Here is a 72,089-nt window from a genome sequence, read left to right as displayed (position 1 = left end):
TGAGGACACCCTCTAGAAATTTGACATAGAATCTGGTTACGCTTGGTTCTGACTGTAACGAGTCGGTTTGTAAAGTAGCTCTTGACAAGAAGATATAACTGTTGAGGGCATTCTGCAGAACGCAGACGTTCGAGGGTGCTATTCCACCAAAGGGAATCAAAGGCACCCCGAAGCCTATGAATATATAGCCAATGTGTATTTGAATGGAGAGTTTTCAACATGGCAAATAAAATCTATAAGAGTGTCCTCACAAGATCAGCCTCTAGAAAAATCATACTGGTTAGACTCAAGAAAATCTTTTTCAAGGAAAAGAGAGTTCAATTTTAGGGCAACTAGGCGTTCCAACAATTTCCCAAAATTGGCCAACAGTGCAATTGGCCGATAAGATCTACGATTGTTGGGCTTTTTAATCAATCTCAGAAGAGCAGTTTTCCAGAGCTCCGAAAAGTGTCCTTCCTCCAAGCATTTGTTAAATAACTGTAATAGAATTTTAGGTTTAAGTTTTGCAGTTTTTCACAATAAATATATTCTCCAGACATTTTCTTATATTGATCTGTTTTATAACTGTCTCTAACTCTGCATCAGTAAATGGTTCAGAGTAAGAATTTGTTATGTACAAGGGGTTTGCAGAGCGAATATCTCTATGAATTTCAATATCACAACCCGAGTCATCAATCGGAAACAAGTTGTCAAGTATAACACTTACAGACTCAGACCGGTTTTTCGTCTCGACACCATTATGTACAATAGTTCCAATGACTAGTTTAAGTTTTAAAACTAAAGAAATTTAAAACTCATAATTTTGTATAATAGCCCCCATGGGTTAGCGTTCCCAGAGTTTTGAACAAAATCGTACCAAGTTTCCTTTTTTTCTAGCAGTAATTGCCCTAACATATTTCTTCTTAAGATTAATATACCGACTATGGAGTACCTCAACATCTTCAGGAGACAAATGTCTATGACTCTGGTAAGTCCTACGTGCCTGGTGAACTTGTATCCTAAGGACAGACAAGTCGGAAGACCACCAAGGGCAAGTTTTCACATTAAGACACTTCTTCCTAGCCGATTTATACGACGCTGTTATCATGGTTTTCGGAACATAAGATGCAGCATCAGACATGGTATCAAGACAAGGAGAAGCAGAAGCAGGAAAGTCAGTCTCTGTGGAGAATTTAAAGATATCCCAGTCAATATTATTTAATGAGAATCGTGCGAATTCGGGTACTGTAATTCATAAGACAGTGAAGGAACAGAACGAGGAGCTGACACAGTAAAAGCGATAGCTCGGTGATCACTGCGCGTCCAAGACGGTTGAAGGGTCTATTCAAATATATCAAGTTTGCAATGAGAGTTCGAAAACGTAATATCGATATTCGACTCTCCGTTTGAGCTTTAGAAAGTGGTGAATTGCTGACGGATGTTATAAATCCTCATATTGTTGTTAATAATAAACTCCTGCATCATTTCACCCCGAGGGTCTGTTTGAGAACTATACCAGAATTCCGATTTTGCATTTATGTCGGCAGAAATTAAAATATTACTGGGACCGAGAAGATTAATGACAGCCTCAAGATAATTCAGTGGATCGTTCAGGTCACCAGACGGTGGGCAGTATAGAGAGATAATGTATAAACTGCAGGTGGAGGTTGTGATGCGAGTGCAGATCGAAAACTGATTACACAATCCATTAATTACAGTCACATCCAAATTCTCATTCATGACTAAAATACAAGTTTTAGGGTCTTGCTGTTCAGGCTGGATGACACGAGTAGACAGAGGAAATCGAAGAACTTTTGTGCGATTACCCATATGTCCCTATGGACATATAGTAATCGCACAAAACATATGGCTCCTGGATTGTAACCATATCCACATGGTTTTGTTCGATAGCAATTCTAATTTCGTGTGCAACAACTCTGGAACGCTGCCCGTTAATTTGCATTATCTTTATCTCACGTGATTTTTCTCTGCACGTTGGAGACAGAAGCACTATTCAAATTACGGCGGTCACTGTTATGAGACCAGGCATCAAGTTATTCATCGGCAATCCTCAAACTTGCAGTTTCTAGGGCCTTTTGTAAACAGGACAGTTTTTGTCCTTAACAGAATGGTGATAATCTCGTTTCCCTCTTTTGCAATTGATACACAGAGGATCCTCAGTTTTGTTCGGGCACTCATTGAACACATGTCCACAGGAGGGAGACTCGTGCGTACAGAACTGTGGTTTGTCCGAACCCCAAGCACAGAAAACATTTTGTTACCACTGTGTATGGCCTAAACATATGGGAACTCCAGCCTAGATATATTGGCGCCTTTGTAGCCAGGTGGGAAGGAGCAGCAGTGTGTAACACACGCTTCTTGATTAAACCGGGGTTCGAGCCCGTCACCACCAAATACGGAGGATGCGGAAAGGTCAGGGAATGACCACCGCATATTCTAGGAGCAATATGGCCTTAGTTGCTAATGCTCCTAAAAACCAAATAACAAACAAACAAAAACAACATATATTCTTTCCAGGGTACTGATACACTTGTATATCCTAGGAGTAAAGCTGACTACCCAGTTTACAGAAGAGCCAGCTTTGGCCTTACTTGAGAATCGCAAAAATGTTTCGTTTTTGATCTCGTCCAGGGTGAGACCAGAATTACTCAAGTTTTTAACATGTAAATTCTCCAGAATTTCGTCCTTAGTTAACTATGTTAAGTATGTCAAAAATTAAGACTGAGGGATTTCCCTTTCGTGGAACTCCAGAACTAATACCCTTAGACGAAAATGACTCCGACGAGGAAAGACACTCCAAATTGGACTTTGTTGCTTCTTCTAAAAGAACGCCCTTATTGCATATGAGACGTCAAGATTTGGTCTTGACGTTTTTTAAGTCCCTTTGAAGAGTTTTGGTAACAACAGTTTTGACATCACAATTAGACTTGCAAGTACATGTACTTCTTCCGTAGTCTTGTTCATGACTAGAGTGATTCTGAACCAATTTGAAGTTATTAAATGACACTTTAGAAAAGGTATCAAAACCCTTTCTAATAATTTAGCTCGGGTATTTATCTCAGTTTACCGCCTTCAATTTTTCATTTTCAATAAGAAGAGTTGTGGCAACTGATTCTAAATTAAGCCACTTGTCCATGAGAGCATATTTCTATTGCTTAGTGACTTTATTACCCTCATATGAGAGGAAACTAGATAGATCCTTTCGCATCTTGGCTATTTTTTCATACATGACAATAACATTTTGGCTATCATCAATTGTTTCGATATTCTTGTCCGAAGAAGAGAAGCAGCACTAACGTAACCAGTAGGGGCATTAGTTTCCAATTTTTCACTCGGTGTCTGCATGGGTAAAAGAGTAAAGTGTATTTAGTGTCTAACGGCACCAGGGGTTTCCCCCATCTCCGCGTTGCATTCATTGTGGGTGTACCAGTTCACTGAGAAGGCCAGAGATTTAAAAGTGTATGGATATTGTACATGTTTAGTGTTGTGTTCTGTTGTTCATCTGGCCGTTTAGCCGCTAGACCCCTGCTGGCACCCAACGTTGCCCACACTTGGCCCCGTGGAGGCAGACCAGGTACACCAGTATTTTTAGATAAGTACTCTGGCAGGTCCTGCCACCTAATTACCTGAGATTTCAGTGGCGAGGACCCATATATATATATATATATATAAATAAAGGGGGGGGGATAAACGCTTGAATCTAATTAGGACGAAAAAGGTTGCAAGTGTGTCGAGTTTGGCATTTAAATTTTTTACGTTGTGTGGGGAATTTGCTTTTCGCTGGCGATATAGGTAGAGTAGGGGGAAAAAGACGGAAATATGGGGTCAATAGGGAAGGCGACACCAGGTATATCAGTGGGACATGCCCTTCCCCCACCAGAGGGAAAAGAGGGGGGTGGGGAGGAGGAAGAAAGACCTTCCTCTCACCCCACCAGGGATGGGGAGGGAAAGTGGGCTGGGCAAGGGAGCCTCGCCCAGTTCGCCCATAGCGGCAATTTGCAGTGCCCTCCAGCAAGTGCAGTCTGATGATGATGACTCGTTGGTGGGGCTTGGTCCTTTTTTAGGTGTGTCTGCATGGGTAGTGGGCGCCACGAAGGCGTCCATCGGCACATTGCAGCAGGCACAGGCAGTGCCGGATTTACATACAAACTATAGCTTAGAGCCTCTCATTACAAGGGGCTTCGCTCCATCTTAAAAAATCCTTTTTTAATATTGTTGCAGGTGAATTGTAGGAGTGAAGAGCCTTATACAGTGGCGGATAAAAAACTGCACCTTAAAAAAAGTAACATTTGTAGTGAAACGTATAAGATATTGTTTGATTAGTCATTTTGTTTGTCACAAATGCATCAGACAGTGATTGCAAGGATTGCATCAGCCGTTTTTATAAATACGGCGTTGAAAGAGTATACACGCTCATTAGTATCCTGTTTTGTGGAGGTGTAAGTGTGGCTCCATATGTTCAGTTGACACCAATAAAAAAAAAGTGTAGCTGTTGCTCTGTCCCAGGAAGGCTTACTACGCGTGCTATCGCTGATAAACTAGGCTACCACCATTCAATAGTATGCCAGGTGCTGAAATTAAACCGGTGATGTGAAGAGAAGACCTGGATCAGGCCGTAAGTGAGTGACTACGCCCACCCAAGATCGATATTTGAAACGGCTATGCCTTCGTAATCGCCATGCCAGTGCTCCTGATCTAAAACTGGACTTTGAGCTGGCCTCTGGTGTTGAAACAAGTGCACGAACTATCCAAAGACTGCTTTCTGATTTTTGTCTGCAGCCTTTTAGCTCAAGTAGAAGCCTTTGTTGATCCAACAAATGAGGAAGAAGCGATTTGCATGGGCTAAAAATATTTCATGGACAAAAGAGCAATGGGACACCGTCATCTTTTCTGACGAATCGAAATTCAACCTGCATGGCTCAGATGGGAAGCGATATGTCAGAATCAGAGGTATACCATCCTGACTGCATAACACCGACTGTAAAGTTCCACCCCGATCAGATGGTCTGGGGATGCATAACAAGCAAAGGGTTGGGGCGAATTAAGTTTATTAACGAACGGTGAATGCAGAAACCTACACTGCTATCTTGGAGGAGTGCCTGAAACCCGTTACTAGGGGTCACTACACAGATGTCCAAAACTGCATTTTTCAAAAGGACTCAGCACTGTGCCACACAGCAAAATTGGTAAGTTTTATGCTACTGTATTTAGATTTAATGATGAGTTTGTCTTCTTGTCTCAAAAGCTTAAAACGTACACCAATGTTTTCCCTCGTTTTTCTCCCTTAAAGTGCAGTCATATACCTTAAGAAATGCTGGCATTACAGTGTTGGACTGGCCCGGTAACAGTCACATTTGAACCCTATTGAAAATTACTTAATGTCGTCTAAAATTGCTCAGAACCCAACAAGTAAGATTCAGCTGCAGGAGAGCATTGTAAGGGTGTGGTACCACGAAATTGGGCAACCGTATATCCAAAAGTTGATAAACTCTATGCCAGATTGTTGCAAGGCTAATTGCGGCTCGAGGAGGAACAACAAAATATTGAGGACTTTGCTTATTTACAGTACATAATACTATTACGTTAACTTATCATTTCAGTTTGTACACGTAAATGCAATAAAATGTACGTTTGGTTGTCATGATTGCCGAGTGGTCAAAGCACGAGTGCGGTAGCACACGCTCTTTGAGTGGACCGGTGTTCGAGCCCGTGACTGCTGAATACGATTAACAATTTGTATTGATTGATTTATTATAAACTCTACTGACCTGGTGGTCCTGCCGGCGTATAAACAAGAACATTTGCATGATTTCTCATATTTCCATTAATTATGAATTTTACCCTTTGGGAAGATATTAATGGCAATTAGGTATATCAGGTGGAGTTTTTTTTTTATTGGATTTCATTCATATATATATATATATATATATATAATGCCATCTAACAAATGGATTTCGAACATTTCTGCAGCGCAGAACACATTATTTGCAAAATTCACAAGTGATGCAGTTTTTTTGTCCTCCACTGGAGCTTGGTGTCACAACAAGTTTTATTCCGGCCCTGGGTGCAGGTAGTTACCGACTTTACGAGTTAATTCGTCCCAAGTGCACGCTATTAAAGCGAAAGCTCGTAAGCAGGAATTTATTTCCCATAGACGTAATGATAAAAAGAGATTACGATCTCAAGAATGAAATTTGACCATAGTAGTGTTAAATAAATAGAGGGCGCCTCCGTAGCCAGGTGGCAGGAGCAGTAGTGCGTAGCACACGCTTCTCGATTAGACCGGGGTTCGAGCCCGTGATCACCAAATACGGAGGATGCAGAAGGTCAGGGAATGACCACCGCATATCCCCAGCCCGGATAAAGGGTGAGGGTTGGCGTCAGGAAGGGCATCCGACCGTAAAAATTTTACGCCAAAACAGTAAAAACGCTGACCTCATATATATATATATATATATATATATAATGGGAAAAAGGCTAGGACAAAAAAAAAAAAAAGTGTTAAACCAACAAAACAAATTTATGCTTAAACGAATGATTTGTTTATGAAAAGAAATGAAAACAGCCTTTAAAAATAAAGAAATTATTTATGTCATATGAATGTTAATGAATGTTTATTCTTCATCATCATCATCGACTAAATGCACACTCATTGGTGGCCCGGCGCTACTTGTTGGTTCGTTGGAGTCGTTGTCTTCAGAAATGCTTCAAGGGTCTTTTTCTTTTCAAAACGGTCTATTTTCTTTATAAATTTCACGATAGGATCACGTAACATCAGCGTGGAACTGCGTTTTGTTATGAGTTCAAACAGACAAACCGCTTTCGTCTGCCTGAACATATAAAACGTACGCACAGTAGTACTGTATTGTATAGCCAGGGCTGTGCCTACCCATTTTAGTACCTGAGGCAAGAATGAAAAATTGCGTCTTACTGTTAATAATGGCAACGTTGGAAATTATTTAATCTTTCTTTTGGCGCTCCTTTCAGATTTTCACCTGAGGCAAGAGCCTCGACACTGTTCTGTGTACAGCTAAGTGCGTTGTTTAAAATACCGTATTTATGAATGTTTAGCATTTATTATTGCAGTTAAGGTTTATATTTTCGAATTTGTTGATACTTGGGGGGGGGAACTCTTAAAACGGGAACACGCCTGTATTTGGATTCATCCAACCAGCACACTCGTTTTTAAACCTCCAGTGTCCAACCAGCGTGTTGTTAACACCACAGCATTCGCAGTCAATGATCAGCAGTGAGGAGAGGGCGTCTGCTCTGGTAACCCATACGTCTGAGTGTGCGGCGCGTCGTCATTTGGGATATTGTTGTTTTCCCCATATTATATTGCCACGAACCTTGCGTAATCCTTTACAATTCTGTCGGAGGTATGATATGGATTTCTGATATGGATACGCCCGACGCAAGAGCTCTCATAGTCATGCCCGTTAGAAACTCATTACTGCTACTTTATCCCTTTGACTTAGGATGACTTGATGCAAATTACCACTGTTCTAGCGTAGGAAGCTGTATATATTTTATATATACAACTTAATAAGAAAATTTAAGTGAAATTTTAACTCTAGGAGGGTCTGTATTTTGATAATACATTCTGTATATTTGGATACCGAGATTTTACCACCACAGAACAGATCTCCCAATAAAGTGAGCCATTTAAGAGGACATTTTTCAAAAACACTTAATAGCATAACTGCTATTTAGTATTATTTTTGTGTAACTCGTCCATAACATAACTTTTTTTAATCTCACAAAAAGAAATTAACAAAGAACTGTACTTACAAGAACCTTGTTTTGATGGAATTATCTTTGCTGGAAGACATACAGTAATAGTTAAATATTCTTGTGCTGAATGTATATAAACACATGCTTCCATACGTTGAAAGAAAACTCTATAAGTAAATCGGACGTAGTCTTATTCCTCTGCTTAAATATCGATGTTCTAGTCAACTTGCATTTCAAGTTTGTGCTTTCTTTGCAACATTCCTTTGAATCAAGTTTAAAAATCCTTGGAAGTAACAATGGGTTTCTCGCAGTCACAAATGCAGTACCAGTTATAAATGAAACCAGGAAATTATTAAGCAGGAAACATCCGCACGCCTGCATACAAAATTCCCGTTGACTATATAAAGATACTTGTAGATTGTTTGTTTATACAGCTACAATATTCCCCAGAGTACGTTGTTCTTTCTGTTCCATCCAGGAAGTTCGTGTGGCTGGGTAGGAACAACGATAACTTACTGTTTTGCAGAATGTTGAACTTGCTACTATTAACCGGCTTCCTTTTGCCACCGATTCCGTAAACTTCACTTCCACGTTTCTTCTCTTCATTTCCACTTAGTGTATGAGTGTACAGTACATGAAATTAGAGGGACAAAAAAAGAAAAAACACACATCTCATATACTCTTATTATTATTATTATTTATCCCTGGTGGGGGGTTGATTCTCATCCCATGACGGCTACTGGTAGCAAGTGCACAGGATGTTTGTATATCCAGCTATTATTACTATTGGTGGAGGAACTCTGACTGTCCTACAGGTGCTCAGGATTGCGAATTTCCGGGGTTCCTAGGTGTTCTTTGGAAGGCTTATTGCTGCTAGGCTCTTGTGTAAGGTATTATTATAGTAACAATCCACTTATTTCTTATTTCATGAGCCATCCCTGGACAGTCGTAAGCTGCGGGGGTTTATATTTTCATTCAAAGGTTTAAATCAGGGACATGTATCCTTGGTTACATGGAGCACCATGTACGTTTAACTTGTAAGGTATTTACATATTCAATTTTGGGTAATATGTTGCATTTTATTTGCAGTTGTAACTACCGTACATATTTAATTCCTGGCCGCGATTATTTGGGCTGTGATGGGTAATATCGATATACAATCATTATGTAAAGATAGCAACAAAAGGATTTAATTACAATGATAATATTAAGAACGTTGTATATTTGTTTTTGCGTTTTGTTTCATTCTCATGCATTCTTGAAGTTATAGTAGTAAGCTCGTGTATACATGTTTCCATTCCAGGTTTCTGTACTCTGCTGTCAGAATTTAACCAGATCAATTGCCAGGTTATCTATCATGTTTTCAGAAAACATGCGTCTCAAGCAGTGCCGGTTTAAGGTACGGGCTAGCAGGGCCCTTGCCCTGGACGCAAAGTACAATGAGGGGAAAAAAAAAAAAAATATATATATATATATACAGTATATCCTTAGTAAAGGGCGCCAAAAAATCTTTGTCCCCGGGGTGCGGAATCTTGGTCCAGCGCTGGTCTCAGGCCTTGGTTGTTGAAATTGAATCGGAGTGGAAGTCTAGAGTCGATTTGGCTTCTTCCTGCAAATTTGGGAATTTTAAACAAGACTGAAATTAAGAACAGTCAAAAGTAGATTACTTGCAACAATCTGTTTCCATGTGATGACTTCAAGTTTGATGTACAGTTGGCTTCTAGAAATAGTGTAATGGTTGCCAGTTGAGCCATTTCAGGAGCTAGTATTCTGCACCCCCAGAACTTGTTGAAATCTGTTGTAGCAGTAGAGAATCGTATGGTTACTGCAGTATAAAACACAGCTACGACGCTTAATACGTTCTACTTCAATATTTGTAGAAGAATAAGAGAAATTTACCTCATTATCATACGTAGAACACTTCCGTATGACACTCTCCAGAAATTAAAACGAATATAAAATGAACGCAAAATGATTACAGTAAATAAAATCAATTACAATTTAAAAAAAAAAAAAAATTACGTAAATTTTGAAATACGACTTTTGTTCCTGAAGCTGATGGGGCTTTTCGACCATATGTCTTGATCATAGGAATAGAAATAACGTGGAGTATGTGTTAGTCGGAATCTTAAATAGAGTTTGTCTAAGCACGTGCGTGTAATCCAGACCATGAATCGGAGATTAGATATGGACGGCGAACGCTAACAGAAGTGTAATATAATTTAATTTCGATGGTTTCTGCAATTAATAGTCTAGGATAATTACATTGGACACCAAGTATTTTGACCTGGTTAAATAAAAACCGTTTTCGTTAACGGAATGAAAGGCGAATTCTGACGCTGCTCAACGAGAAGCAAGGACTGAGGATGCGTGCTGCTTTACTCTCAAATCCAGAGTGCATTGAGTCGAGCTTTGGTAAGACGATTTGCAATCACTGCAAGAAATGTTACATACAGGTCATTTATGTTGCAAAAGAGGAAAGGACTGAGTGATTGTTTAGTATAGCATGTAATTTCCAGATTGGTCTGGCCACAAGTTTAAATTCAATATCTTTAAAGAATCTATTAAGCTGTTTGTGCCACTGTTCAGCGTATTATTTTTGATGTTACTGTTGTTGATTGGTTGGTGTAGTTTTTTGTATCCTATCCTTAGCTTGTACCCTAATTTGGTTTATTGTAGCAAGGGGGTAATCCCTGTTTAAGAATCTGCTGGTTAATATCTGTATTTCCAGAGGTGTATTGCTAAAAAAAAAAAAAATAGTACCGGAACGCTCGTTCTCCAGAAGACTATGATAACGTCACATCAACTGTACAGTAACCGAATCAGACTTCAGACTCACGGTTCATAGAACAACCAGTTCTAGTGTTAAGCTAATGGCGAATCAAAATGCAGCGTTCGCACGCATTCACAGTATATCTCATTCGTTGGATCTCTTTATCTAACACATTGTACTTCAGTAAGAAACGTTCAAGTTACATTGCAAAATTTATATTTTTGTTTTTAAATAAATTTGTAAAGAAATCTATTAATTTTAAAGATTACTATTAATATATATTTTTAGTAGCAATGGGTAAAATAGATTAGGCCTGACGTAGCCGAGTGGTCAGGAGCGAGGTGCGTAGCATGCGTTCCTTGAGTGGACCGGGGTTCAAGCCCGTGACTACTAAATACGATAAATATTTGTATTGACGATTTATTGTAAACTCTACTGACTGGGTTGTCGTGCCGGAGTATAAACAGAATTATTATTATTATTAATTATTATATTTCTCCCTCCTCCTTGATTATGCCATTGTTTCATAATGGCACTTTTTTCTAAATGTCATAATAGAAAATTATTAAATTTATACACCTAATGGTGTATAAATTTAATGATTTTCTGTTGTGATAAATAGAAAAAAGTACCGGAATGTCGTTCCAGCCCGAATACACGTGTTAAAATCTATCATAATACACACCACTGTGTATTATGATAGATTTTAAATTGGACTTTATTCGCGTCTCAAGTAAGCGTGAAATTTAGAAAATTTAATGACTTTGTTTCATTATTTTTCCCTTTCCAATGTAAAATTGAGTCTAGGATGAATATTATTAAACTAATGTAAAATATCTTGAATAGTGCGACAATCAGTAATAACATGAACGTCGTCTAAATACCTCCCATAGTATGTGGTACAGGGTAGACACGGCGCCAAATGTGTACGCTCAATAATTGAGAGGTAAACCTCCAATATTAAGCCGCTTAGGCTCAATCCCATTGGCAAACCAAAAATTTGTTTGTATAGTATACCTTGTCTCGAAAAGTGATATGGTTGACTTTAACTAAGAGTTTCATTAAATGAAAATTCTTTAATAGAAAGCTTCGTATAATTAATCGGTATAGAGTTATTGGTTATACTCCAGATTATGGGTACACTTCCGTACTTCGGCGAGGAAGAAGGCAGTCCTGGCCGGGGCCAACGCCCGGTTTTTTGCTTGGAATCCCCCGAAGTCGCATAAAAACAACTCTTTTTCACTAAACAAAAATGACTGCTTGAATACAAAGAAAACTCACCTCAATCACAGAACTCGACCAGACAATCACTCCGTGATTCGTTCACGCCAGCGACGCAGTGACAAAGTGTACCCATAAATTGGAGTATAACCGAACTATTAATATTTAAATAATATTTAACATATTACAAAGAATTTCTAATGTGTATTCGTACATAACGAGGGTAACATTCAATGAGAATAAATTATTATCGCCGAGTCTACAGTCCTTAAGGTTATTAAATAATATATCGTATTTTTTTTTATCCCAAATTGTATTGCCTGTCTAAATGCAATACATGTACTACATAAATGTTGTGGCTGAGGATGAAAATGCAGAGTTCCTCTAAGAAACGATGGGGAGAATAGGAAATCCGGTTTTATGCAGTTTACCTGACCGAAAAGTGCTGCGATGTTGTATGTTCTGGCCTTCAATTCCTTTAACTGAGGCATAGTAATGTAGTCATTTTTCGATACTTGGTTAACGTTTTATTGTACTGAGTGACCAAATTGGTAAATAGTGCCTGCTACTTCAAGATAACTGGAGGTATCTGATATAACTGAATCGAACTTATTAATATAATCAGTTTTATCAAGTATTACAACCGTATCTCCTTTATGTGCTCTCTTAATAAAAATGTGTTTATTTTCCGGAAGGTCACGTAGAGCTAGTGACCAGATCCTTAACATTCCAGCGCGGGACATTGATTTTACAACCCCCCCCCCTAAAATAATATACACATTAAAAAAAATTATTTATAAAAAAATATTCACATACAAAATATAAATTAAATGCATATACCTCTTTGAACTAAACTTATAAAATAAAATATCACACTTTAAAAAAAAATTATATATATTATATAGATATTTCTGAAATAATAATAAAAAATACATCTGTTAACAATAAAAACACTACAAATTAAATCTCTCTATACATTAGTTTTCTTCCTAGTCATGTTTATTTTTATTATTAGCCATATGGTGCAAGGAAGCCTGAGGCTTATGCTGCACCAGCCAAAAAAAATTTCTGAGTTACCCTGTGTGAGAGAGAGAAGTAGAAGGAAATCACCAAGAAAGAGAAGAATGATGATATCCAGCTGAGGACCCTGGGTGTGCCAAGCCCATACTCCCCAGATGTGAGCCCCTGGGGTAAATATTCCAGCCATTGGGAGAAGAGGGCGGGTAATTACGTCACTTATTCTAGCCATGATTGCCCCAATAACGTTCACCAACCTCGTGCGCACGTGGTTCACTGATGTTGAAATGTGATGCACGAAAGCGAGCTTATGTAGTATCAGCCAAAAAAAAAAAAAAAAAAAAATTCCCACATCCATTCCCTCTAAAAGTTTGTCCAGTTCCTCTTTGAATTTATTTAAACTATCAACTTCCACAATGACAGATCGAAGTTTCTTCCAGCAATTAATCACCCGCTGGCTAAAGACAAATTTCCACACATCTATTCTAGAGCTGTCTTTACTCAATTTATGGCCCCTCAAGTTCGTAATCTGAGCAAGCAGAAGAATCCTATCAGAATTCAGCGTGCTCAACCCATTTAAAGTCTGTACACCTCAACCAGATCACCTCACCGGTGCCTAGTCTCAGCGGCTTCAATTTGTAGAACTTAATCCTTTCTTGGTATGAGAACCCTTTTGTTTCCCTTCTCTGTACACGCTCAAACAACTCTACATCCTTCCGTGGACTGACCATTGCCTTATACAAGGGGATAATCACCTCCTTTTCTCTACTAGCAAAATTCCTGTATATTATTGACAATACACCATGACCTGCTCTGGCAGCCTGTTTGCATCGTTCTGAAAACTTCATATCTGACTGAACAATTACTCCCATATTTTTTTTCCTACCACCCTAAGTGTAGTACCACACAGTTGGTACGTTTCTCTGGGGTTACTTGTACCCATATGCAGTACTTTGCATTTGTCAACGTTAAACTGCAGTTGCCACTTCTCAACCCATCTGCCCAAGTTTTCTAGATCCTGTTGCAGCAACACACTACCATAACTGTCATTAACAACCCTGCCAACCTTTGTATCATCTGCAAACTTCGCCATTAAGCCTGATATACCTTCATCAATATCATTGATAAATACACAAAACAACAGGGGGCCAACCCTGGGGGACTCCACTAATAACATTAGTCCACACAGAGCAGCGTCCATTGATTACCGCACTGTCTTCTCCCACTGAACCAACCTTTTATCCATTGTAGCAACTTACCATTAGTACCATACTGCTGCAATATTTACAGTAGTTTTCCATGCGCAACAGTGTCAAAAACTTTCCTGAAATCCAAGTATATGATATCAGAATTGTTTTTTGCATCCAGTTCCTTTGTAACCGCATCATATTATCCGATCAAACCCATGCTGTGTCTGAATTATTACTGCAGTCTTGGCGCCTCCGTAGCCAGGTGGGAAGGAGCAGCAGTGCATAGCACACGCTTCTTGATTAGACCGGGGTTCGAGCCCGTCGCCACCAAATATGAAGGATGCGGAAAGGTCAGGGAATGACCACCGCATATCCCGGAGCAATATGGCCTTAGTTGCTAATGCTCCTAAAAACCAAACAACAACAACAACTGCAGTCTTGTCTAGATGATCTTTCAATGCATCTTTAATCAGTGACTCCATTATTTTCCCCGCAACAGAAGTTAAACTGACTGGTAGATCCGCCTTTATGAATTGGGGATACATTTGCACATCTCCAGTCCGAAGGACTTCCTCTGAGTCCAAGGATGCTCTCATAATTATGGCTAAGGGTTTGCTTACTTCCTTTGCCGCCTCCTTTAATATAACTGGATAGTTCCCATCCATCCCAGGTGCCTTTCTTATGTTTAACTTCAACAATGTCTCCTCCACTTTGCTCTCAGTTATTACAAAATCATTAAGCACCCTGTTACAGTTTGATAAACTTATGGCATTTTCCTCCCTCGTGTAGGAATGTAGATGTAAAATACTCATTCAGATTATCAGCTATATGTGCAGGATCATCAACAGTCGAACCATCTATATCAAGTGGACCAATCTGATTCATCCCGTTCCTTCTAAAGTTTATATAAGTAAAGAAGTCCTTGCTATTTTTCTTAGCATCCTTTGCCTTTTTCTTCTCTGCCACGAGTCTCATTAGTTCATCTGACATTCATGTAGGCCTAAACCCTGAACATATTTCTTAATCGGTATGAAAAGCCTAGTAGCCTCCACGGTTAGTTCCTTAAATTCTTCCCACTTAGAATTTGCTGTTGGTGACTTCATCAGTTGGTCCCACTGTACAGAATTTAAGAACTGTCTGAGACCACTGTAGACACCTTTACGGAAGCAACCCCCCCCTTTACCCCTGATGGTAATTATCTTTAAGTAAATCCCACATCAGTAGTTACACTGTGATTACTGCTATCTAGTGGTTATTTTATCTGCAAATTCTTTATACACGAATAATCACTGCTGATAACCAGATCAAGAGTATTACCCTCTCTGGTTGATTCTGGAACGTGCTGCTGCAGGGAACAATCCAATAAAACCACAAAAGTCCTGCTAGTGTGCGAGTGACGAATCACAAGTTCCAGTCAATATCTGGAAAGTTAATATTCCCCATATAACACAATCTGATTTACTGCGGATTCTATTTCTCTGTACAATTGTTCGTTGTACTCATTATGCCTATAGCACACTCATACTCTCATTTTTGCTTTCGTAGTGTAATACATGACCACGCCCGGCATCATTTGATGTACCATTATAATATTAGCTGATGAAGGGACCGATATTATTTGTAAATAGTTTAGTATTTTAGTCCTGCTCTTTCGGATGCAGCAATATTGCTCGTGCCTTACATAGTCATTTCCTGATTAGATATCGATCAGTGCGTTTCGACGGATGTCTAGAATCCTTGACGTTTGATTTGCTGATATGTACTAACATAGTAATTAATGCAATGTTGCGACTTAGATTGGCAATCACCGATTCTAAGAGAAAACAACGCCATCATCTCTCTTCACGGAAATACATAGAGAAACGTCTTTCAGCATGTTTCTCTATATATTTCCATTCTATATTACATGCATTACGAACTAATCATAAATTAAGTTCAATAACGACGGAGCAAGTGGAAAAGGCGCCTCCGTAGCCAAGTGGGAAGGAGCAGCAGTGCGTAGCACAAGCTTCTTGATTAGACCGGGGTGCGAGCCCGTCACCACCAAATACGGAGGATGCGGAAAGGTCAGGGAATGACCACCGCATATCCCCGGAGCAATATGGCCTTAGTTGCTAATGCTCCTAAAAACCAAATAACAACAACAGCAAGTGGAAAATCAACGCTACAGGAAGTGGATAGCTAATGTGGACGAAAAACAGGCCGCAACTCAAACAACCATTAAACGGTTCAGATGTAACGTAAGATCACAAGATTCTGATAACGAAGAAACCACTCAGAAGAGCTGCACAGTCGTGTTGTCGGGGTGGGAAGGTATGTTTGCCGACGGCAGAGACATATTCAGAGGCTTTGTTTGATAACACGGAAAAAGGGAGACATTCCGAGAAAACTACATTTACTCCTTCACGTCTTTTAATGCCGAAAACGCGGACTTTCAATGTAGCGGCGACCCTTATAGAATGCGAATACGAGGAGGTGCCATGGTGAAAGGAACAATGAGTTTAATGTCAGAGACATTCCACAATTCGGCCAAATCTACATTTATGATGACGGAGAAGCGTTAATGGAACGAGCTAAAAAGGACTGATGTAGACTAATTTTTTGTTCGAGTCTACATCAGCGGGAGTTGGTGAGCGAAGCAAGCAGGGAGTAGAACTCCCTAGTAATATAATTAAATATTTTTCCGCAGAGGGAATTTTTCTTAATAATTCTTCATTATTTGCTATTTCTTTGTAAAATTCTTTACAAGAATTAGTAAAATTGCACTTAACTTGTACTGCTATCAGCGTTTCTATGATCAGTTTATTTATGTTTTTTTTATATGTCCACAACTTTTTTACTACCGAAAAAAACTCTTTCCGTTGTACCATTGGTTCCCGGCAAACGTAATGCAAATGATTTGCATTATGTTTACCGGGAACCATTAAGTTAAGAGATTATTTCAATATTTTGCATAGAATGCTTCCAGTCGATGCTCTTCAAATATAAACGAATAAAATAAAATAAACGGATAAAAAGTTATTAAAATTAATGAATTCGAACTCAGAAACATGACCGATCCGACGCACAACGGAATCGAAGCCCTAACCCGACCCCGAAACATCAAACCAAATCGAGAAAAACCATGAGTGCGAAAAGACATTCTGCCAGAACAATTAAATAGTTAAGTCGGAAAACCGTATACGAAAACAAATAATTAAAATCACGATTATAAAATTTGGATAAACACACTGACATACAAATAAACCAAATCCACTGTATTTTTTCCCTTAAGCAGGCAACGCTTTTCGACTATTCGTCTTGATCACAGGTCGGAAATAACGCCGTCTACATAAAATACACATAATATTCAATATGAGAGATTTTTTGTACAATATGGTGCAAAATTACATTAAAGTGACATTGTTATTCCGCACAAAAATATCATATTTCTTTTTTGAAATATTGCCTCCTTGAAAATATCACTCCAACATTCGCTAAGGTTAATTTTGATCGTAGGATCCCAGGTTTAAACAACTTGCTTTTGCCACGTCGCGCCGTATTTTTAAACTCCCTTTAAATTCTCGTTTCGTGATGAAGGGAAGTTATTATTCCCAGGTTACCATACTTCGCGACAAAATAAAAAAATATTTACATTCAAACGATTGGTCAAAAAAGGCGTTATTTCCAACCAGTGATAAAGACGAATAGTCGAAAAGCGTTGTCTGCTTAAAGAGGAAAATATTGTACAGTGATTTTCGTTTAATTTGTGTGTCAATGTGTTTATTCAAATGTTATAATCGTGATTTTAATCATTTATTCTCGTATACATACGGTTTTCCGACTTTAACTATTTTAATTATTCTGACAGAATGTCTTCTCGCACTCATGGTTTTTCCTGAATTGGTTTGATGTGTTTCGGGGTCGGGTTGGGGCTTTCGATTGCGTTGTGCGTCGGTCGGTCATTAATATATTTTTATCCGTTTATTTTATTTTTTTTTTTTATTCGTTTACATTTGGAGAGCATCGACTGGAAGCATTCTACACAAAAGATTGAGGTAATCTCTTACTCTACTTACAACGTAGAAGCTATTGAGCCTAGTAGCTTTTTTTTTTTTTTTAACAAATGCCTATTCAACTTAGCAAGTCACGTGCCATTTATTATTCACCACATGGTTAACTTGTTGAATAAGTAAATCTTTTTGTGGAACATTACGAAGTGCAAATTCAATATCTATTACGAACTGTATTTTAGGTAGTTTTCGAGGTTGTAAATTATAATTCAATCCTTTGGATAAAAGTGAAATCTGGTCCTACGATAGCGTGTACGGGGAAAGATTTGCAACCTGTTAATATTCGATACTGAAATACATATACAGGGTGTCTCAAAAATATTGGTACAAACGTTTAGGGGAAGTAGGTAACATCTAAAGGAATGTGAATCGCATGGGAAACGTCACGGGGCAGTAGTAGCAGAGGCACAAGAAGCAAAAATGACACAAGACAGTAATTGGCAAACATTTATTTAACATAATATTAAAAATGGAGTACGAGATGGATGCATTTCATGATGTTACAACAGATGCTCGATGATTCCGCCATGAGACGCGATGCATGCGTGACACCGAAGCAGCATGGATTGGCGGACACGGTCGAACACACCTGGAGTTTCTTTGACAGTGGCAGTAGTGCAGACAAGTCTTGCCACGAGATCCATTTCCGTCTCCACAGGCGATTCATACACGATAGATTTGAGGGCCCCCCACAGAAATAAATCAAGGCTCAATAAATCAGGTGGGCGTGGGGCCAGGCAACGGGTCCACCACGGCCAATCCATCGACGCCCAAAACGCCTGTTCAAATGGTCACGAACACACCTTCCATAATGGGCAGGCGGCACGTCATGTTGAAACCAAATGGTGCGCTCACATTTGCTGGAACATCGTCAAGTAACCCTGGTAGAACTTGTTCAAGAAAGATCCGATATTTAGCGGAGTTCATGCGGGATGGTAACAGGTATGGGCCAACTAAGCAGTCACCGACTATACCTGCCCACACATTTATTGCGAAGCGATGTTGTGCCACATGGGTGCGCACACCGTGTGGATTGTTGTGAGCCCACACATGAGCATTGTGCTGATTGAATAAGCCTCATCCGTGAACAAAATATAGGCTGGAAAATTCACTGGAAAATTCAAGCCTTAAACACTTTCTTGGAGAAACTACTGCACAAAAGCCACACGTGCAGGGTGATCTTGAGGGAGCAGTAACTGAACCCTTTGGAGATGAAAGGGGTGTAAGGAATCGTTGTGCCACATGCTGTACACTGCAACGAGACACTACTAATGCAGAGGCAATGGCACGTCTGCTGCTAGTATGATTATTCTGAACGGCATTCAACACGCTTTCTTCCATGGTGGGGATTTGCGTTGAACGTGCTCAGTCCGCACTACTCCTGTTACCTCTAAATGACCCATAATCGCACAAATTTTGATGCAAACGCACAAACAAACGGTGGTTCTGTACATGTCTCTCTGGGAAGCGTTCTCCATAAATTCGTTGAGCGGCTCGTCCATTGTCCTCTGCTAATCCATACACTAGGTGCATGTCTGCTAGCTCACAGTTCGTATATCGATGCATGCTCTTCGTGCGGCAACTTTTTTGAATGAGTAAACCAGAAATTTTCCCTCTCGCGAACTGATGAACAGTGCAGGGTACCGACTTACGGTGACGTTTCCGGTTATGGGTTCCTATGCGATTCACATTCCTTTAGGTGTTACCTACCTCCCCTAAACGTTTGTACCAATATTTTTGAGACACCTGTATATAGTGTTATAACTGCATTGGGATATAGGTTTAGTGTTATATTTTGTATTGGAATTTAATTGAACTTGAATAGAAAGCATGACCCAGAGCAGCAAAGCAAAAGGCTCAAACTAGTGGAAGTGCTGTGGCTCAGGGGAGAACCGAGGGGGGCGGCGGTTATCCTCTGAATCACAGTCTGTTGAAATGCACTGCTTGTTTGATGTTTGTGGATCAATCAGGAATGGGACATGATATTGCCAATGGGGATTGTCTGTGTGTGGGCACTGTAAAGAGTGCGAGGAAATCAGGCGTCAAGTCGGCATGGTTATGGGCTTATATGAGAGCTTGAAGGACAGGGTGCATGCCCTCGAAGGATTTAAATTGAGGGCCCATCAAGCTCTCAGCTGCCCACATCAATGCCAGAGCTTGCACTTGAACATCGCGCAACACAGCGGCAACCCCAAAGGCAGAATGCACTTGTGCCAAAGTAACTATTTGTAGGTGACTCTATTGTCGGGGAAACGGGAAACATATTTTGCAAAAAGGATAGATGGAACAGGGTATGTCTTCCAGGGGCAAAGGTTGATGACGTCGTAGGATAGATATCATCCTTTAAGGGCACAAAGGGTGATACTGTTGTACACATTGGCACTAATAATATTAAGAGTAGGAGACCGGCAGAATTACTTGACAAGTACAATACAATGCTGAAAAAAAGCCATGACTTAGGGTTGAATTTGAAAGTGTCTACAATTCTGCCCAGACACGATAGGAGGGAGTATATGATGAGAGCCTTGTCGATCAATTCAGCCCTGGAAAGATTGTGCAAGGCTCAAGGGGTAGAATTTTTCACAGCCTGGTCTGTGCTTGTTAACAGGAGAGCCTGCTTCTACAGGGATGGGATACACTTAAATAGAAAGGGTGCAAGAATATTTGCTGATGCTATCGAGGGAGAGTTAGGTGGGTCGGAAAACTGCTAGCTTGGGGGAGGGGATACATGGACTAATAGATTAACAGTAGCCGCTGGTAGAGGTAAAAGTGATTCTTGCACTACTGCTCTTGAAATGCAATTGAGTAGCAGCCTGGAAAGCAAGGCAATGGGAATTTCCAGGATTGCAGGGAGTCATAGTGGAACAAGTAAATACATGGGCTGTGTTAGGGTAACTAAGAGTAGAAACAAGTGCATATATACTTGCATGTACACTAATTCTAGGAGTATAGTTAATAAATTCGATTAGCTTGAAGTGCTAATCAAGACATCAAAGGCAGATTGTCGGGATATCAGAGACATGGTGTCACACAGATATAAGCAATGCAGAACTGGAATTTGGGGGGTACAATGTGTACAGAAAGGATAGACATGACAGGAAGGGAGGAGAGGTTATGCTGTTAGTTAAGAATCACAAAATCTAAGGAAGTTCATCCGATTGATGTCGGTGAACAATGCAATGTGGAGTCTGTTTGGTGTGACATAAGCACTGGGAAAGGAAAAATGAGAGTAGGTGTGTGTTATAGCCCTAATGAATCTGATGAGTATAATGAGCAATTTTGAAGAGAAATAGTGGGCCAGTAAATTAGTGTCCTATAATGGGGGATTTTAATTTCCCGGATATTGACTGGAATTTGTGGGTTGGTCACACACACTAGGAAGGCTTTTGTTGATTTATTGGATGATTGTTTTCTACAGCAACATGTTCGAGAGGCAACTAGAGGGAGTAATACTCTTGATCTGATTATCAGTAGTGATTCTTCATGCATCGAGAATCTGCAGATATTCTCGGTGCACACTGTGATTCTCGGTCACAACCACTAGGTGGCAGTAATCACAGTGTGCTGAAGTGGGATTTACTCAAAGAGGTAACTACCATCAAGGGTAAAGAGAAAGGTTTTTGCTTTCGTAAAGGTGACTACGGTGGTCTGAGACAGTATTTAAATTCTATACAGTGGGACCAACTGATGATGTTACCAACAGCAAATTCAAAATGGGAAGCATTCAAAGAATTTATCTTGGAAGCTACTAGGCTTTTCATACCAACAAAGAAATATTGTTCAAGATTTAGGTCTAAATGGATGTCAGATGAACTAATTAGACATGTGCCAGAGAAGAAAAGTGCATGGGATACATATAAATTAACATGTGACACAGTAGCCTATGATAGATATAAGCTGGTCTGTAAACAAGTTACAAATGAGGTTAGGCAGGCGAAGGCAGATTACGAGAAATCTTTGGCAAAGGATGCAAAGAAAAACAACAAAGAGTTCTTTACTTATGTAAACCCTAGAAGGAAGGAGATGAATCAGATTGGTCCACTTGATATCGATGGTTTAACTGTTGATGATCCTTCTCAGGTAGCTAACAAACTAAATGAATATTTTGCATCTACATTCACACCTGAGTAACCCTGAGTTTGTTATTCAGGGAGGGGGATGCCAGAGGTGTATTCAACTCTGGCAGTAAGCTAGACAATCTTGTAATAACAGAGTAAAGTGGAGGAGAAAGTGTTGAAGATAAACACAAGAGAGGCACATGGGGTGGATGGAATCTATACAGTTATATTAAAAGAATTACACTCTTTTAATATACTGTTGCACATGGAAGAAATTGGAGTAGTGTGGCATTGGAGGCAAATTGCTGCTATGGATAAAGGGATGGTTGAGTGGGAGAAGACAGAGTGGTAATCAATGGACACTGCTCTTCGTGGACTAATGTTATTAGTGGAGTCCCTTAGGGGTGAGTGTTGGGTCCATTGTTGTTTTCTGTATTTATAAATGATATTGATGATATTTTATTACATTAAGCCTGATATTGATGTATATCAGGCTTAATGTCCAAGTTTGCAGACGATACTGTTAATGACAGTACACTGCTGCAACAGGACCTAGAAAAGTTGGGCTGAGAGGTGGCAAATGAAGTTTAACATTGGCAAATGTAAAGTACTACGTAATCCCAGAGTAACGTATCAACTCTGTGGTACCACAATGACAGTAGTAGAGAATGAAAAGGAACTGGGGGTCCTTTTCATTCTCTACCACTGTCATTGTTTACGTAAACGAACTCCTATGCATTTGGCCAGATGCTGGCGAGAATGTTTGAATTGTGTGTAGGCACATTGCACATATATAAAGGGGTTACAGAAGCACTCATATGTATCTGGATTTATATCCGTGATAATGTTTTCAGTTTGTTAATGTCTTCTTTTATTATTTATGTGGCCTGCACGCTGTGCCGGCAGATATGATGTTTTCTGAGCACTGCAGACGGCTGCAAGAGTAGCTGATGACCTTGTCAATGATATACAGGAATTTTTCTAGCAGGGATAAGGTGATTATCGCCTTGTATAAGGCAATGGTCAGGCCACACCTTGAGTACTGTATATAGGTCTGGAGGCTTTATTTTAAGAAAGATGTATAGCTGAAGGATGGGATTCTTCCTCTTGCTCAGAATAATCGCCTGAGAGGGCATAAATTCAAATTGAGGAAAGACGGTTGTAGGATGGATACATGTGCGGAAGTTTGCCTTTAGCCAGCAGGTGGTTGATTGGTGGAACAAACTTCCATCTGTTGTAGAAGTTGATAGCTTAAATAAATTCAAGGCAGAACTTGACAAACATTTGGAGTGAGTGGATTGGTGAAATAAGAGTTTTTTTTTTTTTTTTGATTGATGCTATATAAGTTTGGTTTCTTGCATCATGTGGCTTTGCTAATGGTAATGTAGGCACGTTGCACATTCAGGAAGGGGGTGTTCGAGACCTAGCTGAAGCATTCTGATTGTAATCGCATTGTACACATGTTGGGGAGAGGGGTTGTAAACGAACTCCTATGCATTTGGCCAGAAGCTGGCGAGAATGTTTGATTTGTGTGTAGGCACATTGCACATATGTAAATGGGTTACAGAAGCACTCATATGTATCTGATTTATATCCGTGATAATGTATTCAGTTTGTTAATGTCTTCTTTTATTATTCATGTGGCCTGCACGCTGCAAATCTTTGGAGGTCTTCAATACAGACCAATTGTTTGGATGTAAATAATTTAATTTGTCGCGAACTAGCGTCACAATTGGCCTTCGCTGGCTGTTCGAAATGTCACATGGTGTTAATATTTGATTAGTCAATTATTAATTTTTTGGATGCATAATTAAAAACAAAAAAAGAAAAGTTGTTTGGTTTGGAAGAGGCTGAATAATACGTATATCACTGGTGTGGGAAAGGAGCCCTGACAGAAGCGGGGGTCTGGGGGAAGAGCCCCTAAAAAAAATTCCCCCATTTGCATATTCGATTTGGTTTCCCTTGGTTGAGTGCGGGTGTCTGTTGTATTAGGTGATTTTTTTTTTCCTGCGAAACGTGGGGTCGTTTAGAAAATATAATTCGGTTGATGAGGTGATCGGCAATTTTCAGTGTGAAATAGTCTAGTTATCAGTGATTATTCGGTTGCTTATTATTTTTTTTTTTTTTTTTTTTGTCAACCCAAAGGTTGAACCCACAACCTTTGGGTTGCCAAACAGGCACTTTACCCACCTGGCTAGCCCGGTCGGCTGGTTGCTTGTAATTTACTTTTTGTTGCCTTGGTTAAAGTGCGGGTGTCTCTTTTACTGGGTGATTTAATCGTGCAAAAATGTTGGATCGTTTAGAAAACAATTCGATTGAGGTGAGTGGTTTCTCGCCTTTTAGCATTTCTGTTGACGGGCATCGACAATTTTTAGTGTTAATGCCCGTTAAATCGTCTGGTAATCAGTCGTTGCACATGGTGTTATTTTTTGTTACAAATCATGTGGTAATTACTTTTTAATGTTCGGGCAGAAAAGCAGGGGATAGGGATCGCCAGCTCCTATTCCCCGTCTAATAATGTACGGACGAGAAGAATCAGTGGTTGCACGTGGTGTGAATTTAATTTTTTTTCACTTATTTTTTAAAAAAATTGCCGTATCGCCTTTTCTTTTCCTTCATTTCAGCTTCAATTTTGTAGGGGGTAAGGGGGCGGAAGCCCCCCCCCAAAAAAAAAAGAAAAGAAAAGGCATTTGTGTTCATTGGCATCAGCAATTCTCGTTGTTAATGCTAGCGAAATAGTCGGGCGAGAAGGATCAGTAGTTGCATGTCGTGTGAATTTTTGTTACTTGTTTCTTAAAAAAATGCCGTTTTTATATACATATCTTTATTGCAATCAGCGAAAATAAGTAAATTTACATAGATGCCTGATGCAATGGTCATAATAGCAAAAATGCTAGGGGTTTAACATAGAAACGAAGTAAAACTCTAAAAACAAAAAAAAATAAGTTGTAAACGCATGAAAAGTTTTTTTTTTTTTTTTTCTTTTTCACAATATCAGCAAACCGATCAAGGAAAAACAGTGACAAGTCACTCGGTTGAAGACGACAGCTGCTCCGATGATGCGTCTTCTGTAGGCTTTGTAGTCAGCATCCATATCTTAGACGTTTAGAAGTATCTCCATTGGCAGGAATCTGTCTCCCTTCCTGAGCCTCCACACCATGGACTATAAAGAAGGGCCCTTAAGGATTTCAGGGGGATTCTCCAATTACAAATCTGCCAAAAACTTGGCGTATTGATTTCACCCATTATCATTTTAATGGTGATAGGTAAGCGGGGGAGGGGGGTGAAGATCCGTTCTGAGACTTTACTGTAGTTTAGGAGTTTTGTCATTTCTGAAGTATGTGTGAGGGGTGGAAGCTTGTGCTTGAAGAGCCCCACCAAAGAAGCCAGAACTCATCAGATGAGATGGATTTTAGTGTTTTTTTTCTGCCGACACCCAAATTTCAGATCCCTAGGTAATGACTAGCTGAAGAAACCGGTAAATATATTGAAGGGTAAACTGAGACTCTGTGACATGAAAGTTTTTTTTTTTTTTTGTGAACCCCAAACACGAGCGGTATTAGAACCTATAGTACTTAGTACCGTGCTTGGGTTGGAGGTTGAGAAGACGAAAGAAGATATTTGTTGACATTGGACTTGAACTTCTGTAGATTGTAATTTTCAGGAAATACGTATGAAGGAAGGTTTTTCCTCAAAACGGCAGTTGAATGAATAAATGAGGAAGATGAAAAGTTGGTTCTGTAGGTTTGAAGTTGGACAGTAAATGGATGTTGGCTGGTGGCGGCACGTGTTCGGACTGTTTTGAAAGAGAGAGCGGGAATTATAGAAGCCAATTCAGAAGAACAGTGCCCATGGAAGTATCTGTAGAAGAGGCATGCAGCAGAAACAGTACGTCTATGAGAAAGCGAGTGGAGAGACTGTTAGAGATGAATCATTAATTAACCTAACTGCCTCCTTCTTCTGAATGGAATCAAGAAGCCTGAGAGAGGTTTTGGGGGCACCACCCCAGTTGTGGGAACAATATTCCATGCCAGGGAGGATTTGCGATTTATAGAGAGTGAGCAGCTGTTTGAAAGAAAAGTAATTGTGCCTAGAAATCGGAGTGTCACTAAAGATAAGCATAGGAGCAGAAGAATCCTTTTTGCAAGATATAAGACAAGACTGAGTTTTAGAAGGGTTGAAATCAACTAAGTTGTCTTTGCCCCACTGGAGAATTACCTGAAGATCGGCATTTAAGGAATTGGTAGCAAATTTTCGAGAAGTTGAAGCTGATTGAGCAGGACAAGGTTTCTGAAAATGGAAAGTGGAATGCAATGTGCTATCATCGGCAAAACTATGGATAGGATTTCCAGTTAATGGAAGAAAGTCATTAATATACAAGAAGAAAAGAGTGGGGGAAAGAACTGAACCTTGGGGGACACCGGCATTATTGGAGAAGTTAGAAGACAGAGAGCCATCTACCATCACCCTCAGTGAGCGATCAGAGAGAAAACTGGATAACCAATTACTAAAAACAGTTGGAAAACCATAAGATGGAAGCTTGTTTAGAAGACCTGTATGCCAAACACGATCGAAAGCCTTTGGGATGTCAAGAGCAACTACTTGTTTCACCGAACCTTTCCACTGAATTAGTCCATAAGTGGGTAACATAAGCCAGAATATCACAAGTGGATCGACACTGACGGAATCCATACTGGCGATCGTTGATCAGACGGAAGGTTTCTAGGTATTTTAAGAGTAGGCGGTTAATTGATTTCTCCATTACTTTAGAAAGAGTAGAAGTAATTGGATGGAAGGGATTTGTCACCCTTTCTAGGAACTGGCTGGATATGAGCAAATTTCCAAGCAGAAGGAAAAACACCTTTGGAATAAGAAAGTGAAAAAAGGCGGCAAAGAATAGGAGTAAGTTCAGGAGCACAGGTTTTGAGAACAAGTGGGGAAATACCACCAGGACCTGGAGCTTTTTTAGCATCAAGATTCATCAAAATCCTTCTGATATCCTTTTGACGGAAGACCACGGGAGGCATTGAATGGAGCGTGATGGGAATAGTGGGAGGGGTTTTACCAAGATCATTAATACTTGAGCTGGAAGAAAAATGGGATGCTAGCAGGTCAGCTTTATCCTTGGCTGAAGTGACAACAGAACCATCTGGTTTGGACAGAGGTGGGAGCAGAGATGGGCAAAAGTTGCGGCCAATAGCTTTGGCAAGAGACCAGAATGCTCGGCTACCATTAGGACAAGAAGCAAGTTTTCTACTCTTAGCCTGTTCAAACTCTAGTTTGGACTGATTAATAACTGCTTTACAATTTTTGCAAGCTTTGGTGTAGGCAGAAAATGAAACTGAAGAATTAGAAACAAGCCAATTACGATATGCAACATTCTTCTCTTGAACAGCCTTAGCACATTTATTGGAAAACATAATTTGACATCAGAAGTTTTGAAACAGTAATCCGACCAAGGAAAAGAAGAAAAGAAATCTCGCAGGTCATCCCATTTTGCATTCTTGTAATGCCAAACAACACGAGGTTGCGAATAGCCATGAGATAAAGGTTCCATTGGAGAAGAGACAATGACCAAGTTGTGATCTGAAGTGCCTAAAGGACCTCTCACATCGACCGTGTACTTAGAAGGGTTGTTTGTGAGAAAAAGATCGAGCGTATTGGCTGTATGATTAGGATTGTCTGGTATTCTTGTAGGTAAATGAACACTCTGTGCAAGGTCATTAGTAATTGCAAAAGCCTCAGCATCTCAACCTGTTGGGTTGGTGTGACTAGAAAATGGAAGCCAGCTGCAGTTGTGAACATTAAAATCACCAAGGAAAATTACCTCACTGTTAGGAAAGTTGGACTGGAGAAAGTCAAGTTGCAAAGAGAAGAAGTCAAAGAGCTCCAAGTGATTAGTGGAGTTGGGAGAACAGTAGAGACAACAGATGAATTTGACACAATGAGGTAGAGAGATTTTAAGCCAGAGAAGATCAAAGAGAGGAGATTCCAAATTGCCAACTCTCTGACAGGGAATATCAGAACGGACATATGCCCAAGTACCACCTTTGAGGCGAAAGGAATCATACAGCGAATAATTTGGGCATCTGATATGAGCAGTAGTTGAATCAACCGATAACTGAGATTCTGTCAGAAAAAGTACATGGGGTTTGGCAGACTGAAAGTGGAAATGGACATCGTTGAGATTAGAATTCAGACCACGTATATTTGTGAAATGAATTAGGAAGTGCTTGGGAGGTTTAGATCTTTTCGCAGATAAGCTTGCTCTATTAGTTTGACAATTCATGGTGTATTCAATGGTAAGAAAGAGTGGGTGGGACATACTGTATGAAGAAATGAAATATTTGGATATGGCTTACACGTGGCAAGAATATACCCAGATCCTTGACAAACGTGGCCTCCACAATGCTGCCCGCATTCACACTACTCGGACTCCCTCCAGTCATTATCTGGCAGAGTAGAGGTAGCAAAATTATACACTAGCTGATCCGGAAGCCTCCTAGAGAGTCACCAATAGGTTCTGTCAGTGTACTAACTAGCGGCCGGCCTGCGAATACTGTTTTAGAGCTGTACCCTTGAAATGTAAGGAATATTGGATATCGCCACAATGTTCATCATAACCTCAAGTCATCATACTGCATGATGGAAGAGATAGGGAAGTGTTGACCGGAACTTAGCTCTAGAGACTAAACATGGGTTCCACCACTTCAAGCCGCCAATAAGCAAAGTGGTGGTATTTCACCGGTTGATGAGAGTCATCTACCACCTAGTACTGCCTGGTAACGTAGAGGGGCAGCATTCCTCCATGTGGTGTGGGCATCACACCTCGACCCCTGCTTATGTTGGTTCGCACCTGGGTGGTGACCCACCCTGTACTTGTGCATGGAGGTTATACCCTGGATTACTAACAGTCCCACCATCATGAAGGTGCAAGCAGATTTGGCTGTCACAGACCGTCCGGACTTCGCTGAAATTGGGTCCACTTGACTTGAGTGTCACCTGAATATCAGTTCCATCAGCATTTTAGACTCCCATGTAGCAAGTACAGCTTGTCTGGCATATCTGAGAGAATGTCTGACAACCTGAAGGACCTAAGGTATTGATTGGTAAGCCATGTGGATTGGCAGACCTTGTTATGGATATCTGCGACATGGTGTTTAAATTTGAGCTTAGGGTCAAAGATGACCCTGAGATCTGTGTGCTTGGTTACTAGAGGGATGCAGGTTCCATGGATTTTCAAGTTTAGTTGAGTTGGGTGTGATTTGAGTGACAACACTGTTTGTGCAGATTTATTTGGGTTAATCTGGAGAGAAAACTGTGCTAAATATGTAACAAGAGTTTTTAGGCTGTTGATGGTGTTGGAAGCAGTCTCAGGTTGGTCGGTCCCATGGATAGAGGAGTTTCAAATCATCTGCGTAGCTGAGAAAATTTGTTTCCTGGCACAGGAATGGGTGGATAGTAGCAGTAAAGAGGAGTCCAGAAAGAACTCTGTCCTGGAGAATGCCTACACTGACTTCCCTAGTGAAGGATTTTTTATTCACCGTCAGATGAAGAACCCTGGTTGTGAGAAGCGACTTTAAGAATTCAAGGATATTTCCTTTAATCTGGTATCCCTCCTCACATAGCCGAAGAAGGGGCTCGATGACAATGCAGTCTAAGGCAGAATGGATATCTAGATACACAATTGCCATCTCCTCCGTCTTGTAGAGCCTCTAGAATGGTGTTAGTGGTTGCCAGCAGGTTGGTGATGGATCTGTGTTTCAGTGCATAATGGATAAATTGTGAATTACATGGGAGAACAAGGTTTGTTAAGATGGGAAGAAGGCACTTCTCTATAATTTTGAGGTTGCATGACGCTTTCATAATTGGCCTGAACTGTGATAGCTCTATGTGTTTTTGAAATTGCCCGAACTATATATTGGGTACAGACTTTTGGGAAACCGAGTTGGGAGAATTCCATTTAGGATTCCTAGAAGTGCATCTATGATGAAACCACTTATGCTCTTAAGGATAAATTGTGGGATCCCATCATATCCAGCACATGACGTTGGTGGGATACTGTTGATGGCCTGGATGAGCTCTCCTTTTGTAATGATGATGGATGCGAGGATATCTCGCTGACAACTGTTGTGAAGGTTCTTACGGTCTAACGCAGACTGGGCTTAAAATCTTATAATGTAATCAAGCCATTCAATAAGATTAATTTGTTGAGGGAAATAATCATGTCCTGCCTTAAACGGTGTCTTCCCTACCTTGAGTGTTTTATCAATGTAGGCTCTCGTGGCTTTTTCAATTCAGGTCCGCTTTTGTGATGTCTCGTGACATATTGCGATCCTCGAATAACGTGCATTTTTGTTACTTTCTTTTTAAAAAAAATTGCCATTTCCCGTTTGTTCTATTTTTCTTTTTGATTTGTTGTTGATTTGCCACATCGTTGCTGATCAACAATAAAAATTGATTTGCCGTTCCATTTCTATCGTGAAGGTTCCTTAAAACTTACCGTTTTGCCTTTTTTAAATTCTTTTCAGCCAATTTGTTAATGCTAGTAAAATATAGCATAAAAAATTTCCTTTTTCCTTCTCAACAGTATTGACACTGGAAGAATAAACATATTTACATATCGACACTGGAAAAGAACATAACTGAGAAAATTAAATTTTGCGAGGTTACAAATGTCAATGAAGCATTGCTTCACTACACAAAGAAGTGCCGGGTTTTCAATAGATGGTCCGATCTTGAAAGCTCAAGTGGAAAAATTTGCTAAACAATTTGGACATGACGAGTTTGTAACAATGGTTGACTGGATCAATTTAAAAATCGAATACAAGCATATTAATAAAAATATGTAGGCAGATTTAACTCCTCACTGATAGTGAGTAATGGTTATAACGAGGAAATTTTGTCTGTCCCTTGATGCTCGTTATAACCAAGTTCAACTGCATACAATTGAAGAAAGGTTCAACTTCATAAACACAACAGAAAAAACAGGAGGGAATTGTGGTGTCAGAAATTAAGGAAAAACTAATTCAAGATGGTTGGTGTGTTAAATGAAAATACATTTGGTCAAGCGATAATGGCGCCAATGTGTCAGGAAAGTACAAAGGTGTCCAAGCATATATTTCAGAAGGAAAATTCCCTTGCTTGGTATATTGCATGTTGTGCACATAATATTAATTTGATAGGTGTACATGTAGCCAGCATTAATGCAAGTGTTGTGACATTTTTTGGAATTATACAGTCATATAATTTCTTTTCTTAGTCCACCGGCAGATGAGGAAACTATCATTGATCATAATATCAGCCTGAAGAAATATACTAATACAAGATGGTGTTCAAAAGTAAATGCCATTAAGTGCTGTATATGGCCAACTTGAACAAATTATTTAATATTAGATGAAATGAAAGATGATTATTTACTTGGTGGCACGTTATCTCTTGCTAAATCATTGCACTCTCAAATGAGTAGTTATAAATTTATTGCATGTGGAATTTGATAAATTCCACATGCAATAAATTGGATAAATTGTCAACATTCCATGCAAAAAAAACAGGATATTTATTGAACATCCATATTAATTAAAGGACTCTTAGATTATTTTAAAAGATCTAAGGAATAAAATTTGTTTTTACCACAATTGAGGAAACTTGCAAAAAATTAAAATAGTACCAGTTGAAATGAGAAAGGTAAAAAAAAAATGCTGGGTGTGCATGCTGAAGATGAATAATCAACTTCAATGGAATAAAAATTTGTTTTTTGATTATTAATTTTTATTAAGGCATTTAAATGTCTGAAAAAGATAGCAGAAGACTAATTTTTTGACTGGTGAAGCATCTATTCAATGACAAGTGAAGAGTTAAGCTAAAGCTATTTTATTGTCAGAAAAATACCCTGAAATTAATCAAAGCTAATTTAAAATTGAAATCAAATGCTTTTAAACACCAAATAATTGAAATATTAGAAAACAAAAAAATCTCCATACAATATATCACTTAGATATTTGAAATCTATTTATTGTTCCTTGCAGCATTTCTTTATTATTTTGTTATTAAATAAGTTTATTTGTTTTACTTTATACAGCAGACTCTCAATTTACCAGGACACTTCAAGACTCCAAATTTAAAAAAAAAACAAAAAAAAACAATCATAAATCATTAAAGTAATAACTAGAATAGGTATAAACAGATGTTTTGCAAGTTGTAAATAAGCAACAAGAAGTGGCGTTATAAGTCATCATTGGGAAATTAATGTACCTATTATCTTGCAACCCCCCCCCCCCGTCAAAAAAAAAAAAAAAAAAAAGGAACGAATGTTTAGTGTGTTGCGCTGATGACTAATTTGTTCCGTTGCACCAGAAAAACAAATTGTTTCATTATTTGTCAGGGATGTCAATTTTATTTATAGTAAATATTTTTTTTTGCTTAGAAATTGCAAAAATGATGGATAGATGCAAGGGTTGTGCTTTCAGTTAAACAAAAACTTGAAATTATTCAAAAGTGTGAAAATGGCACATCCATTAAATCTTTAATGAACCATTATGTTGTTACCCAAACCGTATGCGACATCGTAAAAAATAAAGGGACAAATCATGTTGTACACGTGAGTAGTGCATGGAAAGTTTTTTTTTTTTTTTTTCGTTTTTTATCTATCGCTATATTTTTTTACATAGGTTGCTGAACATTTTTTGATACAGCAAATCCACCTACTTACATTACTTCAGACTTATGTAAGTTTTTTTTCCACTTTTTTTAAGGATTGAAAATTTAAAACAGTAAAAGAAAAAAAAAAAGAAGCAAATAACAATGATTACAGCACACAATTTGCCCAAGTGAGATATGGAGTAACAAGCTTAAAATATAGGACTGAAGAAGATCCTGAAAATTTGTTTTTTTTTTTTTGTAACTGAAGGTTTCAGTGAATGGGACACGTTTCACCATAATAATGCAAAAATCCACAGAATTCCAGCTATCGGTATTATCGCAAATGCAATAAGATCGAGTTCACTACTCTTTTATAATGAATTGCAGTAAAAGAAAAGCCCAATAACCTGGAAAGTGCAAATTGTTTTTATTTTATGGTAGTGACCTCTCTCCAGAAATGTGCTTTAGTAAAATCTGAGCTCGCGTGGGGTGATAGTGAGTTTTAGGCCTTAACTATGAAGTTCTTTTCAGAAAATTAATTTTGACCATTATCAGTGCCGACTAAGAGAATAAGTGACAGCAGTATTAGCAAATCTGCCAAGAAAAGTAAAGTGATATAGAGTTGGATCAGAAAATTAAAATAAGGATGTATGAAAATGGTCAAACATTGACAAGTATCGCACAGAATTCAGATTTGTCAGTGTCAACAATAATGAAGAAGACAGAATACGAGAAGCAGTGAAGGGATCGGCACCAATGAAGCCAACTATAATAATAACCAAATCAATGAAATACATATCAGTTTTTATAGTACAAAAACTTGCATTTTTTTCTTTTCTTATGTGCCACTCTGGCTACTTCACTGCTTTTCCCAGATATAAATTTTTAATTAGTTCAATTAAAAACTAACTATTTTTCTATATGTATAACTAATATATATATAAAAAAAAATTTTTTTTCCTTCATTCTTCTGAGGATATTATGTGATTTTTGAAATTTTGGCATATCGTGGATATAGTAACAATATTTTATTAGTCATTCCCGAGTTACGTATGTCGGGGACTTACTGTATTTTTGGATTAACCGGGTTTTTTTTTTTTTTTTTTTTTTTACCATCTATCCCAGAAAATAGTCTACTGTATATGTATACACATATAACCAATATTATTTATCTTCTTTATTTGCTATAAAGAAGTTTGTTAAACAGAAGTCCGACTGTACTTATTATTTAAGATTTTACCAATATCGAAAACAGGTGCGTAGCAACGAATTTGCCAAGGGCACCAAAAAAACCTAGCTATGACTCTGCCTGCATACAAACAATTATTTCCAAAATTCTTTGAAGTCCTGAAATAAATTTATGGTTCGGTGAATACAAGACAATCTGCAAACATAATGCGACTAAAAATTACAAGCGGAACTCCAATGCACTACAAAGGATCAGGTCATAAACTAAGTCGCCCCTTTCATTTTTTGCCTACTCCAAGAATTGGGTTTTTTCTGACTTCCGAGCAATTAAGAATGTTTACATAGTTACCAAAATTTGTATGGTATATCTGCGTAATATGCTCATTATATCAGTGAGCAATTGTATGGGAATTTGCCTAAATTAAAAAAAATCGTTATGGCTTTTTTGCTCATTACAGCAGTGATCTCGTTATAACGAAGTTTGACTGTAATAGTAGAATATATAGCCGATTTTCCCCCTCTTGGAAATACAGTAGCTGGATATACAGTATTCAGTGTATATCCTGATTAATATGAAATTGATAGTTCTTTGAACACAATACTTTTTTTCATAATTTGTTTTGGGGGACATGGTCATACTTGAGGTAGGTGGGAGAGAGCAGTAATTTGCCTCACTTTTTGATTGCATTTTAATCTATGCTTTTTAGGCAAAGGGTAACTTTTATTCTATAAACATTTTCACATCTCATCTAACCACTCTGACTTCTCCAAGGTTCACTTTCACCCATTATAATGCTCTCTGTTGATGATACCACCTGGCAATTGAAATCTCTAACACTCCTTATTTCTGCAGGCATTTGAAATGTCCACTGAGGTAACATCTAAGCCTGGAATTGGTCCTTGGTTGTGTAGAAAATATAGACACAGAGGTGTAGTATGGGTAACCCCATTTTCTGCCGCTTGGCCTGTTGTGGTGGAGAACTCCTGGCAAGAAATTTTTTCTATCTGATTAGAGACAGTGTTTCTAATGACATAGAAACAGGTAAAGTTTTAGGGGTTTCTTCCCAATCTCCTGACAGTAAAATATGGGTGATAATGAAGTATAAAGGCTAATGATTACTAGCTGTTTTGTTTTCGGAATATTTTCTTAATTAAGACAAATTCATGAGTTAACATTTCAGCTTAATTTTAAGAAGTTTAAGCTTGTCAGTGATATTAGAAGCCTTCAATAATGTTAATTTTGAAAAGACGAATGCTTGTTTTTGTTTTTATGGCACAAAAACGTAATAATTAAGATTAGGTCAAGATTTTGATAACCTTTAAAAAGATTATCTCGTTGAAAAGTTATCTATATCAATATATAAAAATTGGTAAAGCAGACAAAACAAGTTATTTATAAATTAAAAAATTTTAAAAAATTAAAAACTGCTGACACGTGTATTTAAAGGAAGAGAGAAGTTTTAATTGGCAAGTATTGAACTGTGGAAGCTTGCCATAAATTTATTTACTTAAATTGAGTATTTTTCAATAACATTTTGAAGATGTAAGTATTTTTCACTAGAAATTTTTATATAAGAGGTATTTATTTTTTATAAAATTTGTATCATTACAGGAATAAATACAATTTTTTTTTTATTATTTATAATTTACTATTGTATTTACATGTTTCCAGATTAATCTCTCTCACAACAATGATTTTTTTGTGTTTGTTTCAGGACACTATACATTTGTTAACTTACGAGGGACATTCAATAAATTACCAAAGGTACCTCCCATAGTTATATTTCAGTGATTTATGTTCCTGCAATCTCAACAGGAATTGTACTAAATTTGACCCCACTTCCTTCTTTAGGTTGTGCTGCTGTAACAGAAAGACACTTGTAACAAATTATGGATTTGGCAAAATTAGAGCATTGTTCAGTCAAGTTTCTCATCAAAGATAATGGGCCAAAGGCTATTCATGAAAGGATGGTGGCTGTGTATGGCAACAGTGCACCTTCAAAATACCAGGTGAAATTCTGGTCAAAACAATTCAAGTGGGGTAGAGTCCATAAAAGATGATCCACACCCAGGAAAGCCTGTGACAGTGACCACCCCAGAAATGTCCATGCTGTGGAAGCCCATGTGCTGAATTGACAAGACATTCAGAGGTGTCCCAAATCTTTGAGAATGTGACATATGAGGGAACAGTTAACCACCCTTCACGAACTTCCGAGACAAATAAGGTCAGTGCAAGGTGGGTCTCCATATTTCTGATCCCTCCTCTGTGCAGAAGCAATTCAGAATACAGTATCGTGAAGAGAATTGAGCTTTATGGAAGGGATCTTGAAACCAAGCAAGAATCAATGCAATGGATTGGATGCACAAGGGTTCTCCTGCACACAAAAAATTTTGGACACAACCTTCAGCTGGCAAGATTATGGCGACCATTTTTTTTTTTTTTTTTGGGGGATGCTCGGGGAATTTTGTACATTCGCTACTTGGAACACGGTGCAGTCACTGGGGAGTCATATGCTTACTTACTGTACAACCTAAGGATGGTACAAGTAAAAAACACTGGAAAACTTTCCAGAGGTGTGCTGCTTCATGACAAAACACCAGTGCACATGCTAGTACTGCTGCTTTGACAGACTTTACCCATCCACCTTACAGGTCATATTTGGTTCCCAATGACTATTTCCTGTTGGCACCAAGAAAAATGCATGTTGACGTCACTTTGCTGATGATAATGAACTAAAGTCTGCTGTTTCTGTGTCCTTTGATGGACAGAACAAAGAATTTTAATTGTTTGGTATTTCCTCAATGCCAACAAAACGGAATAAATATATTTGAAGTCCAGGGGAGTTACACTGAAAAATAAAGATTACCTCTATCACATAGAGGAAAGATTACCTCTTTCCATCATAGGTAGGTAGATAATTTGAGCAGCCCTTTTACTAAGTTTGGGAAAGAGAAGTTTATTAATTTTGAAAAAGAGTATACAGAAAGAAGAGAATAGCTAAAAACATGATAGCAATCTACTGTTTTATGATGTTCTCTGCTAGTATTTCCTTGACTTAAATTAATGAGTTAACATCACAACTTTTGTTTTAAGCTTGTCACTATTAGAAAGCTCCAAATAATCTTAATATTTATAGAAGAGAGATATCTTAACTTTCAATTGGCAGGAATATAACTGTGGAAACTTTTGGCATAAATTTGTATGACAAATTGATATGACTTGAAACAGAAAAGGTTTGTACAAAAGTTGGTATTTTTAAATAAAATATTGGAATGCATCTTCACAAACTTTTATACAAGAAGCATTTATTTTTCTTGAAATGAGTATCATTGCAAGAATAAATACAAGTTTTTATTATAATAAATACATAATAAATAAATACAAGTTTTTATTACACTTCCCACAACGATTCATAAATTTGTACTGGTGTTTGGTATTCAACTGTAATGTGATCTGAAACAATATCACCATCTGTTTTTAAAAGCCTCTGTATAAAAATTCAGCACAGGAACTGTTTCAAGCACACTAATGTTAAGGTTAAACTTCTTAATACTCTGATATATGTCAGTTGTGTTTTTATTTTGTTTTTAATTTCTTTCAAAAGCTGTGTAGACATGCATGATGTGTATTACTTTTGGATAACCCTTGTATATGTTAATTGCCCTAGGCATAATGTTTCACTGATTTTCAAGTATGGCCTAATAAGACTAGTTTGGCATGCCAATTGATAGCCTTCAGATATTTCAATAGACAAATTCTGTCCATTCTACTCTTCTTCCCTATTATTGAACATAAATTTATGAATGGATTGATGTATAAACAATGCACTTGAACATAATAAGTGTAACCTACAAAGTACTACTATATATGCCATGCTGTTTTTTAGTTAATCAAGAAATTTTATTACAAATGAATTTAACTTCATGTTGATGAATTACAAACATTTCCCACAACTAATAAGGTGTCATGAAAATTTAGTATTTTTAAGAATAAAGAGAGGCACATGGATTAAAATTCAAGATTACTCTTATGATTTGGACTGCTACACAGTTTCCCTGGAAGAGAATCCTGTGACCTGGTAGCTTTTTCACCAAGGTTTGGAGGAAGATGTAGTTTTTCAACTGAGAACTTTTTCCGCTTCACTGTAAAAGCTAAGTCTTGGGTTGGGTGAATGTGATAAGTCAATGAATTAAGGTGTGACAACTTTAGCAGATGTAGTAATCCTCGAAAATCTTTATACAATGGATTTGTTTCCTTTTGTGATCCTGCAAAAGGTTCCAAAATAATAACAGTATCACTCATTTGACGCAATCTTGATTTCAAAGCCGAACTCTGTATGAAGTTACTAGAAACTGTAATCACAGCTGCAGAGTAAGATGATCTTATGATAACCTTTAAAAAATATACAAATTTCAAAATTATTTCCATTTCACAGTTTTTCCACAGTGGGGATCCAAGAGAATTGATTACAATTCTAAGTATGTTTCTGGGTGATGACTTTATATTAAAACTGTCTTTATTTATTTTGTTTTTAATTTCTTTCAGAAGCTTCAGGTATGGTTCTGGAAGTAAATCTTTATATTCAGCTTTATTGCTTATATGTTCAATGGGATCCCATAAATATAAGTCTTTTATGATCCCTTCTCCAAGTGTATTAGAAGGATCATAGTTAAGATTATTTTCTGAAATACTTGAATCTTCAATTGGTTGGTTTTGATATCGCCATGCTATTTTTAGTTCATCTGTTTCTATAGGAACACTATTAACAGATGCACATGATAATGTTGGGAGGGTACTGATTAATTTAGAAGGAACATGGCCACCAGCCATAAAGGTGTGGTGCCCGTTAACAGCTCCTTCCTGTACAAAACATTGAAGTAGATGGTTTGTATACGTGCCATAAAATTCTTCCTCTATTAATAATATCGTTCCTATGGCAAGTCCTCCCCCAATAAAAAAATCGAGAGATGGAATGCCTGTTGAAATAAGTAACTGAACATTATGAATAGAAACTCTTGTTCCTGGTATTTGTGGCAAAACTTTACCTTTTGTTTTCTGGAAACTTGTACACTTAACAAATGAAGTTGCCATTGCTGATATTCAAATCAAAATTCAGTACACAGATCTATACAATAAAAAAGAGTAATTAAAAATCTTAATTGTCATTGTTTCATTCTATTTTATTTTTTAAATATTTTAAAAGTTATCTGTTTTAATTTTATACCTACATTTATTAACATTGTTTATTTCTATAATACCAAAACAGTAGATTAAAGAATAATTAGACAAAAAAAAAAGCTTTGCTGTCCATTAACAGCTCCTTCAGCTATAAGATTCTTCACCTATTAATATTTTTCCTACTGCAAGTCCTTCAGTAATCAAGAGAATGCTTGTTGAAATAAGTAGTGTCAGTTAGCAACTTTAATTATGCAAAAGTATCAACTTTTTTATATAATTAAACTTAATTTGCATATAATTGATTAAATCAAAGTTTTACTTTAAACATTGAATATAATAGAAATAAATATGTAAAATAATGCAATTAATAACACCAAAATCAAATTAGTCAACTTAATCTTAAAAGGAAACAAGGCTACATAGAACTACAATAGAAAGATTTTAATGGGGAAGTTGTAAATGACCTTGAGAATCTGCCTTCCCTGACCACTCTCCCTCCTCCCAAGGTAATTTGTAACTTTTCTCAATAAAATTATGAAGTTCAGTCTTGTTTCCTTTTACGGTTGATCTTCTCCTGTGTTACAAATATAATGCCCTTTTAAATTATATATTTAGTGAAAGTAATTCACTTTGAATTGCTATTTCATATACAATAATGTTGATATATAATATTGTTACATATTCCATAATATTTAAAATACTGTATAATAAAGAAGTTGTTTCATTTATTAATATGCATTATCATTAATGAAAACACCTTAACTGCAGTATTTCCTTTTCTCTTTTCAGTTTAATTCTATTTACTGAAGCTTAAAATGCTTTTAGCCAAAATTGAAGTATCAATAATTTGTTGTTACTCAGACCAGCTAAATCTATTTAGCTTAGCTACAGCAGTGAGAATATCTTTTTAAATATTTCACAAGAATATGGGACAATATATGACCTGTATTCTGATCAACTGAATCCCACTTTCAATTTAAATCACCACAACTTTAAGCAGAGCTGTGATAACTTTCTCTATGAAGGAGAATATTAGTTCTATGATTATTTTTGTGTAGCAAAAGCTGTAAGGCTTATTAAATGAATTAGTACAATGCAGGTATGAAGTGTATTTTATTTCAATTATTGAAATTAAATATATTGAAGTATATTAACTTATAAAAGTATATGTACTGATAGTTAAATTATGTCAGATCTGTTTATTTGTGCTTGTTTTGGAAAGTTTGGGATGTATGAGATTTGCAAAATATTTGTGGGGGGGGGGAATAAGTACAAATATAAATGTTTGAGAACCCCTGCCTTGTGACCAATCAGTACATCCTAAATGGTCTTGTCTTGAACTCATGCATGATGGCCACAATATGAAATTCTCTCCCAATCAAATGCATTTAAGTTTGTCAGCCCACAATTTCACCAGTTGCTGAAAGGAAGAAACCAGATAGCCAGAAACCAATTTACCATCTCAAGACAGTTTTTTGCAAATCTAAATGCACTACAGTATGTTTACCTGACAGCCTCAGGGGCTGAGGATGATAGTTAACTGCATTTACTTGTTAGATGTGCCAATACTAAAAGATTAATTTCCATCTAATTGGCATTACTCTTATAATATAGGCTATAAGAGTAATAAATAATGAAATGCAGTAACACAAAGTATGTAATATCTTTCGTGTGGTTTAATTTTAAAATATTCTGTTTCACTAACTTGTGGCTGATTGTGCTTCTACATCAATTGTTGAAAATTGAAATCATCCTTCTCTGTAACTACATTGATTTACCTTTCATATTCTTCTAAAATATCCAGTTTGTTTTAAGGTAAACAATTCTGTTTTTCACAAACTTTTTTTTTTTTTTTTTTTTAGATTACATTATCCATGTAACTGGATCAATTTACAGAGAGGACCATGCAATGGTATTCCATGTGCAAGGTTTATTTTGGGGTGTCTTCTGTGTTGGACATGTCACATCCCTTTGCATGGCCCAGGTTATGGATAAATCTATTGCACATTACCAAAATAGTTCTAAAATATAATTTTGGAACTGTATTTACATGCCCCTACCCTGAATCTTTCATGCCCTCAGTGACTTGATTGCAAACTATATTTCTTAGTTTAGAGTTCTGCATCCCCTGATAATTTATAATCATCTCCTGCATTTTTGTTCTCTGCCACTAGTCTGATCAGTTCATCTGACGAGATCTAAATCTTTTATCTTTTAGTTGGTATAAAAGCGTAGTAGCTTCTATGATTGCTTCTCTGAATGCTCCCCATTTAGAATTTGCAGTTATTAACATCAGTTTGTCTTGAAAAAAATATTAAAAATGTCTAAGACCATTGTATTCATCTGCATGAAAGCAAAATCCCTTCCCTTTACTCAACAGTAGTTATTTCTTTAAGTAAATCCCATATCAATAGATTATAGTTGCTGCCACATCGTGGTTCTTCATCTGGATCCTCTTAATGCATGAAGAGTATTATTATTTTTAGTGCAAGGGCTGCCCAGGCCATTTGTGCCTGCATGAAGAGTCACTGCTAATGGCCAGACCAGAAGTATTGGTTTCTCTTCTTACCTCTGTAAGGAGCTGTTGCAACATTCATCCAATACATCTAGAAAACCTCTGCTACTGTGTAGGTGACCAACCACCCATTCCAGTCAATATCCATAAAGTTAAAATTTCCCCATTACAAGACTATCTACTAATCCATTTTATTTGTTTTTGTTTTTAATTTGTTTGTAATTGTTCATTATACCCATCACAGTCATTTGACTATTTGTTTTCCCAGTGCTTGTCATACCAAACTGACTCAACATTACACTAGCCACTTATTCCTTAGTTTCTATGAAATTAACTCAACAACATAACCCCTTCCTCTCCTGCCTGCTCTTTCTGTACTCACGTCCTCCCTGTTAAAGCATGCTGCCCTACTGCACTTCTGTCTCATTTAGAAGCAGCTTGATACCAGTATTACCTCCCTTTTTTAGAAAAAAAAAAAAAAAATCTGACCACATTGGGTTTCTGTGCTGGTTGCAGTACAGAGGTTGGTGGATGGCAAGTTGTCTCATGTCCTGGTTAGTAATTTCAAATATGTTTTGGCCATTTATGTGGCTTTTACTGCAGCTTTTGGCACATTGCACCATCTCTTTGCCAATTCTCACTTGACTTTATCAGACCCATCATAGTGGTTTCAATAAATGTTCAGTAATTATTTTGGCAGGTTCTAGCCAGCTCATTTGTCCTATTACACAGTTGTGTAGAGTCACAATTCAAGGCTCCATGCTCGTTCCTCTAATGTGGAACTGTTCTGGATAAGTGGCCACTTCAATCTTCTGATAGGCCTAAATTGGCCTCCACAGATGACAACTTTTAGTTACTGGCAGCACTTTCTTTCATTGAAAGTTTTGTTAATACTATTGTGTTTATTATACAAAAATTCTCAACTTTCAATAAGCTTATTATATCCTTTGATCAAAAAAAAAAAAAAAAACCCCTAAAATAATATTATTGAAAGGCCACCTTTGCTCATTCTCATGTGGCATTAGGGGCAGATAACTATATGGATAAGCATATAGTTAAGTGGCAGAAGACAGAGGGTGGTTAATAACATGCTAACTGCATCTCTTGCACATAAGCAGTCAATACACAAGAGGTGTAAAAATAAAGGCACAAAATGTACTACTCAATTCTGTTTATAGATTGGTACACATTTTTTATTTGTTTTTATGCTTGTGCTGAGGTTAGTTTATGTACATGAAATAAACTTTTGATAAAAATTAAGTTTTCTCCGATTTACAGCTTACTCCAAAACTAAATGTTCACTTTTATTATAATTCCAAACTTTCACACCATTATTTATGAATTTTTGGAATGTTGAAAATTTCAGTTTCTCAACATTCCAAAAATTGCATCACATCAAATGCACTCTCTCAAATCGAGGGTTTAATGTTACACAACATTAATTACAAAATCATTTTGTAGTAAACATTTTTGTAATTGACAAAGAAAGTCATTTGACATTTTCTTGGTTTACCAGATATGTGCTTATAGCCCAAGCTAACATTTAAACTACTAGAAAAATACATTTCTTTGGTGCAATATGCAATGTTATTTGTATAAAGTTAAACTAAAGTTGTTTCAAAACAAAAAATGCAATTTTGTAGAGTTAACATTGTCTGACGAAATATAGGTAGCAGCATTAGCAAGGGCACATGATGCAAGAAAGCAAGCTTATATAGCATCAGCCAAAAAAAAAAAAAAAAAACTCCCTCCCCTCCCCTTCTCATTTCACCCATCCACTCGCTCCAAATGTTTGTCTAGTTCTGCCTTCAATCTGTTTAAGCTATCAACTTCTACAATGACAGATGGAAGTTTGTTCCAGCAATCAACCACCTGCTGGCTAATGGCAAACTTCTGCACATCTATCCTAAAACTGTCTTTCCTCAATTTGAATTTATGCTCTCTCAGGTGATTATTCTGAGCAAGAGGAAGATTCCCATCAGCATTGAGCATGCTCAAACCATTCAAGGCTTTATACACCTCAGTCAGATCACCTTGCAGGTGCCAAATCTCCAGACACTGTAATTTGCAAAACTTGCCTTTCTTAGTAAGAGCAACCCTTTGTTCCCTTCACTAATCTTGTTGCCCTTCTCTGTACTCGTTCCAACAGCTCTACATTCTTCTTAAAATGAGGCCTCCAGACCTGTATACAGTACTCAAGGTGTGACTTGACCATTGCCTTATACAAACTTTCACCTTATCCCTGCTAGAAAAAACCTGTATATCATTGACAAGACACCATGAGCTACTCTTGCAGACTATCTGCACTGCTCAGAAAACTTCATATCTGCCTGCACAATTACCCCCAGGTCCTTTTCACTCTCTACCATTATCAGTGTAGAACCACACAGTTGATACGTTACTCTGGGGTTATTGCTTCCCATATGCAGTACTTTATAATTGTCAATGTTAAACTTCACTTGCCATCTCTCAACCCATCTACTCAATTTTTCTAGATTCTGTTGCAGCAGCTTAGTGTCATTAACAACCCAGCCAACCTTTGTATCATCTGCAAACTTGGACATTAAGCCTGATATACCATCATCAGTATCATTAATGAATACAGAAAACAACAATGGACCCAACACTGAACCCTGAGGGACTCCACTAATAACATTAGTCCATGAAAAGCAGTGTCCATTGATTACTACTCTGTCTTCTCCCACTCAACCATCCATTTATCCATGGCAGCAATTTGCCTCCAATGCCACACTGCTCCAATTTGTGCAGCAGTCTTCCATGTGCAACAGTATCAAAAGCCTTTCTAAGATCTAAATATATGATATCAAAATTATTCTTTATCCAGTTCCTTTGTGACTACATCATAGTATCCAATCAAATTGGTGAGACAAGACTTCCCCTTAACAAACCCATGCTGTGTCTGAGCTATAACTGAAGTCTTGTCTAGATGATCCTGCAATGCTTCTTTAACCAGTGCCTCCATTAATTTCCCTGGAACAGAAGTTAAACTAACAGGTCTGTAATTACCTGTCTCCCTTTGAAAAATGAAAGAAAATGAAAAAGTCCCCCAGGTCTTTTTCATTTTCTACCACCTTAAGTGTAGTACCACACAGTTGGTACATTTCTCTGGGGTTACTTCTACCCATATGCAGTACTTTGCATTTGTCAAGGTTAAACTTCAGGGGTCACATTTGCACATTTCCAGTCCATGGGTACCTCCCCTGAGTCCAAGGAAGCTGTCATAATTATGGCTAAGGGTTTGCTTACCTCCTTTGCTGCCTCCTTTAATATAAGTGGATAGATTCCATCCACCCCAGGTGCCTTTCTTAAGTTTATCTTCAACAACTTCTTCTCCACTTTAGTCTCAGTTATTACAAGATTATCTAGCTTACTGCCAGAGTTTAATACACCTCTGGCATTCCCTTCCCCGAGCAGTGAACAGTTTATGCAATTTGATTTATAGAAACAATTTATTTTAAGACAGGGAGACTTTCATATAGAACACAAAAGATTGTTCCCCCAAAAAAACTGTTGTTACTACTATTTTTGCAATAAAATCCCTTTACCAGACTTCTTTGAAATATTTGAATACTTGTACCAAAATTTCACTGAGATTCTATTCCAATGAACATTGCTCTAAATTATTTTGAAAGGACCATTCTGTTCAAATAAATTTTGCTCTATTTTCTGATATGCAGAAATAGCCATTGATTTTATTTTACTGATATTCAATAATACAAAAAAAAAAAAAAAAACATTGAAATGAAAAAATATGTAAAAAAAAAAAAAAAGGAAATATTTTTTAAAGAGATTTGTTTTGAAGGCATGAGATCCTTGGCTCCACAGGATGTGCACCTATAGTTGACTATTCTCAGGGAAATAAATATATTATTCAAAAAGGACAAGTGGAATAGGACCAAGGTAAATCTGCCAAAGGCTAAAATCTAGAAATTTCCAGAGAAATTCTTCTGAAGGACCATTATTTTCTATATATAATTAATGGAGGCTTAATGTCAAAGTCTGCAGATAATACAAAGCTTGGCAGGTTGGTTAATGACAGCAATCAAAATACTCTGCAATAAGATTAGAAAAATTAGGCAAATGGGCTGAGAAATAGCAATTGAAGTTTAATATTGACAAGTACAAGGTACTCCACAGGGGGAGCAGTAATCCCAGATTAATGCGCCACACAGATGGTACCACATTTAGGTTAGCAGGATCCGGATATTTCAGCAGGTAGTTCAAGATGCAAATAAAAATCCTGACATGGTCAAAAGTTGTCCAAATTTGGAATATAGGAAAATTCAGATAAGTTGGAATATATTAAAGAAATACCAGTTGTGAATGTATTAAAGAATATTATACTTGTTACTAAAAATATTTAGAATAAATCAACATTTCTGAAATACACAGAATCTAAAACCTTACCATGTTATTACAGTAGAAACACGGGCTAAAATGAGTTGTAACTCAGAAAGAAGCGCCCCTCAGTTTAGGTTACTTTAAGCAAATTAAATAAATGCATAACTGAAAATAGAAAATAGCGGCCCCTATTTCTGATATACAGGGTGATTCAGGAGGAAATAGTAAATATTTTGGGAGGTTATAATATCGATTATTCTGAGTACAAAAGTTCATATAAACATGCGTCCAATTCTCAATGGATACGAAGATACAGCTGTTGGAAATGGCTGAATCTCCATATCCATTGAGAATTGGCACGCACCCATTATGAGAGGTATTAAACAACGATAAATGACATTGTTTGTATTTATTGACTGTTTGAGTGATACAACACACAAATAATTGACAATTTTTTTACAGTTCACGATGTTCGAAAATCCCACCGCCAACTCAATGTACTTTGCAACTCTTGGGAATTTTGTATACTGCGCTTTTCATCCAACCCCACAAACAAAAATCTAACGGAGTGAGGTCTGGAGACATTGGTGGCCAGTGAACGGGACCACTGCGGCCTATCCATCGTTCAGGTAAACTTCGATTTAGATATTGTATCAGCAGACGGGTATAATGTGCAGGAGCTCCGTCATGCTTCAAGTACATACCAATCCTTGTGGCCAAGGGAACATCCTCCATTAGTAGTGGAAGCTCGTTTTGCAAAAATTCTAGGTAAATGGGCCCTGTAGTACGATTTTGTAACACAACAGGCCCAATCAACTGATTGTTGATAATACCGCACCACACGTTTACAGAGAAGCGGCGTTAAAAATTTGTTCCTACAATGGCATGTGGATTTTCGTCTGACCTATGAGAGCTACGGGTGCTGTTGATACCGTCACGGGTAGCTTCATCGCTGAACAGTATTAATGGAATTAATCGGAGATTAGCATTTACCCACCGACAAAATTCCAATCGCTGGGCGTCGTCTCGACAAAGTCTCGTTCGTTATATGAACAATTTTCTTCGTTCTACGGAAACTATTTTAAATGTTCGATATCAAACGAACATACACATTGAGAATGAAGTACAGTATATGCTCAAAGTAATTTTCAAGTCTACTCGCGAAAGTGCTCTTGAATGACGATAATGTGTGTAACTAGACATTTAGACGGTGGTAGGCACGTTGATAGAAATGCGGAGAAGACAGATGATATTATTAAGACCATTTGTGCGCGGGGCCCTGCTCGACAGAACCGGTTGAACATGCTTGTGGCCAGGGCTGGGTGTACACAAAAAAGGTGGAAGCGAACAAAGAAAACATGACAAGCAATATAAAATTTCTTCAAGAAGGTCATCAATAAAAATAAAACTGTCATGCTTGTGGAAATTCATAAAAACCAATAAATAAAATGAATTAAAACAGTTAGTGGGGTGGAGTATTGTGCTGTAATCACACCGACAACCATACCAACTGTAAACAAGCAATCTGTGCAGTTCACGAAAAAATATGGATAATACGTAATCACTTCAACTGCATATACGTAAGCCGTGTTAGATGCTGATTAGATAACACCTTATTCCTGTTGTCAAAATTTCCATATATCATTGACACAACACAATGAGCTATTCTAGCCGCATGTATGCACTGCTCGCAGAATTTCATATCCGACTGCACAATTACCCCAAGGTCTCTCGTTCTCCATTACCCTGCATCTAGTACCACACGGTTGGTATGTTACTTTGAGATGACTGCTACCCATTTCAGTACGTTGCATTTGTCAATGTTAAACTTCAACTGCTATTTCTCAGCTAATTAACTAAAATTTTCTAGACCCAGATGGCTGTCCTTAACCCTGTAGACTTGGGCATTAAGCCTGATATACCTTCATCAATATCATTAATAAATATACAAAACAAGAATGGACCCAGACTAAACCTGGGGAACTCCACTAATAACATTAGTCCAATTGATAACCACTGTCTTCTTCCACTTAACCATTCCGTTTTCCGTAGCAGTAACTTGCCCTTAATGACCCATTGCTCCAGTTTGTACAGTAGCGTTTATGTGGAACAGTATCAAAATCCTTCCAGAAATGCAAGTATGACGTGAAAATTATTTTTGCATCCGGTCCTGTGTCATTGCATCATAGTAACTTATCAGATTGGCTAGACAAGCCAAATCCATGATGTCGTTGCAGTATAATCGCATGCCTGTCCAAATGATCCTGATTACTTCTTTAACCAGTGATTCCATGATTTTCCCTGTAAATGATGGTAAGCTAACAGGTATGTAGTTACTTATGTTTTTAATTGATCATTAATCCGCACTACATTAGAACATCGCCTCCACCCTAAGTGTCTCTTTCTCTGACATTAGAGCGACGGTACTGCATTCCTCATTGTCTCCAGATAAAATAACGTCTAGGATCTGTTTGTAGGCTAAAACGGGACTTAACAGAACTACTTAATTTTTCAAGGCTCCAAGTCACATGGTCACGACACCAGTTTCTATGAGCTCTGTGGTGATTTGGAGTTAATAGGATTCAAAATTCAAATCATATAAAGGCCACCCGTAATTTCTTACATATACCTGTTCATATATTATGTATGTAAATTGTGTGTATACTCTGGTCGATTTTTCTGTTTTGCTGGACGAAAACACCCGTTTCTGGGAATTAATGGGATGGGTATGTTGAGGGGTCAGACGGTTCCGGGGATTTCTCCCATCTCCGCGTATGTTCTATGTATCGAGTGACAGTACCCTGTCTTTGCCAGACGTTTAAAAGTAATATATGGGTCATGTGGTATGTAGTTTTTTGTGCCCATTGTTCATCCGGCCTGTTGGCCGCCGGACCCCTAGTGGAACTAGGGCCAACAACAACCCTAGTGGAACAAGGCGTTTCCATACCTAGCGACGGGGACGTCGGCCGGGTGTATTAAGAGACTAATTATACTATGGAAGGTCCTGCCACTTACTTTCTTGGAATTTCGGTGGCTAGGACCTAGAATAAAGGTTAGAACGATCGCGGTTGATTTCGGTAAAACTGCATTTAGAAAGCGCTGCGTGGGGTTTTACGCTGAAAGAACTATTTTTTACAGAGCCTAAAGAAGTCGGGCAAAATTTGATGTGATTTAAATTTGGAAATGTGGGGCAATCGCTGTACAAGAGAAAGTGTTGGGAGGGGAGGGTGGAAGACTGGGGGTGAAATAGGAAGAAGAGGGGTCGATAGTAAGGTGACCCCCCCATTTTCAGTGGGCCATGCCTATGCCCCACCAGAGAAACTATGAGGAGGCAAGAAGAGTGGGAAAAAAAAACAAGATCTGCACAAGGCAGTGTGGTTTTAGGTGGCCAATAGGCCATATCACCTAAGGGAGGGGAGGAGACTGGAACCGTCCACTCCCCCCTTCCAGGGGTTGGAAGATTTAAGGAAACCAGGTAAGGGCACCAAGTTTAGATCGCCAATGTCAGAGGGTCAGATTTAAGATGTGGTTGTTCTTAACACCGCGACTGGGGGACTAGAAGATCGTTCCATTAGTTGGTATTTGTTATACTTCAGTTGTATTTCAAGTTCTTCCATTTGCTAGTTTCGGCTTTGGTAGGGACTCTTGTACTGCTACTTGGCGCACTGTGGATAGTGAGTTCTGGTCCATCAAACATGAGGCTGGTTTGGGATTTATCCATCATCAGTGTCTTGTCGCCATAGGCATCCTCCTTTGTTCATTGCCTTTTCTATTTAATAGCGTCAAGTTTAGTTGTCATTTCTGGGTGTTCAGTCGGTAAGGATTTGTTGATAGGGGCACCATTTCCTTACTTAGGTTCCCTGCTGCTCTTTTCTTGCTCATTTGGTGCGGGGTCTATGGTCTACTTTGTTAATTTCCTGCGTTGCTGTGCAGCGTAATCAGTGTCCTCCTCCTTAAGGAAAAAACCTGCGAAAACTTACTGAACTCTTTGTATTCTTCTTCCGTGTCCAGTAAAAGGTGTTCCGATTACGAGGAAGGTGTGTAGTCTTGATTATCAGGATGCTTCGGAGATCCTCATAATATTCCCATTCATACATTGCGTTGCCAAGTCTCTAACTCTCCGCATCCACAATTCGGGTCGTCTACAATTCCCATGTTATTTAGCTTGGCTGGCACCATGACCTGTCAGTAGGTATGTAGTGTTTAATCCTGGGAAGAATCAATATGGGTTCTGGGGTACACTCTGCTGACTTGTATGAATTTTTTTGTGTGATTTCTCGTTCACAAGAGTTTGACCATCTCTCTTGCCATGCCTGCCGCAGGTGCATCACCAGCCGCGTTTTTTTTCCTGTTAACGATTATTCGCTGGATCTGTTGTGTACCCTATGAAGGTTGTTTGGATTCCTCTAGAGAGCATGTACATTAGCCCACAACGCACTACCCCTAGATCAAGGGGAAGCACACCTACAAGGGTCTGTAAGGCATGTATGCTCACTGTACAGCAGGCACGAGTTATAGTTAGTAGAATATTTCTCTGGGTGGTGTCAAGAATTCTGTTGTTAACGGCTGTAACTGCCTTGGTAAACCATACAGGCGAGCCGTAGATTATTGCCGGGATAAATATCGCTTTGTAGTAGAGTGCCAGAGTTCTTCGTTTTAGTCCCCAGTCTTTTCTAGTGATTTTTGCAATCATGGCTTCTGGTAGAGGAGATGTTGCTTGAAGGATTAGTTTGAGTCTAAAATGATTCTAAAATACTTTTAGTTGCTTGCTAAGCTTGATGGTTGCGCCCTCAGTTTTAATCTGTGGCGGCCGACGAGTGTCTAGTGTCCCTTTTAATAGGATTGGGCCCGTCTTTGTCGGCTAAATTGGCAATGAGTGCAGCTTCGTCCATTCCAGTAGTTTTTCAGTACCCTGTTTGCCTGGATTTCCAAGCCGGCCCTTGAGTTTGCCTCCACAGTGAGGATGAGGTCATCTGCAAACGCTTGACTATTCATCTCTCCCAGGTCCATCGAAAGGAGATCATCTAGGACTATATTCCACAGGAGCGGCCCCAGCACTGAACCCTGTGGGCAGCCTCGATGTACGAGTCTAGTTATTTTCTGATACGGTGTTATTACTTCCACTTTTCTTTCTTGCAGGTATGATATTATGGTGTTGTGGATTCATCGGCAGGCCTGCCTCCCGGAGTCTGCCGGCCACCACACCCCGGCAAAGTTAATTGAAAGCACCAGAAAGTATTTCTTGAAACACTGTTTTGCTGCTTGGATAAGGTTTTGGAGTGCATCTACTGTTGACGATGCCTGGTTTGAAACCATACTCTGCTAGAGGAGAGGTTTGCTGAGTTATTGTGGCTAGTAATTCTCATGTAGGAGTCTCTCCAAGAGTTTGCTCACCATGGAGAGCAGAGCTATTGGCCTATAGGAGTTCGGCATATCTGGTTTCTTGGTTAGATTTTTTATAATCAGCCCTTCCTCGCATGAGGACCACTTGAATTGACCCTTCTTAACACAGTCCGGTGAAATGTTTTCTTCTATGGTCGTTGCAATTTCAAGAAACGATGACAGGACATCGTAGGGTTCCGTCTTGCTGTGAGCCAGATTAGTCTATTCTGGTTGATGCAGCCCTTGGCCGGCTCTGGTAATGGTTCCTGTCTCTTGATACTGCTTCCACGATGCCGAGAACACTGCGTGACACATTACGTCAACGTGGCACTCCGCCTAAGACTGTCTGGTTTCAAGTCGTCCAAATGCCATCCATCTCAAACAATCAACAGAACGTAATAACTTGATAATTCTTCTCTTTCTTGGTGATTTCCTTCTATTTTTGACTCTCTCTCTCTCTCTCTCTCTCTCTCTCTCTCTCAGGGTAACTCGATTTTTTTTTTTTTTTTTTTTTTTTTTTGGCTGGTGCAGCATAAGCCTCAGGCTTCCTTGCACCATGTAGCTAATAATAATAATATCTCCCCTCCCCATTTGAATGCTTTTGCTAGCATCAGCCATACTACTCTTCAATCTCTCAGAAATGCTCATCAGAAAGCTGTTGGCCTTAATTTCTTCGCACTGTTTGTACCTAGCACATACAAAGACACCCCCCCCCCTGGCTGAATTGTCCTGTTCCTGAAAGATCTGCAGGCGCCTCCGTAGCCAGGTGGGCAGAAGCAGCAGTGCGTAGCACACGCTTCTTGATTAGACTGGGGTTCTAGCCCGTGACCACCAAATACGGAGGATGCGGAAAGGTCAGGGAATGACCACCGCATTTCCCCGGAGCAATATGGCTTTAGTTGCTAATGCTCCTAAAAACCAGATAACAAAAGAAAGATCTGCAAAAATTTCACAAGTTGCATATTTTTTTTTTTTTTAGACTATGATGAATTGGAAAATTCCCCCACTTCGGTTCGTTCCCTACAGCACACCCACTACTTTGTTCGCGTTGATTTGCTGCTCTAGTCTAGGGCATGATTTTCGTTTAAATGCAATTTAATCGAATAACAATGAGAATTAATAAATTTGATTATTTGACAATATGCAGTGATGCGGACGTTCCGGCCTCCTGGGTAATATAATCTTTGTAAATTTAAAAATGCACCCATTTGTTGCAAAAAACTTGAACTTGTCGGTATGGCAACGATCGCAATAACTTTGTTACGGGTGCGTGGGAAAATTTAAGAGCATTCGTTCAGCAATTGTATCTACAGCGCCATCTTGTAGGTAGTGGCGAAGAGAATCGCAGTAAGGATGAGCAGAAGCAAAATTCCGTGATATGTGCAATTAGTTGTAACGTTTGATTTGATTTTGTTGTGTAGTTTTAAATAATGGTATTTTTGCGTGTTTTTCGAATAGCTAGAAGTTTCTCTGGCCATTTGTGTCGTGTGCAATTAAGTAATGTAACATTTCGGTCTTTCTCAATTATGACAAGCATATCTCCGTTTTCACGGTGTAACCGTATCGATAACTTCAAACATTTCTGTCATAACAACAACCCAGACGCAATGCAGAGCCAAAATTCTAGCAAGAGTAACTCTACCGCTGAAACTGATGCAACAGATTCTCCAAAAATTCCTTTAGCAAAGTTACAAACAAAACTGATGCTTTCTTTTACATGTAAAGTTTGCAGTACTCGAGTAACAAAAATGATTTCTAAACAATCTTATTATAACGGCGTAGTTATTGTTACTTGTGATGGCTGTCAGAATAAGCATTTAATAGCTGATAATTTGAATTGGTTTCCTGGTTTACAAGCCGTAAGGTAGATTTCTTTTTTTTTTTTTTTTTTTTTTTGTGTATCATTTTAAACTTCTGATTCCAATGCTCACCACTTTGTTGAAGCGTTTCTCTTAGCGTAATTTAAAGTCTGCCATTATTTCTAAGTGAGACTAGTTGGACTTTATTTTATAGACGTCGTATGGTACTTCCACCAGTTGCGTTTTGTGCATGTCTTTACCCATACACCATTTAAATTGGTGTGTAAATATTAAAAAGATACACTTTATCCTTATAGCAATTGCCTTGGTTCAGAGCTTTCCCTTTTATACTTTGAACTTTACCTGTGTAGAGTTTAAAAATATGTTTATTACTAATAAAGTTTAACAATCATGTTTTGTGGATGTATTCTCCTTCTCTTCTTCAGTTTATTTAATCTTGCATTTGTACTGTCACCAAACTATCAAACTCACATGAGTAGTTACAATCATTAATGAAGTAGTAGTACTAATGGAGGCATGTGGTGCAAGAAAGCAAGTCTTTTATATTATCAACTTCCATGACAGATGAAAGTTGATGGTATGAAATGCTATACTGAGCACAGCCGAACTCACTGTTTATAAGGATGTTGGTCTAATGGCAGCAACTCTCTTGCAGCAATCCTTAAATATGGCTAGGTACTGGGTGATTTTTTTCTCAGTTAATGGTTGTTCTCTGTAAGATTCCCACTTTTTGTGCAGTTATTTGTGTTGTATAAGATTAATATTCCCTGTAATTGTGTGTAAATAGACTGGATGACTTCTGTTACGTATGTGGAGAAGTTGCGTTAGATTCAAGAAAGTGTCCCTTAACTTGAGCCATAAAAAGGGCCTTTTATTAGGACTATACTAAGTATTGTTGCTTTCTCTGCAAGTGGGCTGAGCCGTGCCAAGGATATGTACTACAACAAGAGGAGTTGGCCTCAATCAAATTCATTAACACCTGGAATGAAGAACATAGCATTTGAACCTCTAGTAGATCTAAATAAAGTTTTGCTTCCACCACTCCACAACAAACTGGAGCTCATGAAAAATTTTGTGAAGGCTTTGGAAGTGAATGGTCCTATATTCACATACTTGCAAGAGAAATTCCCAAGGTCTAGTACAGAGAATATTAAGGCAGGCTTTTTCATTGGTCTAAAACTTTAGGTGTAAAGTAGGCAACCAAGGACAAGAACTGGGCTCCATACATATGCTGCATTACCTGTTCATCAAAACTCAATTTCTGGGTGAATTGAAAGGGGTGTTTTATGCCTTTCACAATGCCCATGATATGGAGGGAGCCAGCAAGTCACGTCACAGACTTACTTCTGTATGGTGCCTCCTACTAGAAAAGGAATAACAATGAAGAAAAAGTGGACAGTGACGTACCCAAATATACCATCTGCAATTCGTCTCGTGCCTCACGGTTGAAGTACTACCTATTCCTGAACCACTCGACTGTTTTTCTGTATACTCTGATGAAGACACTAATGAACATCAACTTGATATACATGAAGTACAGCAGCTGTCTACATCGTGATCCACCATTTTTTCCAAACCATTATCTTTCTGGACCACATAAGATCACAGAAAGTGAGCTTAATAACCACCAGGGATCTTGAACTACTGAAAAATAAGACTGAGCTTTTGGCCTTGAGGCTACAACAGCGAAATCTAGATCATTCTGTGAAAGTGACATTTCGTACTCTAAATCAAGGCTATGATAAATTCTGTCAAACAAAAGGTAAACTTTTTTTTTTTTTTTTTTTGTTAGTTGCCGCATCAGCTTCTGTGGCCATATTGCACCTCCCAAGGTTTTTGCACTTTCTATTCTGATCCAAACCTGAGGCGGGATTCGCCTCAGGTTTGGATCAGAATAGAAAGTGCAAAATTCAAACCCGCGACCTTTGGGTTGCCAGGCAGGCACTTTACCCACCTGGCTAAGGTGAACTCATTGTTTGTAAGGATGTTGATGGTCTAATGGCAGCAATGAATGTGAGGTATATTCCCAAAGAATGGCAACTATTTATAGACTCCACTAAGGTTAGCCTTAAAGCTGTGTTATTACCAATGGAAATATGCTGTCCACAAAAAGAAACATACATACAAAAATGGAGAACATCCTCTTAGGTGTATACTATCAGAAGTAAGAGTGGCAGATATATGATGATTTAAAGGTAATCTCCATTTTATTAGGACTACACTAAGTATTGTTGCTTTCTCTGCAAGTGGGCTGAGCTGTGCCAAGGATATGCACTACAACAACAGGAGTTGGCCTCAATTAAATTCATTCACACTTGGAATGAAGAATGTAGCATTTGAACCTCTGGTAGATCTAAATAAAGTTTTGCTTCCACCACTCCACATCAAACTGGGGCTCATGAAAAATTTTGTGAAGGCTTTGGAAGTGAATGGTCCTGTATTCACATACTTGCAAGAGAAATTCCCAAGGTCTAGTACTGAGAAGATTAAGGCAGGCTTTTTCATTGGTCCAAAAATAAGGCAACTTTTCAAAGATGAACAGTTTGAATGTGTCCTTAGTGATGGGGAAAAATCAGTGTGGAAAGCCTTTCAAAATGTTTCGACTGGTTTTCTAGGAAATATTAAAGCTGGCAGCTACAGGTAGCTTGTGGAAGATCTCATTACTTGCTATGAAAAACTGGGGTGCAACATGTCATTGAAGATACATTTCTGGCACTTACACCTGGATTTTTTCCCGCCAAACTCTGGTGCCATCAGTGACGAACATGGTGAGTGCTTCCATCAAGACGTTGCAGCAATGGATCAAAGATACAAATGCAAATGGTGGAGTGCCTTCGTGTTAGCTGATTATGAATTATGAAGCCACCTTTTCAGTATTGTAGTTATTACCTGAAGGAAACAAAACAGGACTACCAAGTAAGTGATGAGTACGAGGAACAGGCAGTGAGAAATTAATTTTATAATAAGAATGGGGTAAAGTGAAAGGTATTTGTTCAAGAAGAGATGGAGAATTGATAAGAGTTTACGATCTTGTAGACAAAAGAGACCCACAGAGTTGTTGTCTAGAGTGAAGAGGAATGATTCTGAAGCGACCACAAAGAGCTCCATAATTTCGACGGTGAAGGGTAATGTGATTTTGATAGCATAAGAATTTAATTTGAATTCTCTCAAGTGAATTTCCACACAACAGGAATATCTTTCTGTGAGAAAGATATTCCTGTTGTGGGGACCAGATAATATCACAGATATTATCTGTGATATTATCTGGTCCCCACATACCTTATGAGTATACAGACTAAAAGACAAACTTAAAAGTTATATCACTCCCTTTACATTCTACTAATACCCAATGGTATTATTAGCATTAGTAGAGGCATATGATGCAAGAAAGCAAGCTTATGCAGCATCAGCCAAAAAAAAAAAAAAAAAAAAAAACCACTTCCAATTCACCCCTCCGTTCGTTCGAAATACCTGTCCAGCTGAGCCTTAAATTTATTTAGGCTATCAACTTCCACAACAAGGGATGGAAATCTGTTCCACCAACCAACTACCCGCTGGATAAAGGCAAATTTCCACACATCTATCCTACATCTGTCTTTCCTAAATTTGAATTTATGCCCTCAGGTGATTATTCTGAGTAAGAGGAAGAATCCCATCAGCATTGAGCATGCTCAAACCATTCAAGGCTTTATACACCTATCAGATCACCTTGCCGCTGCCTAGTCTCCAGACACTGTAATTTGAAAAACTTGAGCCTTTCTTCGTAAGAGCAACCCTTTGTTCCATTCACTACTCTTCTTGCCCTTCTCTGTACTCGTTCCAGCAGCTCTACATCCTTCTTGAAATGTTGTCGCACTATTAGCCTTAGATGCTGATGTGCCATAAAAATCCTAATAACCAACCAACCAACCAATCCTTGAAATGAGGCCTTCAGACCTGTATACAGTACTCAAGGTGTGGCCTGACCATTGCCTTATACAAGGGAATAATCACCTCCCTATCCCTGCTAGAAAAATTCCTGTATATCATTGACAATACACCATGAGCTATTCTTGCAGCCCGTCTGCACTGCTCAGAGAACTTCATATCTGCCTGCACAATTACCCCCAGGTCCTTTTCATTCTCTACCACTGCTAGTGTAGTACCACAGAGTTGATACGTTGCTCTCGGGTTGCTGTTTCTCATATGTAGTACTTTACATTTGTCAATGTTAAACTTCATTTGCCACCTCTCAGCCCATCTGCCCGACCTTTCCAGATCCTGTTGCAACAGCATAGTGTCCTTAACTACCCTGCCAACCTTTGTATTGTCTGCAAACTTGGACATTAAGCTTGATATACCATCATCAATATCATTTATAAATACAGAAAACAATAATGGACCCAACACTGAACCCTGAGGGACTCCACTAATAACATTAGTCCACGATGAGCAGTGTCCATTGATTACCACTCTGTCTTCTCCCCCTCAACCACCCCTTTATCCATAGCAGTAATTTGCCTCCAATGCCACACTGCTCCAATTTGTGCAGCAGTCTTCCATGTGCAACAGTATTATCGACAACTTGTAATTTGCCGACCAGGCTAGCCGAGTGGGTAAAGTACCTGCCCGGCAACCCAAAGGTTGCGGGTTCGATTCCCGCCTCGGGCTTGGATCAAAGTACTGCAAAAACCTTGGGAGGTGCAATATGGCCACAGAAGCCGATGTGCCAACAACTACCAAATCAAAAAAAAAAAAAAAAACTTGTAATTTATGCATCCATTCCGAAAAAAAAAAAAAAAGTCACATAAATTAGTTTGCCTTAACTGATGACAGTTTTTTCAGTACATAATTCTTAATAGTGGTCAGATGCAATAAATGAAGATGTTCACTTTCACTCTGACATTCTAACCAAGCCATCATCTCATTAATGTTTTCAAGCACTTCATTAATTTATGGTTCTTTTCCTTATACGAGTCATCCTCAATATCTTCTGAGTCACTCCCTCTGTCACTGGCCTTCTGTTTGTTGATTGTTCTTTCCACTGTTTACAAAGGCTGCAATTTCTTCCTCACTCAGGTAATGTGCAACTATAGCTTCTGCATCCAACTAAATCCAAGGAGGCAGATCATTTTTTCTCCAAGACTGCCACCAAGTAAGTTACAAAAAAGCTCTTCTTGTTCCGAAATGCTGCAAATTCAAGGGTTATTATTAGTAATCTTATCTTTTTCCAATACATTTTTCCAGCAGTTTTCACTTGTTGAGCTTACTTTTTCCCCATGCCATTCCAGTATTGTATGCAACATCTTTCAGTGTTAACATTTTCAGAAATCCTAGAACTTGAATTTCTGAGTTCACAACACTAGCAAGTAGCTAGTGTTGTGAACCATGATAGTAGGCTTTGAAGGTTTGTATAATGCCCTAATCCATGGGCTGAATTAGTGAAGTTGTATTCCTTGGCAGTAATGTTATCCTGATCTTGCCACTTTTGATTTCAGAGGATCAGCTGAAGAGTGAGCTGGGCATTGATATCCAACAGTAACAGTCTTTTCTTCAAGCTTTTTGGAAAGCAAGTGTTTCTCGTTGATGGTATAAATTCATATTCACTCACCGATGGTGCAAACTCACTTTCAAACCATAAAGCAAAAATATCACTTGTCGTCCAAGCATTGGAGCTGTTTATGTAAATCACAGGTAGAGATGTCATGTTGATGTGCTTAAAATACTGGGACCTTTTAACTTTTACTGATGCACAATGGCTTTAATATATGATTTTCAGTCTTGTTTGTGCACAGTAACACTGTTAATTTTCATGCCCACTTTGTTGGGTGGCTTTTTAATGTCCAGTGACTTGCCTGGGAGAAGTTTATAGTACATCACTGTTTTGTCACAGTTGTATAAGTTCATTTGTGAATTCACATTACGCAGAAATTCAGGAAATGCTTTTGCTGCTGTAATGTCACCAAATGCAGAATTGCCTACAAGACTAACTTGGGATATTTCATGACAAGCCTTCCATCTCCAAAACCACCCTTCAGAAGCTTTAAATGTGTCATCATTTCTACCAAGTAACTTATGAAATTTAAGTGCTTGTGCTTTCAGAATTACCCCATTTATCGTACTTTTTTTACTACACTTCTGTAGAAACCAGTTGTATAAGCATTGATCTCTGTCACTGTTTTCACAAAGTCTAATTTTCTTTCTTTGGAGGTCTATTTCATCTGCCGAGTCTTGTAGATGAATGCAGTTTTTCTTCCTCTTTCATCCAACAGTGGATTGTTCCTTCTGGAATTCCTCACTTGTGAAATATACTGCATTTTGTTTGTCCACTCTTAACTCTTTTAATAATCTTTAACTTTTCTTCAACTGTATAATTTTTTCTTTTGAATCAGTCCTACAGATTTAATAATTTTACTGTGTATTTATTTCTGATGCCCTAGAATTTACCATGTTTTGGGAAAACTAAATTTAAACCAAACTGTCTGGCTTATCATAATGCCAAAGTGATTCCTAATACAATTCGTTCCATTCTTCGCTGTGTAGTTTTCAGCTTCTCTTCCATTCTTTTGGTGAGTGCCCAAGTTTCACTTCCATAAGTCATGGCAGAGAGTATACATTGGTTCATTATTTTAAGTTTCAGACAAATTGGGATATTGCTCCTCAGTATGTGACTATATTTCCTGAATGCTATCCATCCAAAATTTATTATTCTCTTGACTTCCAGTCATTTATCATTATTACAGCTAATGACTTGTCCCAGATAAGTATATGAATTCACCTTTTCAATTACAGCTTCGTCAATGATTATATTCCTTTCTGTGGCATACTTGTTCATCATTATTTTTGCTTTAGCCAAGCCATATTTCATCTTTAGTCCGAAATCCTTATTAACTCTGCATATCTGATTAAGATTTTCCTCTAATTCTTTTGGGATCATGGCTTGTGATCACAATGTTTATCAGTAGTGATTATTCATGCATTAACTTGCTAGCTCACTGCCAGAGAGCTAGATGATTTTGTAATAACTGAGAGGAAAGTGGAGGAGAAATTGAAGATAAACATAAAAAAGGCACCCATGGTGGACGGGATCTATCCAGTTATATTAAAGGAGGCAGCAAAGGAAGTAAGCAAACCCCTAGCCATAATTATGAGAGCATACTTGGACTCAGGGGAGGTACCCATGGACTGGAGATGTGCAAATGTGACCCCAATTCACAAAGGAAGATCAAAGGGTGACAAAAGTAATTATGGACTTTAATTACTTCCAGGAAAATTAATGGAGGCACTGGTTAAAAAAGCACTGCAGGATCATCTATACAAAACTTTCATTATAGCTCGGACACAGCATGGTTTTGTTAAGGGAAAGTCTTGCCTGACCAATTTGATTGGATACTATGATGTGGTCACAAAAGAACTGGTTGCAGGGAATAACTCTGATATCATATATTTGGATCTTAGAAAGGCTTTTGATACTTTTGCACATGGAAGACTGCTGAACAAATTGGAGTTGTTGTTTTCTGTATTTATAAATGGTATTGATGATGGTATATCAAGCTTAATGTCCAAGTTTGCAGATGATACGAAGGTTGGCAGGTTTGTGAAGGACACTAATGACAGTACACTTCTGCAACAGGATCTAGAAAAGTTGTGCAGATGGGCTGAGAGGTAGCAAATGAAGTTTAACATTGACAAATGTAAAGTACTACGTATGGGAAGTAGTAACCCCAGAGTAATGTATCAACTCTGTGGTACTACACTGACACTGGTAGAGAACGAAAAGGACCTGGGGCTAATTGTGCAGGCAGATATGAAATTTTCTGAGCAGTGCAGGCAGTCTGCAAGAGTAGCTCATAGTGTCTTGTCAATGATATACAGGAATATTTCTAGCAGGGATAAGGAGGTGATTATCCCCCTGTATAACGCAATGGTCAGTCCACACCTTGAGTACTGTATACAGGTCTGGAGGCCTCATTTTAAGAAGGATGTAGAGCTTTTGGAACGAGTATAGAGAAGGGGAAACAAGATTAGTGAATGGAACAAAGGGTTGCTCTTATGAAGAAAGGCTTAAATTTTGCAAATTACAGTGTCTGGAGACTAGGCACCTGTGAGGTGATCTGATTGAGGTGTATAAAGCCTTGAATGGTTTGAGCATGCACAATCTGATGGGATTTTTCCTCTTGCTCAGAATAATCACCTGAGAGGGCATAAATTTAAATTGAAGAAAGACAGATGTAGGATAGATATGTGGAAGTTTGCCTTTAGCCAGCAGGTAGTTAGTTGGTGGAAAAGACTTCCATCCTTTGTTGTGGAAGTTGATAGCCTAAATAAATTTAAGGCTGAGTTGGAATGAACAGAGGGGTGAAAAGGGAATTTTTTTTTTTTTTTTTTTGGCTGATGCTGCATAAGCTTGCTTCCTTGCATCATATGTCTCTACTAATGTTAATGCTAAAAAGAATTTGCAGATAAAGGAACCACTAAGTGACAGTGCTCACAGTGTACTGACGTGGGATTGACTCTATTGTCAGGGAAACGGGGAACATGGTTTTGCTAATTTTATGAAGTAGTACTTGTAGTTTTTGTTCTATTACATGCAGTAGGGTCATCTTGAAACATGCAATTGGTAACATCTCCGTAGTGATCTAATTGTGGGAAGTAATTTTGACTGAATTCTCAGCATTCACTGTACCCATCACAAATTCAAGACGACTAACTCCTCTATGTGAAATACAGCCCCGTATCATTTGAAATTCAATGTTTCTGTGGAGATGATACGATCAGGGTGAAAGTCTCCTCTTCTTCATCTAACGCTCTGCTAGCCATCCAAACCATGCAATTCGAATTTTGATTCATCAGAGAAAATAGCACATTTCCACTAATCCTCAGACCAAATAGCCTACTCTTTTGTCCACTTTAGATGCTGGGCTTTTTTTTTTTTGTGTGAAAAGTGGCTTTTTTTCATGAGTGATGTGCTACTAATCCTAATGAGGAAAGGCATCTACAGACAGTAGCAGTACTTGCCTTTATTCCTCTATTCTCCTCCCATGCTGTTTTGAAATATGTTGATGAGGATCTTCTGTTTCAAACACTCAGACAGACCAGAAATCTCTCTTGCGCTGTAGAAGATATTCATGAATGTCTCCACTTCTTTTCTTTCTTAGACTGCCAGTTTCTGATAATTTTCATAATAAATGTGCCACTGTTGACTGATTATAGCCAATCCCTTAGTTATTTCATGCATAGGATGTCTCTCTGCATTCAATGTAGCAGCAATACTTTTCTTACATGATGTTAATTGTGAAAACTTAGCCATTGCAGTAGCACAGAATGTTGGGCTTGTGGCATATGCACTGTATTTATACTGCTGCTAGGGTGATGCAGTCATGTGACATCATCTAAGAGCCTGCTAGAGATTGATGATGTAATAGGGTTAAAAAAAAATAAATAAATAAAAAGTTTAACTGCAGCCATTATCAACTCACTGCAGGACGGAAGCCTCCTCAACAATTTATGCTGAGGGAAATGGACCATAACCTACCATGCTGGTCCAGTACGGGTTGGCAGATCGACTGTATTTAGCAAGTCAGGGGCTTGAACCCCGGTCTAATCAGAGCATGCGCTTCCGCTCCTGATCACTCGGCTACAGAGGTCGTAATACTATTACAAACATATATTTTGCCAAATTTCACGGAAATTTGGTGAATTTTGCGAGTGATGCAACTTTTTTGATCATCTCTGTACATGTGAAGGAAGAATGTTCCACAGAACAGAAGGGATAAATGAGGAAAAGTTGGTTCTATGAGTTTTTAGCTGCAGCACATTTTTGACTAGTTTGGAAAAGAATTACAGATACAGGAGGATCACAGATACCAATTCAGAAGAACAGTTTATGTGGAGATAATTACAGGAAATGCATGCAGCAGAAACTGAACATGTAAGATATGGTGGACAGACTTTGTAAAAGACATGTCAATAATTAAACAGACTGCCTTCTTTTGAATGGAGTTCAGAAGCTTGAAAGAAGTTTTACAGGCACTACCCCAGATGTGAGAACAATATTCAGTGGTGGGGAAGATTTGAGATGTGTGCAGAGTGAGCAATTGTCTAGAAGTAAATCCTAGAATGCAAAAAGAAAAGAGGGAGATTAGAAGTCAGGGAGGTAATCTCAAATAGAGATATGTGATCTTTCTTAGAAATCTGAGTATCATTGAAAACGAGCACAGGAGAAGCAGAACTTTTTTTTTTTTTTTTTGCAACAGGACTGAATTTTAGCAAGATTGAAGTTTGTTTTCTTCACCCACTTGGAGAATTACCTAATATACATTTATGGGCTCAGTGGTGAATATCTGAGAAGTTTGGATTGTGTTTGTGCAGGGCAAGGTTTCTCAAAGTGGAATGCAATGTGCATCATCAGCAAAACTATGGATAGGATTTCCAGTCAATAAATGAAGGTCATTAATATACAAGAGGGAAAGAAAGAACTGAATCTTGGAGAAGTTAGGAGACAGCACCATTTACCATCATCTCAAGTGAATGATCAGAGGAAAACTGGATACCCATTTGCAAAAAACAGTAGACAGGCTGTAACAGGAGTGCTTATTCAGAAGATCTTTATGCAGAGGCAGCTCACTGGTAGGCACTGCAGAACTGCAGCACCCTGAGCTTTTTAAATTTAAATATACAGTCAGCGGTTATATGAAATTTTGTGAAGAACAATGCAGTAAATATTTTTATTAACAGGTCCCACATATAGTATACTCATCCTCTATTTACAATAATCATTTCAATAATAAACGAATAAAAACATGAGATCATTTTCAACTTTGAAGTTTAACTGTAGGTGGAACTGTGCACTACGCAGTTCCACATTTAGGCCCCAGTGGTTTAGTCAATGCTTAGTTGGCAGGTTGCCAATATGCAATTTTAGAGGTGATAAAATGAGTTAAAGGAACTGTGGAGCAAGCAGTGCCGATTTGAACAGTGAACTAAACTTGAATGAAAAAGTTAATCTATTTTTAATAAATAAAAACCAAAGAATGGATTTTATTTTTAAATAAAATTTGAGATTACCCAAGTCTTTTAATGGCAAGTGTCCAGTTAATGTTTTGTAGTATTTTTAACTTGCTTATTATTATTACCATCTGTCTATATGTCTTATAACCGAGGCAATTTAATGTAACTTTAAGAAGCAGCACCCCCATACATCAAAGTCACAAGCCACCACTGGTGGATATCTGAGAAGTTTCGATTGTGTTTGTGAAGGGCAAGGTTTCTCAAAGTGGAATGCAATGGGCATCATCAGCAAAACTATGGATAGGATCCAGTCAATAAATGAAGGTCATTAATATATAAGAGGGAAAGAGTGGAAGAAAACTGAATCTTGGAGAAGTTAGAAGACAGAGCACCATTTGCCATCATCTCAAGTGAATGATCAGAGGAAAACTGGATACCTTATTTGCAAAAAACAGTAGACAGGAGCACTTATTCAGAAGATCTTTATGCCAAAGATGTTCAAGGGAAACTGCTTGAGTTTCACTAATTTTTTCCAGAAAATTTATCGAAAGGTGAGTAACATAAGCCAGTACATTACCATTGGATTGACACTGATGGAATCTGTATTGGCAATCAATAATCAAAAGGAAGGTTTCGAGATAGTTTAAAAGTTGGTGGATTTCTCCATTACTTTGGAAACATTAAAGGCAAGTGCAATGGGACAATAACTGGAAGGGAGATTTGTCGACTTTTTAGGAACTGGTTGGATATGAGTAAACTTCCATGCAGAAACACCAGGTGATATGAGAAAGTGTAAAAAGGTGACACAACAGAAGCACAGCTTTTGAGAACAAGTGTTGAAATTCCATTGGGGTTTGGAGCTTTCTACGTATGACAGAAGGTGGTTTACCAATATTATTGATACAAGAACTAGAAGTAAAATAGGATACTAGAAAGTCAGTGTTGTCTTTAGCTGAGGATGCACTAGAACTATCAGGTGGGAGCATTGATGAACAGAAATTGTGGCCAAGAGCTCTCGCAAGAGACCAGAATGCTTGACTACTACTTGGGCAAGAAGCATGTTTTCTACTTTAAGTCTGTTCAAAATCAAGTATGGATTGATTAATAAATGTTTTACTAGTTTTAGTGTGAGCAGAAAATGAAGCTGAAGATTTGAATACAAGCCAACTGTGAATCTTGAACAGCCTTGGCACAGTTGGAATGCAGAATAAAGGATTTCATCCCTACAGGAATAAATTCACCGACATGATTTGAGTGAACTTTTAAATCATAAGATATAAAACATTAATCAAACACCAAGGAAAAGAACAATATAAATCATGTAGATCATTCCATTTTACACTCCTGTAATACTAAACAACTCGAGGTTGAGAGTGGCCATGAGAGAGGAGGTGGGGGCAAGCTCCAGATGAACATACATACCAGGGAATATTATTCATAACAAACTTGCATCCTGGAAGTTTGTGCACTTCATAGTTTCCAACACAACTGAGGGAATTTCACAAACAAAAACACATGATATTCTGCCTCCAGCACTTGCAACCTACAATAAAGAGAGAGTCCAGTTTCTGAACAAAATTATCAGGGGTACACCAGCAATGTGTGAAATAATGAAGGGCTCCATGATGTGGAAACATTCTGGGTCTCCTCTCTCCAGAAAGTTCAAGACTGTCTGCAAGTTTATTCTAGCTGCAATTTGGGACAGGCAAGCTCTTTATAGTTATGCATTTCATCAACAATTTGAATTTACTCTGTACTTAAGGCTGGCCTTTAAGATAATTGGTTATTTTTCATTCAGTTCAATGTAGAGTGCCTATGTGGAGATTTATACAGTGCTCTGTAAGAGAATTTCTGTTGAACAGAAGTTACGGATTTCAATTTAGTTTGTCACTTTTCTGAAACAGAAATAAAAATTTAATTAAGTAAAATTTTTAAAAAAAATATAAGTTTTAAAATACTGTTTACAGTTTTATTTGATCACTTATGTATCAAAAGTTACCTGTTAAAAGTGCATAGAGAATTTAAGAATATACTGGTGTGCATGATTCCCCCCCCCCCCATTTTTGCCAACACCCTCCAATCTACAAATGAAGGTTGAAAAAAGTTAATCAGGATGAGATAGCCTGGCTTAAAGTTTGCCTGTATATAAAGTGCATAGAATGATTGGAAGAAAAAGAAACTCTAGAGTGCTAGTCAAGTTTCAATAATGAATTTAGAGCAAAATAAAATGAAATCCACTTAATGGAGCAAGATGAAAACAGTGCTTAATGTGTAGAGAATAAATGGAAACCTGGGAAGTAGAAGTAGTCTGAACCAATGCCTCATCTCTTCAGAAAAAAGTTACAAGGCACTCAGAAGGTAAAGGAGGAAGTTTCAATAATTCCTGAACTCAAAGACTTGATTTGAGCAGCTGTAGCCTGACACTATTTTATTTCTTTATTTTATTTTCGAACTTCATTTCAGCTTGAAAGCAGCTTTTAACTCTGCAGTATTGGTGCTGGATCCATGGGGTTCTTCTCGAAAAATAACATTTCCATATTAACAATGGTAGAAGATAATCTGTAATATAGATTGCTAAATATAGTCAGATTTTTATTGTTACGGTTTTTGATTTTTACGATGTTTGCAGTAACTGTGTGTGAGAAACAGTTTGGTGGTATGCAACCATTATTATTTATTACTGGTGTCAACACTTTAAAGCTCAGAATTGCATTTTGTTTCTAAATGAAAGTTTATAGCTTTTATTCTCCTTTTAGTTCTATCCGTAGCCGAGTGGTCAGGAGCAGGAGTGCAGTAGCACACGCTCTTTGAGTAGACCGGGGTTCAAGCCCCTGACTGCTGAATACGGTCGATCTGCCAACCCGCACTGGACCAGCGTGGCAGATTATGGTCCATTTTCCCTCAGCATGAATTGTTGAGGAGGCTTCCATCCTGTAGTGGGTTGATAATGGCTGCACTTTACCTTTTTTTTAGTTCTATAAATATCTACAGTGCTTTTGAAAGATTTGTCAATTTTTGCATGATAAACATGGTAAGCAGTTTTTACCTGGGATAGAGGTACATGTGTACTTTTCAAAATTTGCAGTTCATGGAATTTGAAAATGGAGGTGAATATTAGTATCTAAGATAAATATATATTTTTCTTAATTTTTTAAACTATTTATGCATATAATAAACAAATGTGTGCACATCTGAAATTATACATGATTAACAGTTTTTAAACTGAAAAATGGAAGACTGATACTTTTTCATGCTTATATTTTGTCTGAAATCTATAGCACTTAATTTTCAGTAGAATTAATTTGCTTTAAAAAAAAGTGTACAAAGGAGTTTTTTTGATATTTAATTTTTTTTATTAAGAAATAAAAAAAGAGTACATACAAAAGTGTAGAAATCCAGTAAGAAATGATGAAATACTTAAATATTCCAAATTAAAAGTAAATAAATGTTTTTCAAGAAATTTACACTTGCTAGGTGCCACTGCTGCAGGAAATAAAATAAGGTCCACCTATATCTACGTTACATAGAATAATCAGAGGAAAAAAAGAATACTCAAAATGCCATTGAGACATATCTCCTTTACTTGCTTAAAAACTTAGTATTAGTCGGTATTGGTCAAACTTAAGTTTAGGAGGGAGAGAGACAGAGAGAGAGATGGCTGACTTTTTCAAGCTCCATTTCCTGTTTGGTCAGCACCAGCAAGAACATGCATTTAAAGGGATTTTATAAAATCTCTGTATAATGATCCCCTTTTTTAATATCCTAGCAAATTATAAATTACTTCGAAAGACAAAGAAATTCTTTATAGTAAACCCAAAAATTCTTTCCTTCTTCTTGCTAAACAGTTCAGTAACTTTTTTTTTTCTCTTTTTTATTATTATTATTGTTATTACAGTAAATCCTCCCTAAATGTTACAGTTAGCATTAGTAGAGGCATACGATGCAAGAAAGCAAGCTTATGCAGCATCATCCAAATAAAAAATAACGCTCCGATTTCACACCTCCGTTCATTCCAGATACCTGTCCAGCTCAGGCTCAAATTTATTTAGGCTATAAACTTTCACAACAAAAGATGGAAGTCTGTTCCACCAATCAACTACCCGCTGGCTAAAGGCAAACTTCCGCACATCTATCCTACAATTGTCTTTCCTCGATTTGAATTTATGCCCTCTCGGGTGGTGCCTCCATAGCCAGGTGGAAAGGAGCAGCAGTGCGTAGCACACGCTTCTTGATTAGGCCGGGGTTCGAGCCCATCACCACCAAATACGGAGAATGCAGAAAGGTCAGGGAATGACCACCGCATATTCCCGGAGCAGTATGGCCTTAGTTGCTAATGCTCCTAAAAATCTAACAACAACAGCCCTCTCAGATGATTTTTCTGAGCTAGAGGAAGAATCCCATCAGCATTGAGCATGCTCAACCCATTCGAGGATTTATACACCTCAATCAGATCACCTTGCAGGTGCCTAGTTTCCAAACACTGTAATCTGCAAAACTTAAGCCTTTCTTCATAAGAGCAACCCTTTGTTCCATTCACTAATCTTGTTGCCCTCTCTGTTCTCGTTCCAACAGCTCTACATCCTTCTTAAAATGAGGCCTCCAGACCTGTATACAGTACTCAAGGTGTGGCCTGACGATACACCATGAGCTACTCTTGCAGACTGCACTACTCAGAAAACTTCATATCTGCCTACATAATTACCCCCAGGTCATTTTCATTCTCTACCACTGTCAGTGTAGTAACACAGAGTTGATACTTTACTCTGGTGTTACTGCTTCCCATATGTAGTACTTTACATTTGTCAATGTTAAACTTCATTTGCCACCTCTCAGCCCATCTGCTCAACTTTTCTAGATCCTGTTGCAGCAGCATACTGTCATTAGTGTCATTAACAACCCTGCCAACCTTTGTATCATCTGCAAACTTGGACATTAAGCCTGATATACCATCATCAATATCATTTATAAATACAGAAAACAATGGACCCGACACTGAACCCTGAGGGACTCCACTAATAACATTAGTTCACGATTAGCTGTGTCCATTGATTACCGCTCTGCCTTCTTCCACTCAACCATCCCTTTATCCAATGCATCAATTTGCCTCCAATGCTGCACTGCTCCAATTTGTGCAGTAGTCTTCCATGTGTAACAGTATCAAAAATCTTTCTAAGATCCAAATACATGATATCAAAGTTATTCCCTGCATCCAGTTGCTTTGTGACCAGATTATAGTAGCCAATCAAATTGGTCAGACAAGACTTCCTCTTAACAAACCCATGATGTGCCGGAGCTGCAACTGAAGTCTTGTCTAGATGATCCTGCAGTGCTTCTTTAACCAGTGCCTCCATTAATTTCCCTGGAACAGAAGTTAAACTAACAGGTCTATAATTATTTGTGTTGCCCTTTGATCCTCCTTTGTGAATTGGTCATATTTGCGCATCTCCAGTCCAGTTAATCTGGATGTCAGATAATCCTGATCAAAATATGAAAAATTCCGTTCACAGTTGAGTCCTTTGAAAGACACACAGGATTTAGGAAGGCAGATGGGTCACTCTGACTGCGCAGAGAGAGATGGAATGGAGAAACGTGTCGTGTGTGTTCTTAATTGTTGTTGACCATGAGTCAGAGGGATGTTATTGCTTATATCGCTTGATTTGCATACTTCTTTATACATAATGCATATGTAAACATTTTATATAATTATGGGTTCTAAACTCTAATCCATTAGGGCTTAAAGCCTCAAGCTGCGAAAGAGATCAGACTACGTGTATTTTAGTGCAATTGCATCATTTATACACAGCTGTTATATTAGCTGTAAATATATTAGCAAATTTGCAATATCGGCATCATTTGAGTTACATCTCATATTGTGAATACCTTCACGACGAGTTGCCATGACATTGCACTACTTCAAATAAGTAACGCTTCACCCGAAGGAGAAGACTGTTGTTACTTATTCTCAGTGGATACCACCACCCAGACGGCACTGTTTCAGGGCTATTTTGTATTTGTGTGGGATAATAACTCGACTATCCAGTTGTCCCTATTAGACTTAGAAAAGCAAAAAAGATAGAGGGAAAGTAATAGTGGGAGTGGGAGTGGAAGAGGAAAAGAAACGGTGTAGAAGAATGAAAGGGACAGTAACTCCTTCAACTCACACCACTCAAAAACTCAAACTCCTTGAATAGGCAACGCTTCCCCAGTGGAGAAGGCTGTTATCTATTCTTGGAAACTCCGGACATCATCAGGCTCCCCGTGGTGCCATTTCAGGGCCATTTGGCCCTTCTTCGGTGGGTGGGTAGGTACCCAAGTGATGTTTCAGGACTATTTTGTATATGTGTGGGATAATAACTCTACTATCCACTTGTTCCTTATACTATATTGTATAATCTAATTAGATTAGATTATACTATATTGTATTAGTAAAATTATGTTATGTTCAAACTTTTCTTTATTCTTTTGCTGGTTTTGTGAACTATCAATATAAACTATATAGCTTGACTATACAGTTATGTTCTGTGAAATAACAGATATGGGCATAATGGAAAAAAATTTATTTATAAAATTTTCTTTTTAACATCTGTTTACTAAAATAAGGAAAATTGTATACAAATTCAAATTACAAAGGTTTAAATTTCTCCAATGACTGTCTTTTTTTTCTTTTTTTTTTATTAATAGGAAATCGGTAAAATCATCAGAAGAATGATCCACTGGTACTGTAGAATGGTTGAGAACTAAAAGAAAAAAAGTGAAATAATAAAAAGATAAAAAAAATTAAGAAATTTTTAGTTGCCATAGATTAAATGTTTTGTAAACCTTACACTGAAAGGCCAGTTATCCTGCATGTATGGGGTGAGAGGGATGGCAGTTCCACACAAATTCTCTTATACAAGTTTAACATTCACAATACTCTGTCATAACCTTTGAACAAGAAACTTTTTAATAAAATTCCTGTCATTTGTTTACTCTGTGATGACTATCAGCTTCTCTAAAGGTCACTTGGCTGTTTAGAGTTGTTTACAGCATTTTTAAACTGAGTTCTGTGAAACCTAGATTTTTAATGAGAGGGGTGGGGGGAAGAGAGAGCAATATGATTTTTCCATGTTTATTTTTTTTTGTATTTTCATGAAAGAAGGGCAGAATGATACAGCCAAGGTGGACTTCTTTGTGTTTAGTGCAGAATGTGTGAAGAAATTAGGCATCAACTCAGTGTTCTGGTGGGCATTTATGAGAGCTTGAAGAATGAGGTGGATTCCCTTGAAGGAATTAAAATGGGGACTCATCAGGCTTTCAGCTGCACAACTCAATACCAGAGCTACACTTGTGCATCAGGCAACACATTGACAATACCCAAGGCATTCTGCCTTGAAGTTTGTCAGAGATATGGGAAATATACTGTGCAAGGATGGTTGGAATATGTCATCTACTTGATGTCAGCAGATGTCATCTTTTAAGTACAAAGGGTGATACTGTTGTAGACATTGACACTAAACATTAATTAGGAGATCTGTGGATTTACTTTACAAGTACTGGACAATGCTGAGAAAAATTCCTGAGTTAGGGTTAAATTGAAAGTCTGCAATTCTGCCCACATGATAAGAAGTTGTTTGAGAGCCTTGTCAATTAATTGGGCTCTGGAGAGATTGTTCAAGGCTCATGGGGTAGAATTTTTTTCTCAGTGTGGTCTGTGCTTGTTAACAGAAGAGGCTGCTTCTACAGGGATGAGATATATTTTAATAGAAAGGGTGAAAGAATGGTTGCTGATGATATCAAGACAGTGTTAGATGGGTCGGGAAAACTGTTAGCATGGGGGTTGATATGTAGATTAACAATAACTGCAGGCAGAGGCAAAAATGATTCTTTCACTGCTTCTATTAGAACTGGCAGCAGCCTGGAAAGTAAGGTGTCTGGGTTTTCAAGGCCTGCTGTAAGTCATTATGGAACATGTAAATACATCAGCTGTGA

At 38.1% G+C, this 72,089-nt stretch overlaps 2 protein-coding genes across 2 annotated transcripts; one reads left to right on the top strand and one right to left on the bottom strand.

The window, feature by feature from the left end:
* Window positions 1-37,848: 37,848 nt before the first annotated feature.
* Window positions 37,849-46,090, bottom strand: Elp4 (Elongator complex protein 4). The gene is made up of 2 exons (XM_090381074.1): window positions 45,997-46,090; window positions 37,849-39,000 (listed from the first exon to the last, which is right to left on the bottom strand). Exon 2 carries the CDS (start codon window positions 38,964-38,966, stop codon window positions 37,884-37,886), a length of 1,083 nt encoding a protein of 360 aa, XP_090237200.1. The 5' UTR covers window positions 38,967-39,000; window positions 45,997-46,090; the 3' UTR covers window positions 37,849-37,883.
* A 6,644-nt stretch (window positions 46,091-52,734) lies between these two features.
* Window positions 52,735-70,873, top strand: LOC150080864 (uncharacterized). The gene is made up of 2 exons (XM_090381497.1): window positions 52,735-53,176; window positions 70,803-70,873. The coding sequence occupies exons 1-2, from the start codon at window positions 52,743-52,745 to the stop codon at window positions 70,828-70,830; spliced, it is 462 nt and encodes a 153-aa protein (XP_090237623.1). The 5' UTR covers window positions 52,735-52,742; the 3' UTR covers window positions 70,831-70,873.
* Window positions 70,874-72,089: the final 1,216 nt, after the last annotated feature.

The sequence above is a fragment of the Mastigoproctus giganteus genome, chromosome 9 (assembly GCF_048544385.1).
Source record: "Mastigoproctus giganteus isolate SK-2022 chromosome 9, ASM4854438v1, whole genome shotgun sequence".
Lineage (NCBI taxonomy): Eukaryota > Metazoa > Arthropoda > Arachnida > Uropygi > Thelyphonidae > Mastigoproctus > Mastigoproctus giganteus.
This window is presented reverse-complemented; position numbering and strand designations above follow the sequence as displayed.

Excerpts from the sequence above, each read along its gene's own strand:
- Elp4 (XM_090381074.1), bottom strand. The coding sequence starts at position 38,966 with ATGGCAACTTCATTTGTTAAGTGTACAAGTTTCCAGAAAACAAAAGGT.
- LOC150080864 (XM_090381497.1), top strand. The coding sequence starts at position 52,743 with ATGGTATTTTTGCGTGTTTTTCGAATAGCTAGAAGTTTCTCTGGCCAT. Across the intron at positions 53,177-70,802 it reads CCTGGTTTACAAGCCGTAAG|GAAATCGGTAAAATCATCAG; the intron begins GTAGATTTCTTT and ends TTTTATTAATAG.